Source organism: Pelodiscus sinensis, chromosome 7 (genome assembly GCF_049634645.1).
Source record: "Pelodiscus sinensis isolate JC-2024 chromosome 7, ASM4963464v1, whole genome shotgun sequence".
In the NCBI taxonomy this organism is placed as follows: Eukaryota; Metazoa; Chordata; order Testudines; family Trionychidae; genus Pelodiscus; species Pelodiscus sinensis.
The window spans coordinates 54,337,627-54,409,089 of record NC_134717.1 but is presented as its reverse complement, the minus strand read 5'-3'; the positions used below and the strand labels follow the sequence as shown (position 1 = coordinate 54,409,089).

At 47.0% G+C, this 71,463-nt stretch overlaps 1 protein-coding gene across 3 annotated transcripts; it reads right to left on the bottom strand.

Annotated features, from left to right (window-relative positions):
* Positions 1-16,779: 16,779 nt before the first annotated feature.
* Positions 16,780-53,089, bottom strand: CYP20A1 (cytochrome P450 family 20 subfamily A member 1). Of its 3 annotated transcripts, none has more exons than XM_075933794.1 (13): positions 52,716-53,089; positions 51,202-51,251; positions 50,930-51,096; positions 47,094-47,239; positions 43,287-43,454; positions 41,483-41,561; positions 38,802-38,917; positions 35,056-35,110; positions 32,618-32,738; positions 31,089-31,200; positions 21,049-21,113; positions 17,259-17,348; positions 16,780-17,102 (listed from the first exon to the last, which is right to left on the bottom strand). In XM_075933794.1, the coding sequence occupies exons 1-13, from the start codon at positions 52,785-52,787 to the stop codon at positions 16,952-16,954; spliced, it is 1,392 nt and encodes a 463-aa protein (XP_075789909.1). In that variant the 5' UTR covers positions 52,788-53,089; the 3' UTR covers positions 16,780-16,951. The 3 variants fall into 3 exon arrangements, with proteins under 3 accessions (XP_075789909.1, XP_075789908.1, XP_075789910.1); XM_075933793.1 differs by lacking the exon at positions 52,716-53,089 and adding an exon at positions 52,634-52,687; XM_075933795.1 differs by lacking the exon at positions 52,716-53,089 and adding an exon at positions 52,242-52,256.
* Between the last annotated feature and the right edge of the window lie 18,374 nt (positions 53,090-71,463).

Sequence of the window (71,463 nt, the reverse complement as noted above, 5' to 3'; positions counted from 1 at the left end):
GTCACTCTGTCACCGAGCTGTGGGGAGCCACCGGGCCCTGCACCCCCAGCCAGATGCAACTCTCAGCCAGCAGATAGAACAGGCGTATGAGTTCGCAGGGACACAGTGTAGAACAGACTTGTTAGCCAAGGAACCATAAGCAGCCAGTATAATCCATCCTTGGGAGAGGGGGGCTCAGAGCCAAGCCTCCCCCCCCACTTCCCAAGCCAGTGAGACTCACTCATGTGTCCAGCACCCCATCCCTGCCCGCCACCAGCCTTGCCTCCAGCCTTTGTCCAGCTTCTCAGGCAAAAGGTGTCACCTGGACATTTAAAAAAAGGAATAAGGGATCTTCTGGAAAAGGCTTTATTTTCCAAAAGATCCCCGTCTAGACTGGCGCTTTTCTCCGGCAAAGCTCCGAGCTGGAAAAAAGCGGCAGCCATGTTTATGCAAATGAAGCGGGGGGGATTTAAATCCCCACTTCATTTGCAATTGCAATGTGTCTAATTTGCATCCCTTTTACGGAAAAGGGATGCAGTCTAGACACAGCCACCATGTACAGGCAGAAATAGCCTCTGCCATCAGGGACATGCTGCCATACAGGGAATGGGCATACAGCTCCCTACACAGCAATTTGGGTGTGGACATTTTGGTCACTTACCCAAAAAAAAGTGTCTTGTTTTTTTTTTGATGCTGTGTCAGAGGTCTAACTATAGCAGCCTGGTCACCAAAGCTGCAACAGCATAGAACAAGTCTGCAGTATTCACTGGACGCAATCAAGCACTTTCTGTTGAGGGTGGGGATTATTGACATCTGGGTGGTAGTTATTGAGCTAATGAGACAATTGGCTCAGTAACTAGGAGCTTATCTATATACATGCTTGCAAACATTGCTTGAGTCCTTAACTACAGTAGGGATTTTTTTTGGGAGAGAGGAAGAAGAAAGGAATTCAAAGGCAAATGTGCATGCTTCATTTAAATGATGGGGCTCAGGGCAGGGATTGGGGGTGCAGGAGTCAGGGCTGGGAGGTGTGGCATAGCTTAGGGCAGGGGGTAGGAGGTGCCAAAGTCAGGGCACTGGGTGGAGGGGCAGGAGGTGGGACTGAGGGCAGGTGATTGGGAGGTCTGAGGAGCTCAGGGCAAGTCTCAGGGCAGAAGATAGGAGGTGCAGAACTCAGGGCAGAGGACTAGGAAGTCAGGGAGGCTTATCAGGGCTGCCTATGGTGGTGAAGATGGTGCTCCACTTGGGAGGGGGCAGGGCTGCACTCCCTGGCTGGTAGCTCTGCCCGGGGTGAGGAGGAGGAGAGGGGAAGCAGCTCCATGCAAAGGGGCTGGGGCTGCACTCCCTGGCAAGCCCCAGCCTCCAGCTGGTCTGTGGGTAGCAGGGCTCCAGAGGCAGCCCTGGCCTGCAGCTCTCCCCCTCAAATTGGTCGGGGGGCTGGGCCACCATTCCTGGCCTCTCCGCTGGGGAATGAGGGTGTCTCCTTGGGGTGGGGAGGCAGTTTCCCAGCCTCTCCTGGGGAACATCTCCTCTGGAGGAGGGCCAGGCTGTGGTCCTAGGGGCTGGAGGGGGATTCCCCCCATCTGGCAGTGTTTGGGGCAGGAGGGCCACTTGATCTAATGGCTGGCAACATGAAGTCCAGTCCCCAGCTTGACACGCTCTTGCTGGTGCAGCTGTTCCCCAGTGGTCACTTGTAGTATGTCTGTCCGCTGTGCTCTCTGTGCTTTTTTGCTGTCCCTCCAATCAGCCTCCATGGTCTGGAAAACATTCCCATTCCAGACATGTTTTCCTGGCACAGCCAAAGCCTGACCTTGCTTTAAGTTATAAGAGGAAGCCGCATACTAAATTTGGTTACTAGCTCTGATCATTTAGAAGAAGTTCTTGAACAGAGATGCAAACTCTCTCAAATATATTGTAGATATGTATTAGTTGGGAGGCCCAGGAAGCAGGAAGGCTCTGTCTATCTTTACTATGTTCTGGGTTTGCTCAGGTACTGAAGAGTAAATGTACCTGGAGGAAAAAAGGGGAACAGCCTGAGTGCTAGCTCTAAGTATGGTGATCAGTTGTACCCTTGCTGCAGTGACTGAGTCATTATTGACTTGGAAATGACAGTTGGAAATGCCTTTTTGTGGCCACACTAGAAATTAGGCAGAAGAGGAGCTGGATCTCTCATCTCTGGGTGTCTGAAAGCAGCGACCCCCTTGGATCTCTCCCATGGGGGAGACAGAGCAGAGAAAGTGTGGTACTGCTGTTAAGAAATTGATCTCTGAGGCTTCACTTGAGAAGCTTCAGCTCCCCAAGTAGCCAGGGCACTCATATACTATGTCAAGTGGGGATGATGTGCCCTGAAATGCTGCTGCTGCTGTCAGAAGATCTTTTGCATTGATTGATTCACAGGAGGTGCTTGGAGATTCCAAGGCCTGATGGGATCAGTATGATGAGCTATGGGCCACTAAACTTCCTCTAACACAATTCCTCAAGCATATCTCATAGAAAAGCAGCTAATCTTGATTTAAAGATGGTCAGTGATAGAGACTCCTCCATGAAGTTCGGTAAACTGTTCCCATAATTGATTACCCTTACTGTCAAAAATGTACACCTTATTTCCAGTTTTCTAGCTTCAACTGCCAGTCATTTGGCTCATGCCACTCAGGGCTCTGACCAGGACCAACATTTTGTCTGTCATCTCCTTCTTTGCTCTTTGAATCTGAAGTCCCTAGTTTCTCTGAGCCAATTTCTGGGGTCAGTTCCATGAGTGGAGAGGCTCTCTCAGTTGGTATCTAGCACTGACTATATAAGAATTAGTTATTCTGGGGCTACGTCTACATTGGTATGATCTTGCGCAAATACTCTTTAATGCAAGAGTTCTTGTGTTAAAGTATTTGCGCAAGACAGTGTCTACACTGGCATGTGCTTTTGCGCAAGAGCATCCGTGCCAGTGTAGATGCCCTCTTGCGCAAGAAAGCTCAGATGGCCATTTTTGCCATAGGGCTTTCTTGTGGAAGAAATTCATGTTGCCTGTCTACACTGGCCTCTTGCACAAGAACAGTTGTGCAAGAGGGCTTATTCCTGAGAGGGAGCATCATAGTTCTTGCACTAGAAGCCCTGATTTCACACATTAGAACGTCAGTGTTCTTGCGCAAGAACTCCCCACCAGTGTAGACAGGCAGCATGTTTTTGCGCAAAAGCAGCCGCTTTGGCGCAAGATCACGCCAATGTAGACACAGCTGGGATGTATACAGGTGGAACACTGCAAAAATTGGCCATGTAGCTTTTTAATGGCAAGCACTGGCCCTTGCTAAAGAACCTCCAGCACCAGGGAAATGACCAAGTGCTTTTATCAGCCATTTAACCAAATGCCTAGGACAAGGATGGATACTTCTGTCCTGGTGGAAACAATGTTTTTTCTTTACAACAGTGTTAATAGCAGGCTGATAGTACTTTTATCTTATGGGCTGGCTTCCCAGGAAGAAAATGCCCTGAAAAGTAGAAAAACTGCTTTTTTCATTCCAAAACCTTTCACGGAGATGCAAATGCGTTTTGAATGCTAAAATTCACAGATTTAAAAATATATATCTTGAGGCAACATTGCCATGACAACTCTTCTCTCTCTTCCCCCCCCCCCCCAATATGTAGAGCATTTTATCTTTTCCTGGTGATGCCTCTTATTCCTCTTCTCTCCCTCCCCCAGCCTTGAAATCCTGGCACTTCTGCCCAAGATATGTCATGTAGCATCTGCCTAATTGAAAAGTGATCATGAAGTATTCTAACAGAGACAGCGGCCAAGGAGGTGCTCATCTGCAGGGATCCACCTTGCACCCCATTCATTTAATAGCTCTACTCAGGCCAAATGGAGGTCAGCAAGAACTGTTAGTATAGCTGCAGTGGTATCACTTTCTAGCGGCTGAAAGCTTAACCAGTAACAATGGAGATTTGCCTTTAACTCAGACATTAAAAGCTGTTGCTTTCAGTTTCAGACCTCCCCATCTGAGAGAGGAAATTGGGGCACAGCTCTGTTTCCCCAAACTGCTTTCAAAATGTGCTCTAATTGGCTCCCTTTGCACCAGTTCCATATGAAGAGCTGGATATAGAATGAATCCAAATGTCTAATGTACTTCTAGTGCACTAATCAGGCTGCTGGTAATATACACTAGCATCTAATTCCAGTTAGTTTGTTCTGCAGTAACAATAAAAGCTTTGGAAAGAGCCAAATAAGGTGATGGTCAAAGGTGAGATTCTAGTTATTGCCTAGCATCAGTGCACATATTCTTCTATATGTTTGTAGACATTGCAATACAGTGAAGAAGTGCCCAATAATATATTTTCCAGTTTGCATAGAAACCACTGGGGTTCAATTTATTCAACACAGCATAAATGGGGAGTCTAAGTTTATCAGGGTGTTTTAATAGATGAATCATACATCCAAATAAAGATCTTTCAGAAAGCAAGTCAGCTGGCCCTGAAAGTTATTTCCACTGTAGGATTCAAAGTTAAATATATAGCATTCAGCCTAAAGATGGATGCTAAAAATCAGCTATTTCTCAAACTTCAGGTAATAGGCTATGCATATCTCTGTTTCTAGGCACCTGGATTATATGCAGGGCAATAAGAACCATGAGTTAACACCATTTAATGGCTATTTGGAGGTCAGGCTGAAATAGGATGGTTGGCCTAGTTGACAAGTGCCTGTATCCCAAAACTACCACCGGAATAGCACTTCTTTCCCCCCTTTGCAGTCTTTGCTAAAGACAATGGCCATGGTGCTGCAATAAGAATAAAAGAGCAGCCCACTGCAGCTACTCAGAGCCCCCAGAAGCTGCTGGGTTCTCACTGCAGGAGCCTAAATAAGCATGAAGACAGATTTACTGCTCACTCCTACCTGCAGATTACTTCTATGCTAAAATACCATACAGCAACAGAAAATAACCTTGGTGTCAAGTTTTTGAACCATCCGACAGGACTTAAGAGAATTATAGTTTTGCTATCAAATACAGCAGAACCTCAGCTGCAAACTGACCAGTCACTTTCACAACTCATTTGGAACTGGGAGTTTGCAATAAGGCCACAGTGGAGCCAAAAAAGAGCAAATACAGCACAGTATTGTGTTCAATGTAAAACTACTTTTAAAAAAGGTAAAGCAGTCTTTTTACTCTGCATATTACTGTTTCAAAGCTGTATTAAGTCAATGTTCAGTTATTAACTTTTGAAATCTCAGTCGTAACAAACCACTTCCACTCCTGAGGTGTTCATAACTTTGAGGTTTTTCTGCAGAAGCCCATAGGTCAGTTTAAAAAAAGCGATGGAGGTATTTTCTCTACCACTCTATTGATTTTGTCTCTATAGGCCTTTTCCATCAGGGTTATATTGCTACCACATGAGCTGACCCTGTTCTGGGATTAGAGGAGCTTTTTGTCTGAATGTTTTGTCAAAGGTGCTAAAATGGCAAACCATAAAAAAAATAAAATAAAAACACAAACCACACACACCAGCCAACAAAAAACACACACTGGAGAAAAAAAGAATGGCCTGCTGGAAATGACAAAAATGGATTTTTTAGCTTTTAATATGGAAATATCCTACTCGTAAGGGTGCAAATAGTAGAAACCTTTGAACACCTGCCTGGAAATTCAAATATTGTAAAATAAGTCATTCTGTTAAGACAGGTAAAAGTTACACTGGGGCTGATGACTTGTGAACTGAATCTGAAGACTCATCCAATATGAAACGATAGCTCTAAGCAATAAAGACCGGATGCTTACATTGTTTAGCAAATAATTCAGTCACAATTTGAATATCACTCAAAGAAGTGCCACAATATGAATGTAACTGTGCTAGATGCATGTGTGCTGGGCATGTATCACTTTATTTCTTCCCATTCTATCAGCACTTAGCACATTTCCAAACTAATGGGGCAGGGAATTTTAATATGCTGGCACTGACCACTAGCGCAAATACACGCTAGTTCTCAGATGTTAGTTTCCTCCACAATACTGGGGCAGGTTCTTTTCCCACTTATAATTTTACACTAGTTGTATTGTTTGTATTCCAGGAACATGGCCGACAGAGGCCACATCCGCACCCAGGAACAGGTGTGGATGAAGATCAAAGGGTTGCGGCAGACCTATGCCAGGGCCAGAGAGGGCATCTCCCGAGCAGGGGCAGACGCAGACAGCTGCCCCTACTTTGATGCCTTGGACCTCATCCTGGGGGGCGGGACAGTTCTTTCCCCCCAGGTAGTCATCAGCTACGGGGCAGAGCCGGCCGATGTCCTTGCTGAGGGCCCTGATGATGGCACGGAGGGGGAGGAGGAGGGTTAGGAGCCAGAGGCAGCCAGGATCACCACCCAGCTGAGCCAGGACCCCCAAGCTGTCCCTGCGGACTTGTCCCAGAAGTCATCCGAGGCTGGGGACGGGACATCATGTGAGTGCCAGTGCTGTCCCCTTATGCAGGCTGGTGGGGTGGGGGACCCAGGACTGCACACCTGGGCTTTGCTGGCCACGGATCACTCAGCAACCTGTGAACATGCGAGCATGTGTTGTGCCACTCTTGGGCACATGGCCCCAGCTGGCTGCCACACAGGGGCCTTGGCCTGTTAGCCACAAGGGTGTGTGGAGAGAGATGACATGGTCCTGATCCCACGGTGCGACACGGCAAGATGACCTCCCTCCACAAGCCTATACAAGGAGGCAGGGAACATCCCCTCCCCTCCGAAATACACACAGGGGCATGGGCACAGTCTTGGGGCAGCTCCACTCCCGGGGATAGCAGGGCCCCCTGGACATCCCGGACGTGGCCTGTGTTCGTGCACATCGGCTCTGATGGCAAGGAGAACTGTCGTCCTCTACTTGCAGAGCAGGGCTGGGCTTCAGGGACTGTCCCCTCAGGGATGTCTGACCAGTTGTCCTTGTTCTCCACAGCCGGACCAGCTGTGAGTGGAGGGAGCACCGCACCACCCAGGATATCCTCCTGCACCCGAGGGCTCCCACCTATCCAATGGACGAATACCAGCGGCAGCACCTGGGAGCCCTGCGAGTCCTAAACCCATCCTCGACCACTGGGTCAAAGAAGACCTGCAGCTCCAGCGGGAGAGGTGGCAGGAGTAACTTGCCCAGTGCCATGCCATCTGTGCCCATCTGCAGACCCTGATGCAGAGCATGCTGCCACTCCAGCCTCTGCTGCCTCCCCAGCGATCGGCTCCTCCTTCCACTCTCTCCTCCCGTCCTGCTTCTCCCTCCACACCCCACCGGGGACACCGAGGCCCCCGTAGTGCTGGGAGCCGGCGGTCCTGGCACTGCTCTGACCCTGAGTTTCTCTTCCACCTTCTAGCTCCCTCCCCTCTCCCGCTTTCTTTCCCCAGTCTCACCAGAGTTTCATTTCCCACCCAGTTTGGTTCAATAAACAGAGTTCAGTTTGTTAAAAAAAAAACCCTGTCTTTATTTTCCATGAGAAACCGGGGGAAGGGAGGGGTAAGTGGAAGGACGTGAGGGAGGAGTGAGACAAGCCCCCAGTGGGGTGGACCAGAGAGCACTGTTACTGGTTCTCCAGGTAGAAGGTCTCCTGCAGGGCCTCCCAGATGTGGACAGCCCAATGGGCCTCCCAGAGAGCAGCCATGTGGGGCTGCACGTATAGGCTGGCCAAGTGCTCAGCCTCTGCCTCCGAGCCTGGCAGGAAGGCCTCCTCCTTCCGCTCACACACACTGTGCAGCACACAGCACGCTGCCACCATGTGCGGAATATTCTGCTCTGAGAGGTCCAGGCGGGTGAGGAGGCATCTAAAACGGGCCTTCACCCGCCCGAAGGCACCCTCGACCACGATGCGGGCCCTGCTGAGCCTGGCATCAAATGCCTGTCGTGAAGGATTGAGGTGTCCAGTGTAGGGCTTCATCAGCCAGAGCTGTAGGTGATAGGCCGCGTCCCCCATCAGGCAGTCAGGCATGTCCACATCTCCGACCATGATGTGGTGGCTGGGAAAGAAAGTCCCGGTGTGCAGCTTCTGGCACACAGAAGAGTTGCGGCACACCCATGCGTCATGTGCTTTGCTCGACCAGTCAACATTAATGTCCACAAAGTGGCTCCAGTGGTCAGTCACGGGCTGCAGGATCACTGAGAAGTATCTCTTCTGGTTGATGTACATGATAGCCTGGTGGTCTGGGGCACGGATAGGGATGTGTCCCCTGTCGATAACCCCCCTGCAGTTGGGGAAGACCAGGGTGCCAAACCCCTCGATGATGGCATCAACATCTGCCAGTCGGATGATTCAGCGGAGCAAGATGGTGTTGATCACCCTGACCACCTGCAGAAGGACACACAAAGCCCAATAATCACAGGGGCAGCAGGGTGCCTGAGAGTTCCCCTGCCCCCCCCCCCATCCCATGCTCCCCCATGCACCAGGAGCAGCCCCCAGCAATCCTGGCCATTGCAGGCAGGCCTTTGTGCGGCTGGGATGAACAAATTCCCAGGGAGGGGACTTATACCACCTCCACCCTGACCTTCCCGTAGGGCAGCCCATTCCCTCCTTCCACCCCCCTCATGGGATAGTCAACCGAGATTGCCATACCTGAATAAGCACAGCCCCGAGGGTGGATCTCTCCATGGATCGGTAGCTATCTGGTGTGGAGAGCTTCCAGAGGGCAATGGCAACACACTTGTGGAGGGGAATGGCGGGCTTCATATGTGTGTCCCATTGCCTCAGAGCAGGGGCGAACCACTCGCAGAGCTCCAGGAAGGAGTTCTTCATCCTGAAGTTCTGGATCCATTGTTGGTTTCCCCAGAGTTCCAGGACTATGTGGTCCCACCATTCGGTGCTGGTGTCCAGACGCCAGATGTGGTTGGGCATGCTGGCACCCAGATGCTGCAGCTGCTCTTTCACATACCCCAGGAGGGTCTGGAAGAAGGCCTGGGGGTTGAGTTGCTGCAGCTCCTGTGAGGCAGCCTGCAGAAAGTGCTGCCAGACTTGCAGCAATATGTCCAAGAGCAACAGAGTATGCAGGGGCAGCTCTGGCTCCATGTTGGAGAGTGCTGTGGTGTCCTGAGTGAGAGCAATCAGAGAACAAATGTTTTGCTGTCCCTCAGCAAGGTAGGCAAGCAGGCAGGGAAACCTGAGAACCGGCTGTCCGGGGGGGGGGGGGGGAGGGAGAGGAGGGACGGGCCCTTTAAGCACGAGCCTCGGATAGCCTCAGGCAGCAGCCACACAAGGTTATTCCTGACCTGATGCCCTGCCAGAACTGGTTCCGACCAGCCTTTAATGCGATTCAGCATCCAATCAGTATGGACGCGCTATTTCAAAATGCATTTTGTGTGTAGACGCGTTATTTCAAAATAATGCTGTAGTGTAGACATACCCCGTATGAGGTGAATAAGTTAGGACTTGAATGGAGAGTACAAGTGTGCACCTTATCCCCATCCAGGGAACTTGGAATAGAATGAGCTGAACAGAAAAGTGATGCTTTTGGACAATTATTTTTGTAAGTGCTTCCCTTTATGTCTGAATCACCATTTTTATTGTGTGACAGTAATAAAGCACCTTGTGACCTTTGTAGTGATACTTAACCTCAGACAGGTTCTTAACATATACTTTATTCTTGGACTGGCAGAATAGCACTACCTTCCATTTTAGCTCCTCCACACACTAGGGATAATTTAAAATAAAATGTGCATACCTATTCTTCCAAGTAAGTTAGAAGTATCTGCAACCTTGGGCAAAATGGAGTTTCATGTAAGCAGTCAAGCAAGGCTTAAGATGCATTGCTATGTGGGACAGGAGCAACCTTCAATTACGTGGCAGCTTTTGTGTAATTAATGGAGCTTTTGTGCAATTCATTATGAAATTATCATCAGTTAAGGGCAGAAGTACACACAGTGATAGTTCTTGTTTAACCCAGAAAAAGACAGTAAAAGACAGTATCTCTTGCCATCCCATCCACCACCATGTATTCGTGGGACCAGGGACCATTCTGAAGTTTTGAATCACATCCACTCCACAAAAGTAGAGCTGATACTTTCAACCTAAAGGCAGGAGTTTCTGTTTAGATTTCAACTGAAGGCAGCATCCAATCAGAACCACTAGGGCACTGTTTAGGCTGGCAGTGAGCAACAAGAAAGAAACAAAAAGACAAATTTAAGAGAAATGTTTCCTAATCTGGAGGTGCCAAAGGATCATAATGTAGCTCAGGCCTGGGCAAAATATAGCTCACGGGCTGGATCTGGCCCTCGGACACTGCAGTGAGTCCCAGGCAGGCTCCCCGCTTGTCTCACTCCATCCGCATGCTGCTCAGAAAAGCAGCTGTGGGGCAGTTTCACTTTAAAAACTATGAGCCCAAAGGGGAAGCTTTAGGAAGCTGCCTCCTGCACAATCCGAGTGGCTGGCTTCTGGCCAGAAACTGGCCAATGGGAGCTGCCTGATTCAATAATAGGGGCTTGTAGTTATTCACAAAGCACATGGCTGCAGGAAGGCTGATTCAGGAACAGGCTGCTGGCTGGTAAGTCTCCTGACCAGAGCCTGCAACTGGCACACCAGCTGCTCACTTCCCCAACTCTCTGCCCCCGCTACTGCACATACCCAAATCCTCTGCCCTCCTGCTGAATCCATACCCTCTCCCAAATCCAGCACCCCAATTCCCTGCCCTGATCACAGTCCCCTCCTGCCCTAGGTCACAATCCAACCCCCTGCATCCCAAAGTCTAGTGCCCCAGGTCACAACTGCCTCCTTCACCCAAACTCGCTCCCTTCTGCACCCAACCTCCGTCCCAGACCCCGCACCTTGTCCATTAATATCATGGAAGAGTGAGGCCCTCAATTACTTTCCAAATTCTTAGAGTGGCCCCCCATCAAAAATTATTGCTTACCCCTGATATAGCTGAATAAAGCTGCAGCTGCCTAGATTTATCTCAGCATGTGAAACACACTTGTCCGACCTCAAGAGTAAAAGGCAGCTCCTTGGAAACTTCTCCCCATCTGCTGTGGCTCTTAAAATGGCTAGCTGAAAGAGCAGCTCACATATTGGTGGCTGCAGGCCGAAGTTGCAGCCTGCCAGCTCAAGCTTCTCTATCCACCTCCAGATGAGCACTGCCAGCCCCACTTTGAGAGAGGGAATGGAGACCAGAGCCATCAGAACTAGATTTAGGGGCAGGGAGCGCGGCGGTGAAAGCACGTATAAAAGAGTAAAAAGAAAAAGGGAGGGGCAGGGAGAGAAAATGGACAATAAAAGGAGAGAGGACATCAGATGTGTCAGGATACAGGCAAGGGGGCATGAGAGGGAGGGGAGTGCACAAACAGGCTGTACTTAGTGCTAACTTGGCTAGCAATAGTTGGGAGGAGGAAAAGGAATCTTTAAAAGGTTTTTTAGTTGTTAATTATAATATTAACCAAAGGACCTATAAAATCAGCACTCTCCATTCCCCCCATTTGTTCTGTTAGCTTCACAGTGACTTAATGCTGAGAAAGGAAGAAGTTACTGACTGTGCAATAACGATGGTTCTTTGAGATGTGTCCCTGTGTGTGCTTCACTCAGGTGTCGGTGTGTCCTCGTGTCAGCAATTGGACGTTTTTAGCTTAGCAGCACTATCCCGTGCCACGCATGTGCAGCAGCCATCTCGCACTGTTTTCATCCGCTAGCTGTGCACGTGATGCGAGTCTCCCTCTGTTCCTTTTCTACTGGAAATCCTACAGCGGACTGCAAAGTAGAAGAGAGAATGGGAGGGTAGTTTCAAGTTGTTGGCTGGAGGAGAAGAGGATGACGGAAACACCACTTCGTCGAGGGAGGACGAAGATTGCTGTAGCGGAGACTATCTGAATCTGTAAGAGGTAGGTCATCATCATCATCCTCTGCAGGAGCAGTCTGAGTTGTGGCTGACGGTGAGGGTGGAGGATGAGTTGGAGAAGACTGAGCATTCGGTGGAGGTGTGCATTGGAGAAGCCACAGGTGGCCGACGAGCTTGATGTCGATGAAGTGGTCAAGAATGATATTGGCTACCGAGGTTGTTATTGTTGAGGTGGATACAGCCATGGGTGATGGATTGAACTAAGGGTATTGAGGATGGTGGTCCATGCCTACATGAGCGCCAAGAGCTGACTGAACCCGTTGGTGACGAGTGCTGGGACAAAAAGTGGCTCCCCTGTTCGGTGCCTGGTCTGGTACCCAGAGATGACAACGTGGGGGAAAATGAGATCTTTCCAGAGGAAAACCGGTGTGAACTAGGAGGGGTGCAGGAGTGTTCTGTCCATCAGCACCAGTGATGGAGATATTCAGTGCGGGACTCTGGTTTGTGAGGTCTGGGCTTCGGCACTTGCATTGCTGAGGAATGCTTAAGTGCCACTAAGTGCCAAGATACTGCTGGTTGCAGTGTTGTTGTGTCCTTCGACACTAGTAGAGGCGGCATCTTTGTGAGTGCCGGTGTTGTCGGTGCCAGAGCAGTACCCTTTCTTTTCTGTTCCAGCTTGGCAACTTTCATTGGTGCCATCTTTCGTTTATGCGCCATTCTGGATGTTGATGGCACTGGGGAGTGTGTGGCATGCAATGCTGACAGCATGGCTGGCAAGGAGCGTGCCAAAGAGGACTGGGATTTATGCGAATCTTGTATAAGCGATGAATTTGCCCTTTTTCTTACATGTTCCAAGGGGGCAGTTGTCTTGCTCTGGCAGAAATCTCTCCAACCGCCAGAAGCCAAGTTTTTAAGCCTCATCTGGTCTTTCCTGGCCCTGGTGGTCATGCTTTGACAATGTAGGCATTTCTGCATCACATGTGCTTCGCCTAGGCACTTTATATACAACATGCCCATCTGAGGCAGGCACTGTCTCTCTGCAGGAATTCAATTTTTTAAAGCCAGAGGAGCTTGGCATAATGTTGACCTAGGACGAAGAACTTGGAGTTGTGAATAAGAGAGATGGGGAAAAAACCCGGGGAGTAACTTTTTCTAAAAAGAAACACTTACTACTAAACACTAAACAGATTAAATTTGTCCTATCTTTTCTCAGCTGAGGAGAGCACTGCTGAAAACTCCATCTTCTGCCAAGGACAGTACAAAAGGAACTGAGGGAGACTTGCACTGCATGCGCAGCTAACAAACAAAAACAGTGTGAGATAACTGCTGTGCAAGCATCACGTAGGAAGGCATTGGTAGGCTAAAAATCTCTGATTGCCAGCATGAGGACACCTAACTGGAACACCCACAGAAATACAACTTGAAGGAGAAAGATATTCAGCAATCATTCCTGATGCTGACCTCAAAATCTACTGGCTAGAGCATCCCTGACTTTTGATTTTTTTTTAAACTGCCACTTCTGTTTTAGTACAACTATTTCCCCTCCCCTCCAGTCAGCAATGGTATTATTGGATTCTGATGTGAAAACACAAAACATTGTTGCAATCACTGGCTGTGTCTAGACTCCATCCCTTTTCCATAAAAGGGATGCAAATTAGACACAGCGCAATTGCAAATGAAGCGGGGATTTAAATCCCCCCCGCTTCATTAGCATAAACATGGCTGCTGCTTTTTTCCGGCTCAGAGCTTTGCCGGAAAAAAGCACCAGTCTAGACACGGATCTTTCGGAAAATAAAGCCTTGTCCGAAAGATCCCTTATCCCTCATTTGAAGATGAGTGCTACTAGACTATATGTTGTTTTTCAGTTTTTTCTGTTACACACTAACTCAGCCACCCCTCTGAAGATTTTCTATTTCAAATGTAACACCCCTAGAGCAGTGGTTCCTACACTTTTCAGCATCACGCCCCCTTTTTGATTTTTGACCTCCCTCCCCCAAAATAGCAGCAAAACTTGTTGAGCAAAACAACAACAACAAAAAAGGGAACTGACTGGGGCAGCAAAACTCGGGGGGGGGGGGGGGGGGGTCTGGGTCGCCTCACACACCCCCTGGAATTTCTTCACCCCCTCCCCCACCCCAACGAGGCATACCCCTCAGTTTGGGAACCCATGCCCTAGAGCAGAGGTCTCCAACCTTTTTACACCCAAGATCACTTTTTAAATGACAGACCAAGCCAAGATCTACAGCCTCGCCCCTTCCTTGAAGCCCCACACTCTCTATTCTCCTTTCCATCACTTGCTATCCCCAATCCTTATACTGCTGCTTTTTTTTTTAATTCTTCCATAGGAAGAGGTTTTTCCAACATTGGCCTGTCCAGACTGGACCAAATGTCAGGAAAAAAAAACCCTTCTTTTGGAAGCCCCCTTATTCCTTGTGGAAAGAGGAATATAGGGGTGACCGAAAGAGCCTGTTTGCTCTTCCACTAAAAAAGTGGAAGAACAAACGCAACCCTGGATGCAGAAGAGTTTTTCTGGGCTATCTCCAGAATCCTGAAAAACTCCTGCAGTCTAGCTGGACCCTCGCTGTGTTGAGACAGGATGTGTAGTCTCTGGGGTGGGAATGAGGGATTTGGGTGTGGGAAGGGGTGAGAGGTGCAAGCTCTGGGAGGAAATCTGGATGCAGGAGGAGGTGGAGAAGGGGACACTGGCTCGGGGAGGGAGCTCCAGGCCGGTCAGTGTTGAGGTACTAAGCAAGCCACAGGCTTGTGGATGTGAGGGTGCAGGAATTTGGCTTGGGGTATGTGAGGGGCTCAGGGCAGGGGGTTCCAATGTTTGATAGGCTCAGATCTAGGGTCTGGGGAAGGGGGAGTGCAGGAGTGGTTGTGGCCAGATGGGGGCTTGGCCCCAATTGGGGGTTTGTTGGCCAGGCTTCATTTTTAAATAAAATACTATGTCAAACACAAAAAGTTTCTGCATTGTCTTTATTTATGAGAATGGCAGGGAACCTGTCTTGAGTCAGGGGTCACTGACCCATAGAAAAGTCATTTGGGAGCAGGGGACACAGTACTGGGGAGGGGTGCTAGTGGGTTCTGGGGCAGGGAACAGGGTGCCAGTGGGGGTAGGGGAGAGGGGGCAGGGTGCCAGGACAGGTTTCTGTAGCAGGGGACAGGGTGCTGGGGGGACAGGTTTCTGTAGCAGGGGACAGGGTTGCCAGAAGGCACTGGTTTCTGCAGGGGGGGCAGGGTGCCAGGGACAAGTTTCTGCGGGGGGGGCAGGTTTCTGCAGCGGGGTCTGGGGGGCATGGGAGAGGGAACAGGGGGCCAGGAGGGCGGGGGACAAGTTTGGGGCAGAGGAGAGGGAACAAGGTTGGGGGCAGGGAGTTCCCTATACCAGCCACGGAGGGAAGCCTCCGTCCTGCACTCCGTCCGGACTGACCGCAGGGCAGCCGGGCTGGAGTGAAGAAAAGCGGCTGCTCGGCCAGGTGGCCATGGTGCTCAGCCAGGGTGCCACCAAGCTCCATGTGGGCAGGCGCAGAGGGGAAGCCCCCCGATCAGCTGGAGCGCAGTTCAGCCTCCTCTGGGCTGAACGCCACAGCCAGCTGGACAGGCAGCTTCTCTGCGCCAGCCCACGTGGAGTGTGGTGCACCCTGGCTGAGAGCCATGGCCAGCTGGACGGGCAGCTGCTTCTCTTCCCTCCAGCCCGGCTGTCCTGCGCTCAGCCCAGGGAGGCTGCGCCTAGCTCCAGCTGTGAAAGCCACAGTCAGCTGGCTGGGGTATTTCAGCCCTTCCGGCCTCCCAGCTCCCACCATTCCTTGCAGCTACTCACCTGTGTTGTTGCTCAGTGAGTAGCTGCTCCTCAAATGAGGAAATCTAATGTAAATGTACTGTGCAGGCTCAGGAGTGACTCTTAGAGCCCCTGAGATCGACCGGTAGCTCACTATCTACTGGTTGGTGACCATGGGGTTAGAGTAACACCCACAGAATAGCTAGCCAGCATGTCTGGGAAAGGCTAGTCAGGATAATTGGCTCATTAGAAAACATTCAAAGAACAATAAAGCATGGGAGACACCCAACTACACGGAATGGACTTTCCTGCAGCCCTTCAATCTGGAGTGTGGGCCATGGCCGCCGTGTAAAAGGGACTGAGTCATGAATGGACAGGTGACTCTCTCAAGGGATAAATTCCACATTGGGACATACGTTTGCTCTGCAAGAACAATTGAATTCCCTCCACATGGGCAAAGGTATAAAGAGGGCCCGAGGTTTCTCTATTTGTCTTTATTTCAACTTCTCATGGACTGATGACATACCCTAACAGAGGAAGTGTTCCAGAGACCTGTTTTAAGACAGCAGATTATTCTCTGCTACAAGCCTAGCCTCTGTACCCTTCCCTCCAGTGTTTCTTCACCCCTCCCTTTTCCTTCCTTGTAGTTTATCTTAACTAAAACCATCTAAAAAAGTGCACCATGCAACTAACATGCTATTTTCTCCCATCACACTCTGCTGAGATATTCTACCTCTTTCCCCATCCTGTGGGAATCTTGTCTATTGAGATTGTAAGCTCCATGGCGCAGAGGCCAGCAGAAGACTGTGTCTGCACAGTGAAGCACAAAGAAGCCCCATTCTTGGTTGGTCCTGAAGTACTACCCTGATAAACGTGGCTAATAGCACCAGTCAATTCTATTGCAAATCCTCCCATGCCAGCAGGCTTACACAGCGAGGGATCTAATGGATATGTGTAATTCCCATCTCATTTTGTTATCCACCCAGACTGATCAAGACTGCAGTGATACAGATATAGCTCACAGGAAAGGCACACACTAGTTAGAACAAAAATATAGAGAGAGAAGGGCTCTCAATGTTCATGACTCTTGAGCCTTGTCAATATCTGATTAAGAAAAAATTTCTACCTAGTATTAAAGGGCTCTCTGAGGCATCCATCTTTAAGCTACTGCCAAACATTGGTCTCTTCAATACAGTTCTTATGAGTAAAACTTCCTTGAACATAAAATGGCTAGAGGTCAAAATAACTTACCCAAAAGGCATAAGAATTAAATCTACTTTAATATGACAATTTTTGTTAGAAAAAATATCAAGAACATTGGGTTAAGAACATGGGAGGTAATGAATCTGTGATCGTAAACCCGGATGCAGAAGGGTTCCTTTCTTAGGTTCTCTCTCTCTCTCTCTCTCTCTCACACTCCTTGCTTTGTTCACTCAGCTTCTCTTGGATACAGTGATCCATGCTTCTTCCTTTGGCGAGGTTACCAGCTCATATTTAGTCTCCATGACCTGCCCTTTCACAGGATGCAGAGATACTTTCCTTACCAACACACTCAGCAGCACTGTAGCCACCATATAGGCAAATCTAAGGGGAAAGAGTAATAAAAAATATGAGATAAATTCTAGAGTCACTGCTGATAGTCTGCTAGGGCTGGTGTTCAATGCTTGACAAATTTATCAGCAACATGCTGTTCCTTCCTACCCCTGCGTCCACACACACATAGTCTTTTCTTTATCTCACCTCAACTCTGGGCATTCCTGACTTCCTGAAAAACCCAGTAGAGAAAAGTTTTTCATAGTAGATTCATCATTGAATCTGTCTGGATCAAATCTGTAAGACAAAACAAGGACTGATTCTTCCTGGGTATGCATGCATGTGTGCACACACATTTATACACATAAGGGGCAGAGACTAATGAAATCCCAGAGCTCAGAATCCCAGTACTTTATCAGCTTCAAACAAACACCTTCTCCCTCCTATGTCATGCAGGTTGCAAAGAGCACATGCAATTTTATTTCTCTTTCCTTTCCTTCTCCACTGTTTACATGAAGATTTTCCCATTCTTTTTGCCCCTCACCCTTCACTTCAAGAGGCTGGCATGTGTGTGGGGGAAGCTGATGATTCATTAGAACGAGAAGAATTTGTTTCAGCACCAAATTCATGAAAGCTTTAAGGGAACTACTTACTGTACAATGCTTGGTTTAATTAAAACGAGATTCCCATAATCAAGTAATCGACAGGAGGCTAATAAAATGCCAGGCAGCTTAAAACATGAGCTATGATATTATAGAAAATGTGCAATTAGATGACTTTAAGGCAACTGTCTCTCATCACATATTAGATCCTTTCCATTATACTTCAAACCTTTGGCTCCCTGCCTGTGCCTATAAACTAAAGCTCAGATCCTACTCCAATTAAAGTCAAAAGGAGCTTTCCTATTGTCCATCAGTTGGAATAGGAATTGAGGATGTAAAATCCCATATAATCAGTTAACCAGTTAACTGTTAGGTTTAACTAATTAACCGATTAAGCATGATCCCAGGTGAGGGACCACTCCAGGCCATTTGGAGCACTCCTACCCTGGGAGGGGCTATTGGCTCTGCCAAGGATGGAGGGCTGCTTTCCAGGCCCGGGTTAACTGTTATTATTCATATACCTAGTAGGAATAGGCTCTCTATTCATACTTGAATTAAAAGTGGCAAATGACAAGATGGTATAATAAGGAGGAAAACTTGGACATAGCGAAGAACATTAGAAAGCAGACACTCATCCACATTAAATTAGGACTGCACTGTGGCTAAACTGGCTCACATGGGTAAAAGGAAGACATGAAACCCTCAAACATGCCTCCGCCTCCCCCTCGTCAGCCACAGTCTCAGCCCTTGATTTACTAGCAAGCAATGACTGGGTGTGAGTTGTGCTGCCTGGGCCTTGGCCATGTCTTCAGCTTCCTCTCCAGCCAGTGACCCTGTGCTGTATGATTCCTTTGTGCAGGGGTGGGGAACCTATGACCCAAAGGCCGAATCCGGCCAGCAGCTTGCCTTGATCTGACCTGAGAGGCTCGGGGCTTCCCAACCCCAACGGGTACAAGCTGACGCTGGCTCTCCACTGCTGGAGGGGACCCCGAGCCTTGCAGGCCCGATCAAGACAAATAGCCTGTGAGCTCAGCCTGGCAGGGATAGGAAGGGTTTCTGCACACTGCATGGAAATGCTCCTGCAGTGTGCAGAACCACGCAAAGACACCTACTACCTTCCCCAGGAGCTACACCAGCTGTGCCCAGAGCTCCAGCCTCAGCCCCAGCTGCGCTGGCCCCCACAGCCGGGCTGGCCCCCACAGCCGGGCAGGGACAGGCGGGACCCTGGACCCAGCCTCACTGCAGCACCAGCCTCAGCCCCTCTATCTGCCAGGAGAGGGCAGGCGAGACCCTGGCTCTGGGTACACTGCAGCGGCTGCAGGCAGTAGGTTGCCAGGTGTCTGGTATTCACCCGGACAATCCAGTATTTTTGCCTCCTGTCCAGTAAAAAAATTCAGAGAATACCGGACATTTTCTAAATTCTTCCCCAGCCAGGAGGCAAAAATGCCAGGCACCTGGCAACCCTACAAACACTCAATGCCCATCCCCGCCTCAGCCCTCCACACCTCCAGGCCCCTGACCCCAGCCCCCCATACTTACCTCGTTCCCCAAGGCTGTCAGCACAAAATGGCTGCAGGCCAAAAGACCTAGGGCAGTGGTCTCCGACCTTTTGGGGCTGCCGGGCCGGGTGGGGGCGGCGCTGCGCATGCACCATGCGTCCGGAGGTGGCACCATGCATGCATTGCGCACCCAGGGCCGCGCCTGAATCTCGCGCCTGGGGGCAGCACCGCGCAGGCGCCACGTTTCTGGGGGCGGCGGCTGCACATGCGCCAGGTGCCTGGGGCGGGGGCCGTGTAGGTGTCGGGTGCCTGGGGTAGGGGCCACGCATGCGCCGGGGGGGTGCAAGAATGGGTCGGGCCAGTCCTGGTCACTAGGCGGGCGCACATAAATGGGCCCACAGCACCCGTGGGCACCACATTGGGGGCCACTGATCTAGGGGAAGCAATGCTTCCCCTGGCTCTTAGTGCTCAACCACTCCCCTGTTCCTATCCGTGCACTCACTCTTAAAGGGAACATGCTCTTTTATTTTAATTTTTTTTTCGCTTAAGTCCTTGGAGTCCTTGTTTTTTTTTTGGGCTCAACAACTTTGGTCTCCCCTCCCTCCTTTTTTTTGGGGGTGTGTGTCTTTGGTATTTTTGTTTCAACCATCTGGCAACCCTAGCAGGCAGACAGGACCCCAGACACAGCACAGCACCCTGCCATGCTTGCCCAGAGCCCCCGAGTTCCCCACACTGTCAGCCTTGTGCCAGCCTTCCAACAGTTAACCAGCTAAACAATAGAATTTTAATCACTGAACCTAATAACTGTTTTGAATTACATTTACGTCCCTCCCTCCAGTCCGCTTCTTGGCAGCTCCCTCTGATACCCTGAGCCTCTCATTTTTTGCTCCACCCCAGAGCCTAAGGACCCCCACAAAATCTACTAGCCCTGGGCCTTCAGGCCCTGGGGGGAAAGCCCTGAGCCACAGAGCCTCAATCCTCCCCCCATGGAGCTGGAATTTGAAAAGAGTGTCTTCTTTTCCTGCTGCTCAGTTGGAAGCCAGGTCAGTGAGGGTTTTTTGTTTGTTGTTGTTTTGTTTTGTGTGTCACTTGTGTGTGGCCACTGACTCATTTGTCTAGGGGGTCAGTAGCCCCTAACCCAAAATAGCCCCGTCCTCCTCAAGTGTTTCTCCAGGCATGAACTTGCATGATGCAGAAAGGACAGAAGACCTCTCCATCCTTCTTCTTCCCCTAAAGCAAGGGCTATGGCTGTCAGAGAAAGAATAGAGCCCTTAAAGCAATCTGTTCTCCTACAAGCTCCCCTATCTATCCTCTCAGACTACAATCACTGACCCACATTCCTTCCTGCCTAAGTTATGTCAGACTAATGTTAAAAATTGCCACCTGGAGGCAAAAGCAAGCTAAAGCATTTCCTTTTCTCCTCTGAAGTTCTAATTTTCAGGCCAGGATCCTTTTTGTTTTTATGAGTGGAAATAATGAGGTAAGAGTTTCCTTCCCCTTAGAAAACAAAAATCTTTGATTGACATTTCCTGCTATAAGCCATTGTTTTATGATAACGACTAGTGATTTCAAAATCAATTTTAGTCATTGTTTTCCTCCTGCAGCAAACCTGAAAAACAGTCCTACAGCATTTGCCTAGAGAGGGCTGCAAATAGCCAGAAAAAATCGGTTGTTGTTCTCCTTAATACACAATGAATATGTAGCAAGATCACATTTGGAGTTACCCAAAACCCAGTTCTTGAAGACAATCAAGAGACCACAACAAATCTTAGCAGTGAGTTCCTTCTACCTCCCTCCACAACATGCTGCTTAAGGAAGGTTTGACTGCCTTCCCATAGGGACATTGAGAGGCAAGACCCAAAAGAGAAAATAAAACAAGTTTCTGGTGTGTCGTACTTATAGGGTGATGCCCAAGTGGAACTGTCCTGAAGCACCACACCCAGGGCATAAAGCACAAGAGTCTGAAATGAAAAGAAAAAACACATATCTGAGTCAGTCTAGAATACACAACAAGGATAAAATTAACACTAGACAGTAACCATTAGACATCCCTTATCAAAGATTCCTATATAGAACATAATAGTGAAGGACATGCCATTCAAGCTGGGGTTTTGGGAACCCCTTTTCACATTTAATAGCATATCCAGTCCCTGACATATTTATTAAATTTTTAAGCTATCATTTTCTATTAAATTGCATAGGTATTTACAGCAACTTTAATAAGACCCTAGTGGTTTCTACAAAGGGTGGGGAAATCAAGCCACTAAGTTCATATCCAAATCCAAAACCAGGGTGTTCATATCCAGAATTCATATCCAGAATAGTATGAACGTAGCAGCAGGATGGTGACAGTGACTGTGAAACGTTCAGAATTCAGTAACAATGGGAGATTTTGATTTGGATTTTGGAGGATAGGCAAATATTAGGCCATGGGTTAAATCTGGTCCACCAGGATTAGCCCGTGGTGGGCCTCCACAACTCCATATTTACCTGCGCCCCTGCAGGTAAGGGGGAATCGCAGCTCTCGTTAGTTACAGATCACTGTTCTGGCCAATGGGAGCTGTCATCCTTTGTATCTGCGGTGGCACAGATAAATATAGTGGCAGTGGTCCATCAAGGACTAACCCTGGTGAACCACCACTGCTTTATTGCTCACCGCTGAGCTATCACCATACTAGCTGAGTACACATCATGGCAGGACAGGAGGAAGAAATAAAGTTTGTAGACACCATTAGTGACTACTTCTTGGAACAGCTGGTCCTGGAACACAGCAGGGGAGAACAATTCTTGATTTAGTCCTAAGTGTAGCACATGATCTAGTCCAAGAGGTGAATATAGCTGAACTACTTGGCAATAGTGACAATAATGTGAGTGAGTGTGTGTGCGTGTGTGTTGGGGGGTGGGGGGGAGGGGAAGGAGCTGAATACCAAAGAAGTCCATAACAGTAATATTTAACTTTAGAAAAGGGAACTAACAAAAATGAGGAAGCTAGTTAAATAGAAATTAACAGGAACAGTCACAAGAATGAAATGCCTGCAAGGGAACTTTTTAAAAACACCATAATGAAAGGACTCAAACTAAAGATGTAGCTCCCAAAATAAAAAGAAGAGAAAGAGGACCAAATTAACGTCAACATGGCTAATCAGAGTAAAACAAGTAGTTAGAGTCAAAAAGGCACCCTTTAAAACCTTGAAAGTCAAGTTCTACTGAAGAAAATAGAAAGGAACAGAAGTCCAACAAATCAAGTTTAAAAGTATAATTAGGCAGGCCAAAAAATAATCTGAAGAGCATCTAGCAAAATCGAACAGCAATTTTTGTTAAGTACATCAGCAGGCAGCCTGCAAAACAGCAGTGGTGCCCTGGACAATTGGGTTCCTAAAAGAGCACTCAAAGAAGATGAAGTGATTATGAAGAAGCTAAATGAATTCTTTGCATCGGTCATCACTACAGAGGATGTGATGGACTTTCATACCTAAATCATTCTGTTTAGTTGACAGATTTGAGGAACCTTCCCAGAATGAAGAGTCCATAGAGGTGGTTTTGGAACAAATTGATAAACTACATAGTAAAAAGCCATCAGGACCAGATGATATTCACTTAATGATCCTGAAAGAAACTCAGATATGAAATTGCAGAACTACAAACAGTGACATGCAACCAATCACTTAAATCAACTTCTGTAGCAGATAAAGAACAACAACTAATGTAATGCCAATTTTTAAAAAAGGTTCCAGAGGTGATCCTGACAACTACAGGCTAGTAAGCCTGACACAGTACTGGGCCAACTGTTTAAAACTATTGTAAAGAACAAAACTGTCAGACACACAGATGAGCATAATTTGTTGGGGAAGAGTCAACACAGCTTTTGTAAAGGGAAATTATGCTTCCTCAATCTATCAGAATTCTTTGACAGGGTCAACAAACATGAATAAGGATGATCCAGTGGATAGTGTACTTGAACTTTTAGAAAGCCTCTGATAAGGTCCCTCACAGCTCTTAAGCAAAGGAAGCAGTCATGGGATAAGTACTTGGTTAAAAGAAAGAAAACAAAGGGTAGGAATACATGGTTAGTTTTCAGAATGGAGAGCTGCAAATAGTGGTGTCCTCCAGGGTCTCTACTGGGATCATTGCTGTTCATCATATTCATAAATGATACGGAAAAAGTGTAAATTAGGTGCATGGTTTGCAGATGATTACTCAAGATACTGAAGTCCAAAGCAGAGAATTACAAAGGGATGTTATAAAGCTAGCTGACTGGGCAACAAAATGGCAGATGAATTTCAATGTTGATAAATTCAACATTATTAGAAAACAATGCCAGTTATATATACAAAATTATGCTCTCTAAAGAGAGAGTTACTCACCTTGTGCAGTAATGGTTGTTCTTCGAGATGTGTGTCCCCGTGGGTGCTCCACTCAAGGTGTTGGGCTCGTCCTGGCGCTGCAATCCAGAGAATCTTTATCAGCAGTAGCCTGCCGGACTGCGCATGTGCGTGTGCTGTCTCGCACTGTTCGCGCCTTTTTGCTGAGCGTGGTCCAGCCCAGTCAGTTCTTTCTAACCGGGAGCGTCTGAAAAAGATAAAACCGTAGCCCCGAAACAGAGAGGAGGGCGGGATGTGGAGCACCCATGGGGACACACATCTCGAAGAACAGATGTTACCGCACAAGGTGAGTAACTCTCTCTTCTTTGTCGAGTAGTGTCCTTGTGGGTGCTCCAGTCAAGGTGAGTACGAAGCAGTGGTCCAGTGCTATTCATGTGCTTCAGGCTTATGGTCTCTGTGCTCTGGATAGAACCGCTTGGGCCACTGCATAATCGTTCTTCAGTATTTTCGCGAGAGCATAATGTCTGGCGAAGATAAGAGCAGAGGAGCAGGTTGCTGCATGGCATATGTCCTGTAGTGGTACACCCTTAAGGTAAGCTGTGGATGTAGCCATCCCTCTAGTGGAATGGACATGTGGTTGGCGTGGTAACGATTTATCACGCAAGGCGTAACCATGTGATGCAAGAGACGATCTGCGCTGTGCAGAGAGTTGTTGGCCTTTTCAATGCTCTGCTGTAGATAAGAAAAGGCACTGAGACTTTCTGAAACAATGTGTTCTCTCAAGATAAAAGGCCAGCGCTCTTCTGATGTCCAGCGTATGCAAACATGACTCCTCCACGGTGGAATGAGGTTTCGGGTAGAAGGCTGGCAGGCTTATGGGTTCATATATGAAAAACAGAATTCACCTTTGGTAGAAAGGGAGGGTGAACGCGAAGCACTACCCCGTACTCAGTGAATAATTTGTAGGGTGGGTCAGCAGAGAGAGCCGCTAATTTGCTCAATTGTTGCACTGAAGTTATGGCAAGTAGGAACACCACCTCCATAGTGAGCATGCGGAACTCGCAAGTCGCAAGAGGTTTGAAGGGGGTGCGAGTCAGGGCGTTGTCTCAGCCTCGGTTGATTGTATGGCCTAACACGGGGTGCAGCATAAGAAAAGGGCCTCTGTTTGTTGTAGAGCATGTATCTCTTGCATCTATATGGAGGCGTGTACATCTCCAACTTTCTCAAAGTAGTGCGGGAATCTTTGCCTGAGTGGAACACCTGATCCGTCTTCTGAGCAAAAAGCAACCGGCGATCGAAAGGTAAGTCTTCAACCTTGGATTGTAGGTCTTTTAGTATGGCCACCAGATGCAGCCAGGATGCACGACGCATAACCACGGCTGTAGCTGTGGTTCGTGCTGCTGCGTCTGCTGTGTCAAGGGCGTTCTGCAGTGCTGTACGAGCTGCTGTGTAGCCTTCTTGGACAACTGCCCTTAGGCTTTTTCTTTTGGTGTCTGGTAAAGGCTCTAAAAAAGGGACTAACTTTGAATAGTTGTCAAAATCATGATTCGCAAGGAGAGCCGCGTAATTAGACATTCTCAAGGTTGAGGTGGCAGAGGAATATACTTTTCTGCCTAAAATATCCAGATGCTTAGCTTCCTAGTCTTTAGCTGTGGTTTTGCCCTGCATTGTTTTTGACCTCTGTTGTGCACCATCCATGATGAGGGAATTGGGCTGGGGGTACGTAAACAAAAACTCCATACCCCTTGGAGAGATGAAGTACTTCTTTTCCGATAGTTTGTTAGTTGGTAAAGTGGCTGCTGGAGTCTGCCAGATGTCATTAGCAATCTCCAATATGGCCTCATTGAAGGGAAGTGCTAGCTTTGATTTTTGGGAAGGTTGCAGGTTCTTTAGCAAGCGAAGTTGTTTTTGCTCCATGCCTGTGGTTTGAACCTCCTGAGACTGAGCCACTCTTTTGAAGAGTTCTTGAAATTGCTTATGATCATCTATTGGGGGAAGATTCCCCTCGGAAAACTTCGTCATCAGGTGATGATGATGATTGATCAATTGGGGAGTTCAAATGCTGTTGCTCTTGCTGCGATGAGTGGTTGTCATTCTGCTCCTTGTGACTAGGGACTGAGATCGTGTCTGCTGGGGGGGGGGGGGGTCGGTAGAGCTGTAGAAGGAAGTGGAACATCTTGAACTGGACGGTATGGAGAGGCCAGATGGCTGTAACGTGGTGATCGCGAGTATCGTCTACTGTGCGAGCATGGGCGCTTGTAATAATAATGGTCGTAGCATCGCTCATGGTGGTATGCATCCAGCGAGTACCTTGGAGAACACCCCCTCGTCCCATAGCAGAAAGAGAACCTCAAGGGTCTAGAGGATCTCAGTGACATAGACCTCATGGTGTAGCGAGACGGAGACCGGGAATAGTGAACTCGGTAATACCATCTCGGAGGGGAATGATGAGGTGACCTTTAGTAGTGTTCTCTGGCGGAGACATAATGCGAAGCACAGTAGTGACTGCCAGAATACGAAGAGGTAGGTGAAGAAGACTCAGGGGAAAAAAGGGCCATGTCTGGAGCGAGGAATGGTGTCCAAATGCGACAAGACTTCCACTGTGCCTTTGTAGGCACCAAGGAGATGTGCAGGGAAGAAGGTGCCGACTGCAGAGGGCTGGCTGGTGCAGAAACGTCATTGATGGAACAGCAGCAATTTCCTGTAAGTGTCGGTGACGCCGGTGGTGTCAGCTGTGCTGGCGGTAACGGCGGCTGCGATGAGGGCTGCGTGAAATCTGACTCCGCCGACACCATGGATACCGGTCCCGATGCCGCTGGCACCACTGCTGTGGGAGCCGGCAGTCTTGTCTCTTTCTGCGCAGGTGCCAGAGAAGCTGGTGCCAAGGTAGTCGGTACTGGCTTTGAACGAGCCGTTAGAGCTGTTGCCGGTGCCAACTCAGCTCGCAGTTCCTTGAAAGGTGCCGGTGCTGGGTCTCTTGATAGGGCAGGGCTAGGAGCTGATGTGCTACGGCCCTTGCCCATCTTCTCAACAGAGAGCCTCGGCGGAATGCGTGAGGTACCCGGTCTGTCACCCACACTTAGTCCTCTGGTGAGTTTGGAGGTCCTGCGGTTGGGAGTATGGGAGATCGGGTGAGCTTCATGTGCCCGACATCAATTTGGGCGGCTCGTCCCCGCCAGGCATTTGCAAAGCTTTGTTAAACAAAAGCATCCTCAGTCTCATTTCCCTATCACGCCTGGCACACGCAGTCAGTTTAGGGCAATGTGTGCACTTTTGCAGAATGTGCCGGTCTCCTAGGCACTTAATACACCGAGAGTGCCCATCTGATGCGGGCATTGCGTCCCGACATGGCAAACATTTATTGAAACCAGGGCATAATGACTGTCCTTATTCTATTTCTTCTTTATTTATATTTTTTTTTGGGGGGGTGGGGGGGGAGGGCTACTCAACAAAAACATATAACTAGGACAAAAGATTTTTTTTTAACTTAAGTATATGAACTATAACTAGTAAAACAACTACGAACAATAACTAACTATATTTCTACAACTATTTCCCCGTTCTCCTCAGAACGGAGAGGAAGCTCGTTCTAACTCCGTCTGCGGCCACAGACAGTTGGAAAGGAACTGACAGGGCTGGACTGCGCTCAGCAAAAAGGCGCGAACGGCGTGAGAGAGCACACGTGCATGTGCAGTCCGGCGGGGCTACTGCTGATGAAGATTCTCCAGATTGCGGTGCTGGGACGAACTCGACACCTTGAGTGGAGCACCCACGGGGACACTACTCGACGAAGAATTATCTGTTACCACTCAGTAAAGATCTTGGAGTCATTGTGGATAGTTCTTTGTTGCTGCACATTGAGCAGATATTTTCAATCAAAAATCAAACAGAACATTTGGAAACATTAGGAAAGGGATACATAAGATGGAAAATGTCATAATGCCATCCATGGTAAACCCACATCATCTCCCCATCACTCCCTCTCAGAAAAGATTTATTAGTACTGGAAAAGGTACCAAGAAGGACAATACAAATGGTTAAGGGCATGGAACAGCTTGCATATGAGCAGATTAAAATGACTGATCTATTCTGCTTGGAAAAGAATCAGCTAAGGGAGGATATGATAGAGTAAATAATGAGATGAATGTGAATAAGGAAGGGTTATTTACTCCTTTATATAACACAAGAAATAGAGGTCACTCAATGAAATTAACAAACAGTAGGTTTAAAATAAACTAAAGGAAGTATTTCAATGCACAGTCAACTTGTGGAAATTGTTGCTAGGGATGATATAAAGTCCAAAAGTGTAACTAATAAAATCATGGAGGACAGGTCCACTAATGGTTGTTAGCCAAGATGGTCAGTGATGCAACCCCATGCTTGGGGTATCCATAAACCTCTGTCTGCTAGATGCTGGGACTAGAGGACAGGATGGATCACCCGATGATTGCCTTATGTTCATTTACTTTGAAGCATCTGGCAATGGCCCATCACAAGACAGGATACTGGGTTAGACGGATGATTGTCTGACTCAGTATGGTCATTGATTGTCTGACTCAGTATGTTTTTAAATTAGGGTCTTCTCTGCACAACTAAACCCAGAGACAGAGACCCCTTCAAAGACAGCAGGAGTCCGTGAAAGATCATTATAATGAACCACTACATTCAAATCCACTCTGGATTCAAACATGGAATCATAGAACCATAGAGCTGGAAGAGACCTCAGGAGGTCATCAAGTGCAGCCCCTTGCCCTAGGCAGGACCAATCCCAACTAAATCAACCCAGCCAAGGCTTAGTCAAGCTGAGACTTAAAAACCTCTAAGGATGGAGACTCCACTACTTCCCTAGGTAACCCATCCCAGTGCTTCACCACTCTCCTAGTGAAACAGTTTTTCCTAATATCCAACCTGGACCTCTCCCACCGCAATTTCAGACCATTGCTCCTTGTTCTGCAATCAGTCACTACTGAGAACAGACTTTCTCCAGTCTCTTTGGAACCTCCCTTCAGGAAGTTGAAAGCTGCTATCAAATCCCCCCTCACTCTTCATTTCTGCAGACTAAACAGACCCAACTCCCTTAGCTTCTCCTCGTAGGTCATATGCTCCAGCCCCCTAATAATTTTCGTTGCCCTCTGCTAGACCCTCTCCAATGTGTCCAAATCCTTTCTGTAGTGGGGGGCCCAGAACTGGACACAATACTCCAAATGTGGCCTCACCAGAGCCGAATAAAGGGGAATAATCACTTCTCTGGATCTGCTGGCAATGCTCCTCCTAATGCAACCTAATATGCCATTCGCCTTCTTGGCTACAAGGGCACACTGTTGACTCATATTCAGCTTCTCATCCACTGTAATCCCCAGGTCCTTTTATGCACAACTACTACTTAGCTGGTTGGTCCCAAGCCTGTAAAAATGCTTGGGATTCTTCCATACCAAGTGCAGGACTCTGCACTTGTCCTTGTTGAACCTCATCAGATTTCTTGTGGCCCAATCCTCCAATTTGTCTAAGTAACACGGGACCCTCTCTCTGCCCTTGAGTGTATCTACCTCTTCCCCAAGCTTAGTGTCATCTGCAAACTTGCTGAGGGTGCAATCCATCCCCTCATTCAGATCATTAATAAAGATATTGAACAAAACTGGTCCTAGAACTGAACCTTGGGGCATTCTGCTAGAAACCAACCGCCATCCTGACATCGATCAGTTGATAACTACCCGCTGGGCCCAACCTTCTAGCCAGCTATCTATCCATCTTACCATCCATTTATCCAATCCACATTCCCTAAACGTGCTGGCAAGAATATTGTGGGAGACCGTATCAAAAGCCTTGCTAAAGTCAAGGTATATCACATCCACTGACTTTCCCATATCTCGGTGGAACCTCCAAATTGTCGAAGCAAAAACGCTCCTCTCTGTTTAGGCAGCTAACAAACAGCTTTATTAATTAATAAAGCACAGCATGAGCCAAACGTGGTCCCAGCAAAGCCAGGCCCAGTAAGGCTGGCTAATACAATCAATCCTAGTATCTTTATACCCTTAGCCAAACAGTCTGACGTCAGGGCATCCAATTACAGAAATCATCAATTAAACTTGGAAAAACAAAGCCTTATCAAACAAGATGGCGGACAGGTAGGAGGGAGTACATCTCCTGTCCCAACCATCCCAACCTGTAGGCCTCTTCTCAGGGGGTGACAGAAAGTTCACTCTGGTCTACGTGCTTGAGAGAAAAGCTGAAATGGTTTCTGTTATACAAGATGGCTTCTAGCTAACTATGAAATGGTTTCTACAGTTTCTACAATCCCTTCCATGATTTTTCCAGGGACCAAGGTAAGACTGACCGTCCGATAGTTCCCTGGATCGTCCTTCTTCCCTTTTTTGAAGATGGGCACTACATTTGCCTTTTTCCAATCATCAGGGATCTCTCCCGATCTCCACGACTTCTCAAAGATAATAGCCAAGGGCTCCGCAATGACATTTGTCAACTCCCTCAGTACCCTTGGATGCATTAAGTCCGGACCCATGGATTTGTGTACATTTAGCTTTTCTAAATAGCACCTAACCTGTTCTTTACCCACCAAGAGCTGTCCATCTTCATCCCATCTTGCGTCACTTAGCGCATTAGTCCGGGAGCCCACCTTGTCCGTGAAGACAGAGGCAAAGAAAGCATTGAGTACTTCAGCTTTCCCCACATCATCTGTCACTAGGTTGTCTCCTTCATCTAGTAGGGGCTCCACACCCTCTCTGATCACCTTCTTCTTGCTAGAGTGCCTGAAGAAACCTTTCTTGTTATCCTTTACATCCTTAGCCAGTCGCAATTCCAATTGCGCTTTCGCCTTCCTGATAACTCCCTGGCATTCTCGAGCTATACATTTATAGCTCTCCCCGGTCATTTGTCCAAGTTTCCACTTTTTGTAAGCTCTCTTTTTGTGCTTAAGTTCACCAAGGATTTCCCCTGTAAGCCAATCCAGTCTCCTACCATATTTGCTTCTCTTGCTACGCATTGGGATGGTTTCTTTCTGTGCCTTCAATTAGGCTTCTTTAAAATACTGCCAGCTCTCCTGGACTTTTTCCCCTTCATGTTAGCATCCCAGGGGATTCTGTTCATCAGGTCTCTGAGGGAGTCAAAGTCTGCTTTTCTGAAGTCCAAGGTGTGTATTTTACTACTCTCTTTTCTTCCTTTGGTCAGGATCCTGAAATCTACCATCTCATGATCACTGCTTCCGAGTTTGTCACCTCTACTTCCCCTATTAGTTCCTCCCTGTTTGTGAGCTGAAGGTCAAGCTGTGCATGGTCCCTGGTCGAATCCTTCAGCACTTGTACCAAGAAGTTATCCCCAACATTCTCCAAAAACTTCCTGAATTGCCTGTGTGCTGCCGTATTGATCTCCCAACAGATGATAATAATAGCTTCTTCATAGAGAAAAGGGGAAGAGCACCTTTTAGGCTCCAAGCTAAACTGCACATATACCAAAATACAAACTGTTATCTTGGTGTAAGATTGCTAGAGAAATAATCTGGTTTTGTCAGTCATTGGGTACAGTATTCCCCTTCTCCAGAGTAATGGAACTTCAGAATTTGAAAGAGGAGAGGGAAAATTTGAGCTCCCAGCTCTATCCTACCTCTTTGGGGATAATATGCTGGTCAATTCTTCCCTCCAGGTCCTGCAGCCGTGCAGCAATGGGTGTAAGCTTTGCTGTCCGCACCGTCTCACACAGGACCTGCCGGCAGTACCTGCAACCAGAAGTCTGTGCCAATAAATCTTTTTCCGAGACAAGCAAGTGCATGTTTCTGCATTGTTAGGAACGGCTCTTCTGCGTAACGCTGCCCTTGACCTCCTGACCCTCTGCATCTGGGATCACAACTCCTCTCCCAGAGCTGCTTCCAGGACACATTCAATGAGGAATACTGGCACATTTGCAGTCTTTTTATGGGAGGTTATAAAAAATGCCTTAGGTCAGTGGCCGGCTAACTGGCAGCTACACAATAAGCATAATCAAGGCAAAACTAAAACGCTCTCTCTACAACACTATTCCAGTGTTCCACTGGTTCCTACCACAGCTGCAGCAGGGATTGCAGAGGAATGCTCCACCAGTGGCTGAAGTGACTCTGAAGTTTGTGTCTAGTACTATGGCATCTGAGCACCAAGGCATACACTTTAGGGACATTACCAAGACTCCTGTCTCCTGTCCTCATCCACCACCTCCAGTCATATCCTCACTGCTCCCAACCACACCTATGAAGGAGGGCCTGAATACTGTGAATACTCTCTCCTAGGTTCTGACTCAAGCACTTAAGGGCTGAAAAAGGGTAGGCACTATGTTTATACAGGAGGCCTCCGAGATGCAACCACCCGAGTTCCGGCCCTCCGCTCTTACTATCATTTTTGTAAGTGTGGAAGGGACCAGAAACCCCCAACTTACGTCCTTGGCCTGCATTTATGATGGCGCACGACGACGACCGTAAATGCGGGTTTGAGTTACGACACCCCCAACTTACAACACTTCCTCCGGAACCAATCGCGTTGCAAGTCAGGGGCCTCCTGTACTGCACTTCACATAAGAGGGCCCGCTCCTGACAGGGCAATACTGTAAACATCTAGATTACTCTTATTCACAAAGTTGAAACTAAGCAAGTTCTGTAGAAATTTAATATGGCACTAGGGAAACTGTCTAAAAACCTACCCTGTTGAATAGAGTTTTACAGGGTGGTTTTTTTTTAAACCATCTGAGGTAGAATTCTACCTCAGAGATATAATACTCCATTGCTTTTTGTAGGGTGTTTGTAACCCTAAATAAAAGGTCTCTCTCCTATTCAGTCCTTTTGGGCTTTCCCAAAGCTGTACATTGCCATCAACCAAGGATATCAACTTTCTTCCTGCTCAAAGGAGTGGCAAGATATGGTTCAGAGCACAGTTCCCCAACCCACCACAAAGCATCTTGTCAAGCGGGCCAAACCAGTTCCCAATGACCCCAAGCAAACTCTACCTGGGCTTCTGTTGGGCATGATCTCAGAGTCCCTAGACACACTGTTCAGTGTTGCTGCTCTCCCTCCTTTCACCACCATGGACATAAGTCAGCCTTCGGCATGCAGGATGATAATGACAGCTTATTTAGCTCAAGTGCTTCTCTCACTCTTAACATGGACCCACCTGAGCTGCTCAATTTTCTCATGTGTAAGTGGGCCCTTTCCAAGAACTCGATCCACCTCCTTGTAGAGGTTTTGCTGGACTTCTTCTGATGTCGTCAGGAAATAGACTGCCCAGGTGCACACTAAGAAAGCAACAAGGAGAGAGCTGGCTCCACAAATCCATCCCCTGATTTAAGGGGGACAAATCAAGTCCAGTTTTCCTGTTCTTTATATCTGCAATTTATTCTTCTAATGCAGCGAAGAGGCATTAGAGAGAGACAAGAAATGAAAATGTGAAAGAGTAACATCTGTATGAAGTATAAAATGTAGCTGTATAGAATTTACCTGGTAGACTTTGTTGAATCTATACTGAATAATAGGACTGAGTACTACAGGGATACTATAGTCTAGAATCCCTTTTCCTGTCTTGGAGACAAACTTGAAAATGATCAAATCAGTGGATCAAGAAGGAAACAGTAATTTAATCGGCTTGAGGTGCTACAGTCTCACAGCTCCACAATTTGCGCAGAAGAGACTAGACAGTGTTAAGAAGGGTTAACCACTCCATACTGCTGCTATTACCCTACTCCCCAGAGCACAACTTCTACAACAGACATATTGGCTCTGCAAAGGTAACTGGAGAATTTAGACAATCTGACTAGATTAAACTAAAGGTCCCTGAGGAGTAAATCTGCCAAAGGGAAACTCCAGCACATGTGGGGAAAGCTGCCAAAATTCTTCTCTAGCAGGTAGGTCACAAGAGTGGCAGTGCTGGCCAGGGAAGCAATGTGACTGATTTAGCACTCCCCCTCAATAGAGCTCTTTTTGTCCAAGGCAGAGGTTAAAGCTGGTCCCTCTCAGCACTCCAGTGGGAAGGTAGCAGCAATACTGTCATTCCCCACCCCCATCGCTCTTCTGCTGAATCTCTTTGTACAAGTGGGATTTAGGTGGCATAAAGGGTGCATAACAGCTCCCTGTACCATGTGGCTGGATCTGGTCCTTTGTGTATCCAGCAGTAGACTTTTATGATACACTACCCAAGACAGACGGCACTAATATGAAATAAGTCCATGTGAAGTAGTGTTTCCAAGCACAAGAAGCAAGAGTGAGCAGGCTTTTGTCATTTGCTATCCTGAGGTTGTACAGAGGATCCCATCAGAAAATTATGTAGACAAAACACTTGTAGAAAGCATTTCCTGTCTCAGTGACATTCTCTTTATGTAAGCTTTGCTACTTGACTTTCAATACCCTTCAATACCTCGGTTGAGTACCATATTTGAGAGATTGTTTTAGGGATTCCAGATAAGTGGATGACTTTGGACCTCCTGATCCTGCACATTTAGCTTAGAAAAGTTCCCCAACATAGTGACAATTTGTGCAGCCAAAAGGTTTCCATCAGTTCTCATTTCTGTTTACTTCTCTCATAATTCTCATAAGAATACAAGTAACTTCAGTGGTGGACAACCTGCAGCACGTAGGCTGCACATGGGTTCTATGTGCGAATCAGGAAACATTTTGTTTACCATTGTCCACGATGGGTAGGAATGGTGTCCCTAGCCTCTGTTTCTCTGGAGGTGGGTGGCAGGGGAGGGATCACGTGAGGATTACCTGTTGTGATCCCTCCCTCTGGGGCATCTGGTATTGGCCACTGTCGGCAGACAGGATTCTGGGCTAGATGGACCTTTGATTTGACCCAGTATGGCCGTTCTTATGTTCGTATTGCCTTGCGAAGGGTTGCCAGATTATGCTGGTTTCCATCCCCGTAGTCTTCTTCCTACTGGTATGCAAGGGTATATGAAGTGAGGTGTGCATGGACTGCACACGCTCTTGGTTTCCACAGCCCTGCTATGGTTCATTCAGCACAGCCCAGAAATTCTAGGCAGGCAAACAAACAAAGTTAGCAAAACTAGCCTATCCTGGGAGACCATCTTGGTTACGACAGTCTTGTAGCCCACTGTGATGAAGGAGGGCCACTCATGCAGCCCCCTCACTAACCAAGGTTCCCTTCACTGTTCTAAATCCTTCAAGAGCAAGAAAGTTTATTTCAAAAGATGATCATTTTGGGATGCTTCTCTTTGGTACAGATTCATCTAATTTAGCATCAGCTGGCTGGGTTTTGAGCCCAAGTCAGGAACAGCAGCAGGAAATTCTAAGAGGGCTGTCTACAGCAGCTTAACTTCAATCCACTAGAACTCATTAACTAGAATGGCCTCAGAGGGGTAACCATGTTAATCTGTAATGAAAAAAACCTTGTTTTTTACGTTTATCTAACTAGAATGGGGCACTCACACAGAACTCTGTTTAGAAATACCTGTCTGAATGCATTTCTGGTGAAAAGAAAAAGGAAGGCAGATGTTGCTTTTTTCTTTACATGAAAATAAGTCTCATCTCACCATGTTATTTTCAGTATAGCTTAGTTCCCTTAAGTTTGTTACGGAGTTGAAAGCTTACACTACTTACGATTAGCAGTGATTACACACCCTGCCAGAGAGAATATCATCGTGTCTTCCAGGATCTACAAAACAAAATCTGGTTCAGGGGTACGGAGTCAGAAAAAACGTTAAAGAATTTAATGACAAATCAAATCTTCCATTCCACCACACTAACTCAGACAGCATAAAATCCAGCATAGAAGGATGGGACTCCCACGATAGTGCTCCCACTGGAAGGGTTTTGGGACTCCCACCAACACCTTTACCACTTGGCTTATCCAGTTCTCACTTTATCCAGTCCACTGGAATCCAAAAAACTCAGTGAAAATCTGGACTCATCCCTGATGTTTCTTTATTAGAATTTCATACAGCTACAACAGAGGTGGGTCAGGCTCGGGTGTATGGTGTGGTCAGGGTGCGCCACTATGCCAATGTATTTAATTATAAATCAGATTACTGTAAAATCTCAAGTATAATGTGCATCTGCCTTTTAAAGGTCAGAATTCTTGAATAAACTAAACTCTTATCTATAATGCGCACCCCCATTACAGGCAGTCCCCAGGTTACGTACAAGATAGGGACTATAGGTTTGTTCTTAAATTGAATTTGTATGTAAGTCGGAACTGGCTCCAGATTTAGCCGCTGTTGAAACTGATCAGCTGCTGACTACAGGAAGCCCTAGGAAGAGTTGCTCTGCCCCCGGCTTCCTGGAATCAGCCGCTGATCAGTTTCAACAGCGGCTGAATCTGGACTCCTGGGACAGAACAGCTGGGGCACTGCCGGGTAGGTCCCCGCAGGACCAACCCAGCAGCACCCCAGCTGCTCTACCCCAGGCATCCTGCAACAAAAGCCTGGTCTGCTGGGGGGGGGGAGGGAGGGGCTTTAGCTGCACCCCCTCCCCTCCCAGCAGACCAGGGAGACCTGAGCAAAGCCGCGGAGGTGCAGAGGTCCCGCCGCCTCTGCGGCTTTGCTCCTGTCTACCTGCTGTGCTGGGAGGGAGTCCCCCTCAGCACAGCAGGGAGACCCGAGCAAAGCCGCACAGGCGGCTGGGTCCCCCGCCTCTGTGGCTTTGCTCCTGTCTCCCTGCTGTGTTGGGGGAGTCCCCCCCCAGCACAGCAGGGAGACCCAAGCAAAGCAGGGAGACAGGAGCAAAGCCGCACGGGCAGCGGGGTCCCGCCGCATGTGCGGCTTTGCTCGGGTCTCCCTGCTGTGCTGGGGAGTCCCCCCAGCACACCAGGGAGACCCGGAGCAGCTTTTCTCGCCCCGGAGGACGCGGTGGCGGGACCACTGCGCTCTGGGCGGTCCCGCCGCCCGCGAGCTCCAGGGCGAGAAAAGCCCCATTCGTAAGTGCGGATCCGACATAAGTCAGATCCACGTAAGTCGGGGATTGCCTGTATACTCAAGATTTTACGGTATGCATAGGAAGGAAGGGGCTCGCGCCTGTCACGGGGCCCCCTTCCCAGCTGAGCTCACGCCTGCTGCGGGGTACCCCCTGCCCAGCTGAGCTCGTGCATGCGCTGAGCTCACGCCTGCTGCGGGGTACCCCCTTGCTCAGCTGAGCTCACGCCTGCCGCAGGGTCCCCCTCTGTCCAGGTGAGCTCATGCACGCTGAGCTCGTGCCTGCCAGGGGGGAGGGGTCTCCCCCCGCTCAGCTGCCGGCGTGCCGAGCTTGTGCCTGTCGGGGGAGCCTCCCCCGCCCAGCTGTCCGCGCACTGAGCTCACGCCTGCCGACCCCCTCGTCCAGCCCGTGCCTGCCCCCCACCCCAGCTCGTGCCTGCCGAGGGTGAGTTTAAATCTTTTTTAAAAAAACCTCCTATAATTAATGCGCACCCCGACTTTGATGCTAAAAAAAGGGGAAAAAAGTGCACATTATACTTGAGATTTTACGGTATAGACATAGTCTAAAAAAGTCTTAACATGTGCATTATATTTTACACTGTATCACATGCTTTATGATAGGCTTACTAATTTTACAAGTCAATCCTTATATAGATTCAAAGCAGTTAATACTCTATAGAGTGCCAATAAGCAAAGCTGTAAGCTTATTACATACATTACTCTTCTTACTATTTCTTAATCTCATAGCACATTAGATTATCACATATTAATTATAAGGACACTTGTGAATTCATGCTCTGTCCACTGTTAACTTCTGTTTCCTTACTAGGGGTGTGAAAGGGAACTGTTCACATGGTTAACTGATGAGCCCCTCCCCACTTAAAAGCCAGCCTCCCTTTGCGCCAGCTGCCTGCCCCCGAGCTGCTGCCTCTGATAAAGAGGTGGCAGCGCTGGGTGGCAGGCAGGAGCTGCTTGCACCCTGCATGTAACCACTGACATTTTCAACAATTACATGATGACTTAATTAAACACATTTTAATATCACTATTCTGTAATTCTCTTTTTTTCATACCTAATGCAAAGCCTCCAAACAAAGCTGTCCTTAGGATTTCTAGGGCTCTGAATGGTACCGTTAAACGGGTGCCCCTATGCCTGATGGCTCTTTCACAGGTTCAATGTTCCACCCGTAGATCTGGAAGGGTTTTTCACTTTTATGTTAACTCCAGAGGAAGCAGAGTCACAGAACAAGGACAGAAAAACCCATTGGTGCCCTATGCAACTGCGTATTGTATGGACTGTCCTCACCCTGCCCTCGTCGCAGGAGGTTAGGTTACTGGGGATGCTTTCGTGTGTGGGGGATGTGGGGAGTGGGGGACCCGGGCCCTCCCTCTCCTCTGGATCCCAGACTGGGGCCCTAAGTGGAGTATGGTGTCAATGAGCCACACTCCACGGCAGACGGGGCAGTGGCCCTAAACTCGCCTGCCCACAGGTGCCTCCAGGCTCTCCCACAGGATGCCCACTGTGTCACTCACCCCGCCGGAGCTGCCAGGTCCGTCCAACCAGGACCCGGGATCCGCTGGAGCCATCCTCCTTCTTCTTTGCCCAGGGGGCGAGAGGCTTGGTGCTCCGGGCAGCCAGTGTGGCCACCTCCCTGCTCCCCCGCTGCCGGCATCCTCCGGCCGCTTTTCAAGGCGCCCGGGGAGTGATGTCAGGGGGGTTAGCTCTGCCCCCCCCGCCTTCCCTTCTACGCTCGCCCCGGCGCATGGCCGGGGTTCCGCCCCCTAGTGCGGGTTGCCCCCCCCGCCGGGGCGCTTTCCCGCAGGCCGGGTCAGGCTCCACCTACCCCGCCGCGGGCTTGGCCAGGCTCCCCCGCGCTCTCACTCTGGCCAGTTGGGATCGGCCCCACCGCTTCCGCCTGCGGCACCCTTTTCCATGCCCGGGCGGGTAATCGTCCCCCCGGGGCCAATGTGAACCCGGCTGGGTCTGTCACACTGCTCTCAGTCTCCTTTCCTCATCCTAGCCCAGCGGAGACTACCCCAACTCCTCGGTCCTACCCCCCAGCCTGGTCACAGTCCCCGCCTAAATTCCTTTGTCTCTCCCTCTGGGAAACATATTCTCAGGTTGGCCCTTAGGTGTCTACAGCCAATACACATTTGGAGTGAGTCATTGGGAATCACACAACACCATACAGACAGGCAGAAACACAAGGTTACAAAGTAGACAGCACCCCCCACTGTGTCACAGCAGCAAGACAGAAAGCTACCAAAGATATAATGCAATTAAAGATTAGAAGAGGAAAATTAATATGCTATACTCTAGTGATTAATATGGACTAAAAAAAATGAAATAATTAATCAAATGCTAAGATGTAATTAATAACTGATCTAGTGAAACTAGATTAGTGTGTTATTGTACATATATGATAGTTGGACATACCTGCTTGTCACTCAGGTTCCCCTGCATTAAGGAGTCTATGAAGACATGTCGGTTGAAGTTCCTGCCCCGCCACTCCTTTGTGACTTTCTTTAAAACTGCTTCCATCTCCATCAGAGCTTCATGAACACAAATTATTTTAAAAGCTGGTCACCCTCCCAAAGCAGCAGAGGATTTTTCTAGAATCTATCTTTCAAACCAGCCCTTCAGATCAGCTGTCCACTCTTTGTCCATTGACAGAAGAAGACTTTCTACTAAGCATGTTACTTTGTGTCAATTTGCAAGTTTACTGTTATTCATCTAAAAACGCATGAGTCAAACATTAAAGTGATCTTGCAACATATGCTAAGGCACATAAGTATTATAGCTCAGATTATGAGAACAAGTTCAAACAACATTCTGGGTTTAACAATCACCCCACAAAACATTCTTACACTTCTCCCAGACCTCATAATCTGTATGGCCTATAGAATTACTGCTACTGATCATTCACATTGTTGTAACACCTTGATTAATATAAGGCCCCATTGTTCAAGGGACTGGAGAAACATATAGTAAGAGACAGCCCCCTGCTGAAACAATTGTCCCGATAGAAGAGACAAATGATGGGGAAAGGGAAGGATTTATTATCCCCGTTTACCAGATGGGGCACCGAGACAGATTAAATAACTTATTTTTCAAGTCCTGTGGCCATTGCCTTCAGGACAAAACCTCCTTCCTCTCACAAGCTGCCTGGGGATCCCAGCAATACTTACACACAAAATGAAGGAGATCAGAGTTTGCTCTGTTGTGCCATACTGCCATTAAACTGGTATAATTCTAATAAAGGCAATTTTACATCAGCTTAACTAAGCAGAATTTCGACTAACATCCTTAAAACACACAGCACAAGGAGCCCTGAGCCTCAGGGGCTGGATCCAAGCAAGCCCTATTGCCCCTGTATAAAACTATGGTAAGCCCACATCTGGAATACTGTGTACAGATGTGGTCTTCTCACCTCAAAAAAAAGATATTTTGGCCTTGGAAAGGGTTCAGAAAAGGGCAACTAAAATGATTAGGGGTTTGGAACGGGTCCAATATGAGGAGAGGTTAAAGCGACTGGGACTTTTCAGTTTAGAAAAGAGGAGACTGAGGGGGGATATGATAGAGGTCTATAAAATCATGAGTGGTGTGGAGAGGGCTGATAAAGAAAAGTTATTTATTAGTTCCCTAAATAGAAGAACTAGAGGACACCAAATGAAATTAATGGGTAGCAGGTTTAAAACTAATAAAAGAAAGTTCTTCTTCACACAGCGTGTAGTCAACCTGTGGAACTCCTTGCCAAAGGAGGCTGTGAAGGCTAGGACTATAACAGAGTTTAAAGAGAAGCTAGATAATTTCATGGAGGTTAGGTCCATAAAAGGCTATTAGCCAGGGGATAAAATGGTGTCCTTGGTCTCTGTTTGTCAGAGGCTGGAGAGGGATGGCAGGAGACAAATCGCTTGATCATTGTCTTCGGTCCACCCTCTCTGGGGCACCTGGTGCTGGCCACTGTCGGTAGACAGGCTACTGGGCTAGATGGACCTTTGGTCTGACCCAGTACGGCCGTTCTTATGTAAGCCAAGGGTCACATCCAGGCCCTGGGCCTTAGGTTCCCCACCCCGAGCTAAGTCATCAACAAGAATTCAGGAAATCTGAGTTCAATTTCCACAGCTGCTATAAGCTTCTTGTGTGATCTTGGACAAGTCATTTAAACTCTCTGGACTATGAATGTAAAGGGTCAACCGGTTAACTGGTTACCCAGTAAAGTATTTGCCTTACCAACTTGGTGCAGCGAGCCTGGCTGGGCTGAAGCAGCCCCCCACCCATGGCTTGGTGCAGCAGGCCCTGCCTGGCTGGAGCATTCTGCTGCCTGGTAGGCCCAGCCAGCCTGAAGCTGTGACTGACCTGCACTATGGGTGGGAGCTGTTCCAGCCTGGCTAGGCCTCCTGCTGCAGGATCCCAGTTTACCAGTTAACTAGTATGTTTAACCAGTTAACTTTTTAAATGGGATTTTATATCCCAACTTTGGACCCTGTCTGTAAAATAAATATGATAAAACATCACTACACACAGGAAGGATACGTTTGATAAGGTACACTAGGTGCTCAGATATGATGGTGAAAACAACCCACAGAAAAGCCAATACCTACACAAATATGGGCAAATCAAATGTCTTTGGCTGTGTATAGACTACACCTCTGTCGATAGAGAGATGTAGATTAGGCACATCGAAATTGCTAATGAAGCAGGGATTGAAATATCCCGTGCTTCATTAGCATAAATATGGCTGCTTTTTTTTAAAACAGCTTTTTCGAAAAAAAAACGGCAGTCTAGACGTGGATCTGTCGAAAATAAACCCTTTTTCGATAGAGCCTGTATTCCTCAAAAAATGAGGTTTACGGGATCTGTCGAAAAAGGGTTTATTTTTGGCAGATCCGCATCTAGACTGCTGTTTTTTAAAAAAAAGCTCCGTTTTGAAAAAAGCGGTGGCCATGTTTATGCTATTGAAGCACAGGATATTTAAATCCCTGCTTCATTAGCAACTCTCTGTCGACAGAGGGATGCAGTCTAGACATAGCCTTCATGTGGCAGTTACCTCAAACACATTAATCACAGCTGTGTGAATGAGCAGACAGGTGAGAGCTGGGAGTGGAAAAACTCACCATCTTCATATGACTTTTTCCTGGTCACACTTTTGTCAAGTGACCCATCCAAGAAACCCTTTCCAATTTCTGCCCAGATCTGAAAGAGGTACAGATGAATTCCATTACCCTCCAAGTCACAAGTTGCTAGGACTGCTGCTAACTTTATTTTGACATAGGTGCGCATGTGCGTGCACATGCACGAACACACAAGACATCCCCCTTCTCTGTAGCAGGCCCAAATAGAAAACGGCCTTATTAGGTATGCTGCTGTGTTTCCAAGGCTTTTTGCAAAGAGCTGCTAGAACTGAGATGATGCAGTCATAGCAATTAATTACAACTGGAAAAAAAGATGTGGGAGAAAGAAGGACCTTCATTTGTAAGTCACTGATTGGAATCTGTGAGGCTTGGTTGGTAGCCCAAGTCTAAGTAACTGCAATTAATACAATTATGACATGACTCAATGAAGAGAGGGAGAGCTGAGCAATTGAGAGGAAGAGGTTTTGGTTAGACTGTAAAATTCTTTGGTTCCATTAACACACATTTAATTCCAATGGCTATTGAAGATCTTGGAGAAAGACAATCTTTGTTAAAGATTCATCACCCACATCATTTCTGTTAAGGTGCAAAAGCTCACAATGTACATTCCAGAGTCATTTCAGGCATTTGTCTAGCAAAACCTGGGAAAACTAAACTTAACATTCCTAATATTTATAAAGATATAAGAAATCCTCTGTCTTCCTCATTTATCCATAGAGAAGCAAGCAAGGTTACAAACCCAATTTTTAAAAACAAGACTTTGCAGATTATTTTTAAGAGACCCATATCAGATCTGATTGACTCAATGGGTTTCAGTTTTATCAGCTCCACCCTCAATTCCCCATCTTTGGGCCCATTAGCATTCTGGATGAAGTGGAAGCAATCCCCCAGAGGTGGCAGGTCTCAGAGATTGCGTCTAACAGAAAAGTGCAAAACTATGGGCTCAGTTTAAAGAATTGCCATGTACCATAGCTCTCACTGACTTCAGCTAAAGAGGTGTTCAGCACCTCTGAAAATTATTTCCAATGTGTCCACTTCCTGGAGACTGAAGCAAAGGTTTCCAAGCCATAGTATCCCAAAATACACATTCAACCCATTTATCCTATACCATCCTACTATAGGTCACCCAATATTTTTCAAGGATCCAAGATATGCTGGTCAAAGGAAGATGGCACAAGATTCAAAGTAACAGAGGCCCATTTACTTATAAGATCTAAATAGCATGTAATCAGTGAGCTTCTTTTAATCTTTTACAAAATAATTGGCACTGATTCCCAATTTCAACTCATGTGTCCTGATCACAAAATACCAGTCTTGTATATTTACTCTTGCAGGTAGCAAGCATGTTGATTCTGTAAATGTGGATCATTTACTTGGATTAACTATGGTTACCTCAGATGCCCTCTTTATTCTGAAGACAGAGGGTTTAAGAAAGGACCATAGATCAAGGAACTGGTATGGGAGTTTCAAAAGAGTTTTAAGTGAGTTACGCACTCAAATGCCATCAGATTTCAAAGTCATTTACGTGCTCAGTTCCTATAGGTGCTTTAGAAAACTCCAACCTTCCACAAATTACAATATATATCTATTAGCTATTTCTTTAGGTTAACCAAGTTTAATTGGGACAAAATAGCAGAGAAATTACCTGCCTTAAGAATCTACCAACCTGAACTTCCAAGGTGAAGGCCTCTGTACCAATGTTTTGTACCCATTACTAAAATATGCATTGCCATCAACTGGAAAATTGATAGGACGTAGAACATTCCTGGTTCTTCCTGAGACTTACCGCATCATGGTTTCTGCGGAATCGAATTACTTCCCGATCATCTTCAAAGCTACTGCCCATTGCTGTCTGTGTAACAGACTTCATGGCAAAGCCCAGCATGTGCTGGCAAAGGGGCACATGTTGAGACTCAGGAAAGGACAACCATTTTGCTAGCAACTCTTCAGACAGCTAAAAGAAAAGAAATCAGAAAGCTACAATAGTCTCCTTGACCTACGACTTCACTCCATTATTCTTTACAAACACATCTTATGATGGAAGTATTTTCACCCAGCTCCTCACAGGCCACACACTGGATATGCCTCAAACTGAACCCCAGCCTGCAGCAGTTTTTTTAAAACTATTATTTAAACAACAGAAAACCTTAGCTTTAGGTTCCAGCTAAGGTTGGCTATTTCTAGGATTTTGCCCAATAGAACCCCTCTGAGCCTCCTCCAGCTACCACAAAGGAATACTTCAATGAGTTATTTCAATTACCTGTGTGCTGGAGGTAACATCTGGTTGACACAGGGTGAATCAAGAGAAGAGCTCTGCACCTGTGTATCACATGTGGCATCCTGCCCTGCTCCCACCTTCTGGACATAGAGTTGGGTCTAATGACTTGAAATTAATGTAACTGAACCCTGTCCTCCCTTCTAAATGTACTGAGCTAATGCAAATAGAAGCATATTCATACTGCGTTAACCACAATTTATAACTACTCAAGAGGGAGATCTTGGAGTCATTGTGGAGAGTTCTCTGAAAATACCCACCCACTGCACAACAGCAGTCAAAAAAGCAAACAGTGTTCAGAAACATTAAAAAAGGGATAGAGAAGAAGACAGAGAATGTCCCATTGCCTCTATATAAATCCATGGTATGCCCACATCTTGAATACTGAGTACAGATGTGGTCGCTTCATCTTAAAAGGAATCTATGGCAATGGAAAAGGTTCAGAAAAGAGCAACAACAATTACTAGGGGTTTCGATTGGGTCCCATTTGCAGAGAGATTTAAGAGTCTGAGACTATGCAGCTTAAAAAAGAGGAGACTAAGGGGGGATACGATAGAGGTCTATAAAATCATGACAGGTCTAGAGAAAGTGAATAAGGAAAAGGTATTTACTTGTTCCCATAACATAAGAACTAGGGGCCACCAAATGAAATTAATAGGTGGTCAGTTGTCACATTATCAGATTTTAATGTGAGTAGGCTGTTGCACTCACTATTGTGGGTTTGCCCCAAATTCGGTGCAAAGTGGGCCATGAGAGGTGTCAAATGAAAGCTTATGCTAGTCTGGCTCTGTCTTGGCTACTCATATACTTGTACGATCTTTGTGTGTTATGAATATGGGCTTTGTATTTATATTTTAAATGTTTTCTGTCTTGGAGACAGCAGTAGGCATTGACCACCTATTGTAAGGGGCACTTGCTCAATGCTGCATGGACAGACTCTTAAGGGTTGCCAGTTGACACTGAGGAGCACACAGTGGTCCCTTGCTTGAGAAGGGCTCACCTGGATACTCCATGGCTCCTTGCTTAGAAAGGACATAAACGAGTATGTGGATCATGTGATCAGCTCCATTTTGGGAGGTACCATCACCCAGGAGAACAATGGATTTCCCTCTGCATGGGCAAGGTTATAAAAGTATCCTGGGAATGCCTCCATCTGGTCTTCAATCCTGCATGACTTCAGAAGCATCCTTGCTATAGACAGACAGCTGGGAAGAAGCACTGAGCCATCCTAACATAGGACGTACTCCAGAGACTTTTAAGCCAGCAGTTTGTTAGATCTCTGCTAAGAGCCTGCATCAAGATCTTGGTGATTGATGTACATAGTGTGTTTTTTTAGCCATCCTCCTCTTGACCTTTTCTTTCTTTCATTAATAAATCTTTAGATTTTAATTTCTAAAGGATGGGCACAGAGTGCTCTTTTGTGTAAGATCTAAGGCAAGGCTACTCAACTTTGGAAGCCTTAGGGGCCACAATGATACTCACAGCACATGCCGAGGATGGCAACTTAAGTGTGGTTGCATATACTTGCAAATATCTTCTTTCACACTGACGGGCACAAATACAAAGATTAAGGCAAGACTACACAACACACAGGCCCCATTTAAGTCAGTTCTGCTGATATTCATAAAATGCAACATTTACCTGATTTCCACCCATATGACAGTACTTTCCACGAGCAATGACAGTGCAGAAATGTAACTACTAAAACTCATATCAATCCAACTTGCACCATAAACCCAAACAGCATCACAGGCCACAAAAAAATGGGCCGCGTGTTGAGTAGCCCTGATCTAAGATATAAATTGCCTGGGAATTCTTGCTGGTCCTTTGGGACTGGGAAAACCTGTTTGGAGCTGATGAGATTGGAGTTGGTTACTTTCATCAGTGTAAGGTGGGTGCTGGTTGTGGAACAGGTAAAGATGGGGAGTCTAAGGACATTTGCTTGTGCAACTTCTTGCTGACCAGATTGGCAGCTGAAGTGCTCTGTTTGACTGGTTGGGTGCCTTATAAGAAGGACCTCCAATCTTGGACCGTAAGCAGCCCTAATTATAAGCAATTCACCCTGATTTGACCCTTTTAGAGGTACCCCAGACCCCCTATTATATTACACAGGTTTAAAACAAACAAAAGGAAGTTTTTCTTCACATAGTTCCACAGGTTGATTGTGTACTCCTTGCCAGAGGATGTTGTGAAGACCAGGACTTTAACGGGGTTCAAAAAGGAACTAGAGAAATTCATGAAGGTTAGGTCCATCAATACTTATTAGCCAGAATGGGTAGAAATAGTGTCCCTAACCTCTGTTTGTCAGAGGCTGGAAATGGATGACAGGAGAAGGAACACTTGATGATTACCTGTTCTATCCATTCCCTCTGGGGCATCTGGCATTGGCCACTGTCTGAAGACAGGGTACTAGGCTAAATGGACCTTTGGTCTGACCCAATAAGGCCATTCTTATGTTCTATATTTATTTAATCAAATGGACACTGCCACTATAAATATTATGTTTCTCTGTGAAAATTATCAAATACTGTTACAAATAAAGTCAACCACAGCTGGAATAAGAATGTTCAATTTCAATTAATTAACTAATTGAATAATCGATGGGATTTTCATCGACAATTCAATTAGTGGATAAGGACTAGTGCAGTGTTCCGCCTCTGAAATGGGCAGAGCGGAGGTGCAGGATGCACGTAGAACCCTAGTGGGCCACAGGTTGCCCACCACAGCATTAGCAGCAAGGATGATTTATACCTTTTTTTTTTCCCCCGAAGTCTTGCATCTCAACATGGATATACGGAAAAGTACATAAGAATGACCATTCAGGGTCAGACTAACGATCCACCTAGCCCAGTATCCTGTCTCCTAACAGGTATCAAATGTCAGGTGCTTCAGAGGAAATGAACAGAACAGGTAATCAAGTGATTTATCCCGTAACCCATTCCTAGTTTCTAGCAAAATTTTGTGCAAATTACCTCAAATATGCCAATCTTAGGCCAGGAATGCGTAAAATGTTATTTGGAAAAATATCTGGAGGACTTTGAGTGAGAGAACAAACATAAGTAAATAAAAGATCAGACCTACATTGGAAAGCTACTTCTCTTATTATTATGGAGAGGTATTTCAGGGTCAGGAATATTGAGATTTTAAAACATTCACAAAATCTGCATGTGATTCTGATTCCAGCACCAATCTTCTCTCTGCTTCTTTACTTCAGCCATCATCCCCATTAAACTTTCAGCCAAAGACGACAGATTGCCTCCTCGGGAAAATGTTACATGCTGGCCTGCAAATTGCAAGCCTTCAAATCAAGCAATTCACCTTCTGGATGACAGCAAAGTTACTCTGCAGGCACTTGGTTACACCGTTTTCATACAGCTTTTTCCTCAGGTGACTCTCCCCCGCATCTCCACTAAGTCCAGATTGGTACCTCAATAGGGATTTTAACATCATTTCAAAGGGATCCGCTGAAACAAAACAAAAAGGAAGAATCTGAAATATCAGTCAAAACAGATTTGTGGGGAGGGGAAGAAAGGGGAAATGTAGAGCAACTTTTAGGACTTCCTCATTTTGCCTTTTATGTCTTCCCTGCTCAAAGGGTCCCCAAACTAGGGCACCCTTGTCTCTGAACTTGGTCAGTGATGCTCCTAAGTTGATAGCAATCTGGGACATTTCCTTCTTCCAGGAACTGTCTCCAACGAGATTAAACTTCTCTTGTTCCATGAAATCTGGGACCCAGAACTGGACCCTCCATGTGACAATATACCATCTTGCTCCTAGTATAACAATGCTGTCTCCTTGGAGTGGAGAGCTGCTATGCTACATAAACAGTCAACTGGCTCTTCTCACCATTTTTATGAGAACTGCAATAATAAATTATAACTTCCTACAAGGCCGCTGGCTGACAATGTCATCAACTTGATATATCATCAGATGACACTACAACCTGATTACATACGATTCAATTAGTTTTCAGCCCACCTCACTTACAATCTGTTTACATCTTACCTCATGGATATAAAATTGCTATTCTACTGCTCCACAAGTTCATTTAGAATCAATTATTTCATGGCATGGAGGTCCAGACAGAGGTATGGACACAGTGTTGTCCTTCCCCTTTCTTCTACTGCTCTGTGGCCTCGCTTTACCCACTAGCACTGCAGACATGCACACGAGGTGTCAGTCAACATGAAGGACCACTGGGATGTGTACTACCTGCAAAAATTGTGTGACCATACAATACAGGGATATCTAATTCCAGATTTTTTTGCTTTCAACTATAACATTACGTCTCATGCAACCCCTCACGTACCACACTAATGTGCTCTTATTGCACTATTGTTACTCATACTTACTCCTCTTACCCATCTGCAGAGAGGGGCCAAGTCTCTTATGAGAAATAGTGTCCTGTTAAGTTACAGAGCCCTTTCAACTTTTCAATGCAGTTTAATAATTTCACTCCCCACCTACTCCTGCAATCAGTTAGCTTGCATCAGTTCACAATTATAGGGTATGTCTACACTACCCCGCTAGTTTGAACTAGCGGGGTAATGTAGGCATACCGCACTTGCAAATGAAGCCTGGGATTTGAATTTCCCGGGCTTCACTTGCATAAGCGGGGAGCCGCCATTTTTAAAACCCCGCTGGTTCGAACCCCGTGCAGCGCGGCTACACGGGGCACTAACTAGGTAGTTCGAACTAGGCTTCCTAGTTCGAACTAGGCTTCCTAGCTCTCGTGAAATGAGGAGTAACGGTAGTTCAAACTAGGAAGACTAGTTCGAACTACCTAGTTCGTACCCCGTGTAGCCGCGCTGCACGGGGTTCGAACCAGCGGGGTTTTAAAAATGGCGGCTCCCCGCTTATGCAAGTGAAGCCCGGGAAATTCAAATCCCGGGCTTCCTTTGCAAGTGCGGTATGCCTACATTACCCTCCTAGTTCGAACTAGGAGGGTAGTGTAGACATACCCATACAGACATTTATTACTTCCACACTACTGTTTTGGCTTCGGTTAAAGAATTACTCTGGATTTCTCTGCCAGCAGTTTCTTATGCATAATGCTATTAAAGTGCTAGGAACAGATGCAAATTTGTTAATTAAATCAATGTCCATAACAAGCTTGTTCCTCCCTCACTACACTTTTTTGATGGAAGAACTGATATGGTGCAATTCTGAGTGATAATTGGGTGTGTTCCAATTGTAATTGTTTAGTGCAGCCAGCATCCCCAGAGGATGGGCAGGGGGCAATGTAATCAAAGCCCTTTTGGCACAAGGAAATGCCATGAAAGGTATAAAACAGTACCCCTAATGGTCCCAACCAACATCAGGGCCCCATTATACTAGTTATTGTACAGACACATAGTAAGAAACAGTCTCTGCCCTAAGGAGATTGCCACTGAAACAGAAAAAGGATGCACCAGGAAATGGAGACAAAAAGGAAAAATGCCTTGGTTAAGTTCACACAGCAAGTCAGCAGCCATGCCAGGAATAAAATCAGTGTCCTGAGTGCTAATCCACTACCATATCCACAACCTCTTCTCATTAGGCTCCCACACCATATTGCCATCTTTTTAAATGTAGATCTCACTCAACAGACCACTTCAAAAAATAATGGATTGAATGAACAAGAGTAGCGCCATGTTCAATAGCTGCAGCACTCAACTTATTGAGCAAGTTGCTCGGTAATTCTTCCTTCTGGTGATGACTCCTTCTGCAAAGTGCTTTACTGCATGGCATTCCTGCCAATCACTCCCTTCTGGCAAAAGCGCATACAAACAAGTGCACACACTACCACCAAGAAGCTACTCCATGGGCTTATAGTAGATTATGACTGCATGTCAGATCTGTCATGCATAAATATTTTGGGGAAAACACTGACATCACCACTACAGGCTACAATTTCCTTCTACCAGTTTAATAAGATTAATGAAAACTAGGGATGATATCAGTTATTTTAGTAATCATATAGCCACAACAATTTTTAGATACATGGTTACTAAAAGACGGTCTGCTAGATGAGCTGGTTTAAAAATCGGCTCCCTGCACAGACCAGCTCCCACCTGACACCCCATACTGCTGCTACTGATACAGAGGCAGCAACATGGGGTGGCAGCAGCCCCTGTCTGCCAGAGGCCTGAGCTCCCTGCAGACTAAGGCTGCTCCAGCATTCCATAGAGCAGCCTCTGTCCGCAGAGAGCTTGGGCCCGCTGCGGACAGAGGTTGCTCTGTGGCAGCAGCCCGTCCACGGGGCACCGGAGTTCCTGTTTAACAGAGGCTGCTCCAGCATCCCACCTGTCCCTACCTCACGCTGCCATCTCTAATAGAGGCAGTAGCACAGAGAGGGGGCAAATAGCTCCACAGAACTGGTGCTTGTGGGGAGCTGGCTTTTAAGCCTGCCTGTCCCCCTAAACTGTCTCTGTGGTAGGCAGCAAGGGGGGGCGTAGGGGGCTTTGTGGAGCCAGCATGCATGGCAAGCCACCTTAAAAGCCAGCTCCCGCCTGATGCTCCCTCCCTGCTTCTGACTCTGATACAGAGGCAGCAGCGCAAGGGGGGAGGGAAGCAGGTAGCTCTGCAGGAGCAGATACCCACGGGGAGCCAGTTTGAAACCTGGCTTTCTGTGTACACCAGGTCCCGCCTGCCCCTTGTGCTGTTGTCTCTGTGGGAGGCAGCAGAGGGGCAGATGGCTCTGCAGGAACCAGCAGGCATGGGGAGCCAGCATGGCATGTGCACTGGCTCCTGCCTCCCCTCTTGCTGCATTTGATACAGAGTCAGCAAGGGGTAAGTGGGTGGGTGTGTAGTCATTTGGATTAACCAATAAGCCCACCTTTCAACCTTTTATAATAAAATTAATTAAATAAAAAGAGATATTTTGAAAAGTCATTTTGAAACAAAAAATTCAAATGTTCCCATCCAAAAGTACTGAAACAGGAAGGTATGTTTGATCACTTAAATGCCATCTCTATAAGCATGAGCAGAGACACAAGCTTAGACCACTCATCCAGTTTCAAATTAAATCTCACTCTTTTAAATACCATGAATGAAATCCTCCCTCCCTCCTCATAATCAATGGCAAAACTCCCATTTATTTCAGTGAAGCCAGGATTTCAACCTAGTAAAAGTGAACAGAGAAATTAATTGGAGAGAAAGCAAATTAAACTTACATGTCCTATTGGGGTTAATGTGTTGTTTTAGGAGATCAATGGACCCCACGCTGACCACAAGGCGTCTTCCAAACCAAAAAGAGACAACAGGACCGTACTTCTCATGCAGATTCACCAGGAACTCATGCAGGCTACCACTGGTTACAATGTCTGGCAAGTTCCCATCTCTGATAGAAGAGTAACAGGAATAAAAACACATATCTACGAAAAATATCATATAAGATATGTAATGAAGGGTCAATAAAATGAACAGAAAGGAGGAAGCCACTTACTTTTCATCGGTTGGAGTCATACCTGGGATACCTGATGCTTGTCTAGAAGCCTATGAAGAAAGAAAATTGATGCTCAAAGTCCTATATCTGAGGCAGTGAGGCAGCAAGGGCAGGGGAGGGGGGCAAAGCAAGAGCCAGGGCCTGTGAGGAGCTGTTTTAAAAGTTGGCTCCCCATGAGCACTGGATCTGCCTGCTCACCTCTCCCCCCCCTCCCCCCAGCTGCCTCTGATAGAGAGGCAGCAACGTGGAAGGTGAGGGGGGCAGATGGTGGCTGATACGAGCAGGGAACCGGCTTTCAAGCACGTCAGTTCTGTGGACTCACCCGTCCCCTCCCTTGATACCTCCTACAGAGGCAGTGGAATGCAAGTGAGGGTAGGGGGTGAGGCGGGAGCTGCCCCATTCCCTGGCTCTGCTGTATTAGAGGCAGCAGTGTGGGGTGGCAGGCAGAGCTAGTCTGTACAGAAAGTCATTTTTAAACGGCTCCCCTTGCAAACTTGTTCCCTCACGCCACTCCGTGCTGCTGCCTCTGATAGCAGGGGGCTCCCCAGGAGTGGGGCCAGAAGAGCACTGGCTGCCAGCCCCGCCCCTGGGGACCATCAAATAGTTGTGTAGCCACTAAAATGTGATGTGGTTATATGACTAGCCAATTACACGCTATCTAACATCTCTAATTAGCATTTGCACATCTATTGACCTATTGCTTCCAACTTTTCATATCAGCCGAAAAGACCAATTTGCAGGCTTATAAATCTTCATCAACTTAATAATTTCATGACAGCACAAAATCGTTTTTCTCTCACTGGCTCTTTCTTCCTTAAATAGTCTGACAGGTAGAACATAGGGATGTTGACAGGTAGCCAGTGACCAGGTGATTTATTGGGATTTCACATTTCTAGTAAAGACCCCCTGCCCCTCAGAAGAAACTGGGTAGAGAGAGCCCCGTCCCCCCCGCGGCGGTGACGTACCGGGCAGAGGTAGAGCCCCCCTCCCCCTGCGGCGGTGACGTACCGGGTAGAACCCCCCCCGCGGCGGTGACATACCGGGCACAGGTAGAGCCCCCCCCGCGGCGGTGACATACCGGGCACAGGTAGAGCCCCCCCCCGCGGCGGTGGCATACCGGGCACAGGTAGAGCCCCCCCGCGGCGGTGACGTCATACCGGGCACAGGGAGAGCCCCCCCCCCCGCGGCGGTGGCATACCGGGCACAGGTAGAGCCCCCCCCCGCGGCGGTGACATACCGGGCACAGGTAGAGCCCCCCCCCGCGGCGGTGGCATACCGGGCACAGGTAGAGCCCCCCCCGCGGCGGTGGCATACCGGGCACAGGTAGAGCCCCCCCCCGCGGCGGTGACATACCGGGCACAGGTAGAGCCCCCCCCCGCGGCGGTGACATACCGGGCACAGGTAGAGCCCCCCCCCCGCGGTGACGACGTACCGGGCACAGGTAGAACCCCCCCCCCGCGGCGGTGACGTCATACCGGGCACAGGGAGAGACCCCCCCCGCGGCGGTGACGTACCGGGCACAGGTAGAACACGGCGCCCAGCAGAAGGAGCAGGAAGGTGGCGGCGAAGATGGCGAAGTCCAGCATGGCGGCCCCGCGCCCATCGATCGGCAACTGCGCGCCCTGGCCGGACAGACGGGAGCAATCGAGCACCGCGTGCGGCCTTTCGCCACGCTCCCAGGCCCGGGGTCTCGGGCCCCGCCCACTAGCGGGGGAGGGGCGGGCTGGCTGCAGCGCGGGGTCTCCCTGCCGGGCCCTGTGCGCCCCGCCCAGGCGGCCAGCAGTAGCGGGGCCGCGCGCTCCCCCTCCCCGCGCGCCTGCTGCCGCCACGTGACAGGGGGTCCGGCCCGGCCGCGGACAGAGGCGCCAGGCACCGCGGCTACAGCGAGTAGCGATGCTGCGCGAGCTCCCGCCGGGTCGCACGTAGGCGGCAGGACACGGGCGCGGTGCGTAGTTGGCACAGGGCTGAGCACAGGAGCCACAAGATCCTGACTGAAGTGTGAAACACGCCCCCCCCCCCCGCCACAGGCGCCCACGGGCAGGGTGACAGACATGAGGGGCGGAAACCCAGGAAAGGCAAACAGGTTATTTTAAATAAAAGGAAGAAAGAGGAGGGCTACTTGATAGGACTTCGTCCAACCTTTAGGCTACATCTACACTGGCACCCTTTTCTGGAAATGCTTAAAACGGAAAAGTTTTTCCGTGAAAAGTATTCCCAGAAAAGTACGTCTACATTGGCAAGATGCTTTTCCGGAAAAGCACTTTTTCCGGAAAAGCGTCCGTGCCAATCTAGACGCGCTTTTCCACAAAAAAGCCCCGATCGTCATTTTTGCGCTCGGGGCTTTTTTGCGGAAAAGAAATCTGTGCTGTCTACAGTGGCCCTTTTCCAGAACAGTTTTCCGGAAAAGGACTTTTGCCCGAATGGGAGCAGCATAGTTTTTCCAGAAAAGTACTGATGATCTTATAGTAGATCGTCAGTGCTTTTCCGAAAATTCAAAGGGCCAGTGTAGACAGCTGGCAAGTTATTCCGGAAAAGCGGCTGATTTTCCAGAATAAGTGGCCAGCGTAGACACAGCCTTATAGTATAAGAAAAAGAAACTCTTCCCTTTCACCCCTTGCACTGGAATGGGTTACCTAGGGAAGTAGTGGAGCCTCCATCCCTAGAGGTGTTTAAGTCTCAGCTTGACAAAGCCCTGGCCGGGTTGATTTAGTTGGGATTGGTCCTGCCTAGAGCAGGGGGCTGGACTTGATGACCTTCTGAGGTCTCTTCCAGCTCTATGATTCTATGACCCCATTAACATGTTTTTTTTTTTTTTTTTTTTTTTTTTTTTTTTTTTAATCTGAGGAAGTGGGTCTGGCCCACGAAAGCTCATCATCTAATAAACCATCTTGTTAGTCTTTAAAGTGCTATATTGTCCTGCATTTTGCTTCAACTTCTTAGAAGTGCTATAGGGGAATGTTGAATGAAGTGTTACTAGCTAGCTACAGTTTCTTAAGTCCCATATAGGCAAACTCGGTAGAGTTTACTGAACTAATCTCCACATGAGGGCTCATGCAGAGCTTTTGAAAGGTTTCTGTTCCGTGAAATGACAGCCTTCATTTTTCCCCATTTATGACAGTCCCACCCAAAAGATGTACTTGAACAGAGCTGTTGCTTTCTCTAGACCGTGCGGAAGGCTTTTCACACATTTCTGAGGCAATACCAGAAACCACGCAAGGAAGCGTCTCGTAAGCAGAACTGATCTAGGGGAATATTGTATCCAGCTGGTCACAGTGTTGGAATGGCACAGGGTGCAAACATCTCAGCTACAGCTAAAATTCAATTCAAACTTACTTCTTGTATGAGGGACATTGCCTACAGGGCTACAGCTTCTGAAAATCGTCTCCTGAAACATAATGAGTGGTTCCTGTACCAATGTCTCGAGCTGATCTGTAGTTAAACTGAGTTGCTGCGGTGTGTAGAACGGAAGGTAGGACTTTCATGCATTTCTGAGCCAGTTGAAGACACTGTGTGGAAAAGGGTCTGGCAAGCAAAACTGATATGGGGAATGTTATACTCAGCTAGTCAGTTTTCTAAAGACCACAGTGAGAAACACGACAGGTCATGCTGAAAACGCTTTTCAAAAGAGGGATCATGCAGCAAAACGGAGCACGAGCTTGTGAAAGACAACTTGTCAGTGGGAATGAATGACTGCATTTTGCTGTGTGCAAGCAAGTTCCGCACATACCTCGTAGCTGAGATGCGTTGTTGTGTTCTCCAGAACCGGGGGAAGGCTTTTCACCCATTTCTGAGGTACTTCAAGTGATTGGTTGGAGGAAAAACGGAATCGTAACCAAAACAGACATAGGGGAATGTTGACCTAAATGTATGCAGCTAGATACAGTGTTTTAATGCGCATTCGACCAATTTCCATTCCTTTCGCTGGAAAAAGGCTCCGAATCAGGACTCATGTAGTGCCTGTGACAACTTTCCTCTCAACGAGCATGAAAACTTTACTTTTTCTCTCTGCGTGAAGGTGCCGTACAAATCATGGGTTTGACCCGAGTTGTTGCGGTTTCTGTAGCGTCTGGCAAGCTTTTCACACCTTTCCGAGGCAATGCAAGAAATAGTTTGACACAGCCTCTCCTAATCAAAAGTGCTGTAGGGGAATCTTGAATGAAGTGTTTCGAGCTAGCCACAGTTGGTTATGTCGCATATGGGCAAACTCCATACACTATGCTGAACTTGTCTCCAGATGAGGACTCATGCAGAGCTTTTGAAAGCTTTCTGTGGCGGGAAAATGAAAGCTTTCATTTTTCCCCAAGTATGACAGTCCCACCCAAAAGATGTACTTGAACAGAGCTGTTGCTTTCTCTAGACCGTGCGGAAGGATTTTCACATTTTTCTGAGGCAATACCAGAAACCACGCAAGGAAGCGTCTCGTAAGCAGAACTGATCTAGGGGAATGTTGTATCCAGCTGTTCAAAGTGTTGGAATGGCACAGGGTGCAAACATCTCAGCTACTGCTAAAAAGTCAATTCAAACCAATTTCTTAGAAGTGCTATAGGGGAATGTTGAATGAAGTGTTTCTAGCTAGCTACTGTTTCTTAAGTCCCATATAGGCAAACTCGGTAGAGTTTACTGAACTAATCTCCACATGAGGGCTCATGCAGAGCTTTTGAAAGCTTTCTGTGGCGGGAAAATGAAAGCTTTCATTGTTCCCCATTTATGACAGTCCCACCCAAAAGATGTAGTTGAACAGAGCTGTTGCTTTCTCTAGACCGTGCGGAAGGCTTTTCACACTTTTCTGAGGCAATACCAGAAACCACGCAAGAAAGCCTCTCGTAAGCAGAACTGATCTAGGGGAATGTTGTATCCAGCTGGTCACAGTGTTGGAATGGCCCAGGGTGCAAACATCTCAGCTACAGCTAAAAATCAATTCAAACTTACTTCTTATATGAGGGACATTGCCTACAGGGCTACAGCTTCAGAAAATCGTCTCCTGAAACATTATGAGTGGTTCCTATACCAATGTCTCGAGCTGATGTGTATGTAAACTGAGTTGCTGCAGTGTGCATTCAAACACTATACAGAGCCTTTTTACACTTAAATGAACAAGAAAGTTTTGAGAAGACCTGCAAACCCTCAGTTGGCGACTATTTCAGCCGAACCTTTCCTTTTTTTTCTCGAATCGGCTTCAAAACCCAGTAACTAGCTCCATACACTTATCTCACCATTCCCCTCCAGTGGGTTTGTAGTTACAGCGTTTTATGCCAAAGATATAATGCGTCCCATTAAAGGGATCCAAGTTCAGCGAAAGATTTGCTATCTCCACGAAAGTGTTTTCAAGCACTGTAACCAGCTTTTTACCCTGAAATGAACTAGAACATTGTCAGAAGAGCTGCAAACCTCTTAGTCGGAGGCGTTTTCGGCAGAAGCTTTCCTTTAGACTTAACTCACCATTCCCCTCCAGTGGGTTTGTAGTTACAGCGTTTTATTACAAAGATGTATTGGGTCCCAGTAATCCCAGTTCAGCGAAAGATTTGTTATCTCCACGAGACTGTTTTCAAGCACTGTAACCTGCTTTTTACACTGAAATGAACCAGAAAGTTGTCAGAAGAGCTGCAAACCCCTCAGTTGGAGACATTTTCGGCAGATGCTTTCCATTTTTCCTCGAATGGCCTTTAAAACCCAGTAAATAGCTCCTTACACTTATCTCACCAGTCCCCTCCAGTGGGTTTGTAGTTACAGCGGTTTTTGCCAAAGATGTACTGGCTCCCATGAACTGGGATCCCAGTTCAGCGAAAGATTTGCTATCTCCACGACAGTGATTTCATGCATTTTAACCAGCATTTTACACTGAAATGAATGAGAACTTTGTCAGAAGAGCTGCAAAGCCCTCAGTTGGAGGCCGTTTTCGGCTTCATAAGTCAATTTTGGCCATCGCAGCCTAAGCAGGGCGTTTTCAGGCTCTGGACTTGGATTTCTGGCTTCACAGCCCGGGTCGCCGTTTTCAGTTTCAAACGTCGATTTCGGACATCGCGGCCCGAAGAGGTCATTTTCTGGCTCCGGACGTGGATTTCCGGCTTGGCAGCCCGGGTTGCCATTTTCAGCTTCAAAAGTTGATTTCGGCGATCTCGGCCCGAGTACGGTGTTTTCGGGCTCCGGACGTGGGTTACTGGCTCGGCTGCCCGGGTTGCTGTTTTTGCCTTCAAAAGTCAATTTCAGCCATAGAGGCCCGAGCAAGGCGTTTTCGGGCTCTGGATGTGGATTTCTGGCTCAGCGGCCCGGGTCGCCGTTTTCACCTTCAAAAGTTGATTTCGGCCATCGCGGCCCGAGGAGGACGTTTAGTGCTCCAGATGTCGATTTCTGGCTCTGCAGCCTGGGTCGCCATTTTCGGCTTCAAAAGTCAATTTTGGCCATCGCAGCCCGAGTAGGGCGTTTTCGGGCTCCGGACGTGGATTTCTGGTTAGGCGGACCGGGTCGCCGTTTTCAGCTTCAAAATTCGATTTTGGCCATCGCGGCCCGAGGAGGACTTTTTGTGCTCCAGATGTCGATTTCTGGCTCTGCAGCCTGGGTCGCCATTTTCGGCTTCAAAAGTCAATTTTGGCCATCGCAGCCCGAGTAGGGCGTTTTCGGGCGTTGGACATGGATTTCTGGCTCCACAATTCAGGTTACCATTTTCGGCTTCAAAAGTCAATTTCGGCCATCGCAGCCCGAGACGGGCATTTTCGGGCTCCGGACCTGGAATTCTGGCTCCAGAGCCCGGGTCGCCGTTTTCGGCTTCAAAAGTCAATTTTGGCCATCGCAGCCCGAGAAGGGCATTTTTGGGCTCCAGACGTGGATTTCTGGCTCGGCGGACCTGGTCGCCGTTTTCACCTTCAAAAGTCGATTTCGGCTACAGCAGCCCAAGCGGGGCTTTTTCAGGCTCCGGACGTGGATTTCTGGCTCGTCGGACCGGGACGCCCTTTTCGCCTTCAGAAGTCGATTTCGGCCGTCAGGGCCCGAGGAGGGCGTTTTCAGGCTCTGGACATGGATTTCTGGTTTGGCGGCCCGGGTCACCGTTTTCGCCTTCAAAAGTCAATTTCGGCCATCACAGCCCGAGGAGGACGTTTTCGGGCTCCAGACGTGGATTTTGGCCTCCGAAGCCCGTGTCGCTGTTTTCGGCTTCAAAAGTCAATTTTGGCCATCGCGGCCCGAAGAGGGCGTTTTCGGGCTTCGGAAGTGGATTTCTGGCTCCTCAGCCCGGTACGTTGTTTTCTGCTTCAAAAGTCGATTTCGGCCATCGCGGACCGAGTAGGGCATTTTCGTGCTACGAACGTGGATTTCTGAAACCGCTCTGGAGCGAAAAAGCCTCCAGTTGTGTGCGTTTTTTTTTGGCCTGGTAGGGACTTAAACCCCTACCGCGGTTTTTCTGCCGGCCGGTCTACAGCTGATCTGCAATCAGCTGTTCAGGCCCCGCCCAGGCACGTCTTTTGAGACTGCCTATTGGCGATGGCTCTTCTGCTGCCTTAAAGCAACAGCTGCTGTCTCCTTTTTGCTACACTGGATCCTCCGCTATGGGCTGTGCATCTGCTCCGCTGGATCTGGATCTGGATCTGGATCTGGATCTGGATCTGGATCTGGACCTGGACCTTCCTGCTGCCTTTGGACCTGCCCCTGCCTTCTGCTTCCTGGGACCTGCTCTGGACCTGCTCCTGCCCCCTGGTCCTGCTCCTGCCTTCTGAGACTTGCTCCTACCTCCTGAGACCTGCTCCGGACCTGCTTCTGCAACTGGCTCCAGACCTGCTCCTGTCTCCTGGGACCCGCCCCTACCTCCTACCTTTGCTCCGCGTCTGCCTGGTCTGCTAGCCCTCCGCCCACCCCGCCCCCCGCGTCTGCTGCTCCTGCCCAGCAGACCAGAGAGACGCGGAGCATTGCCGCCGGGATCAAAGCCATTCCGCGTCTCCCTGGTCCACTGGGGGAGGTTTTTTCAAAGGCATCGTTGGCAAGCCACCGCTTTTTTTCATTTTAATTTTCTGTTTATTTTTTTAAAATTAAGAAATTGAGTCAGTGCTCGGAAGAGCAGAGGCAGAGGCAGAGACAGAAAGACGGTGGGCAGAGGGGGCGGAGCCCACATAAAGATGAGCCCGGGGGCTGGTGGAGGCTGCCAGGAAGGGAGGAAGGAAGGCGGGAGGGAGGGAGGGAGGCGAGTGGGGCGCCACCCAGAGGGCCCCCGGCGCCCCACCACCACCCGGGCCTCCATGCTGCGAGGGAGGGGAAGCCGGAGGAGGGCGGCGGGCGGTTAGCGAACGGGCGGGACTTAGAAAATTTCTATTCCCCCGTGCTGGGGGACATCTTGGGAGGGGGAGAGTACGTCTCTGTGCGCCGTGAGGTGACGTGAGCTCGAGTGTAGTATCCAGACCGGGTTCCTGTTTGAAGATCGCCTAATTAAGCAACCGCCATGGGATCGAATCCTTTGCTCCGTGGGACCCGATTGGATCCAGCCCTTTTTAGGGCTTCTGATACCAAGACTCTGCAATCAACAGCCTTATTTCTAGGCACCTGGAAACCGCTCCGGAGCGTAAAAGCCTCCAGTTGTGTGAGGTTTTTTTTTTTTTTTTTTTTGGCCTGGAAGGGACTTAAACCCCTACCGCGGTTTTTCTGCCCGCCGGTCTACAGCTAATCTGCAATCAGCTGTTCAGGCCCCGCCCAGGCACGTCTTTTGAGACTGCCTATTGGCGGAGGCTCTTCTGCTGCCTTAAAGCAACAGCTGCTCTCTCCTTTTTGCTACACTGTGTTGAAGCAAAAACACGTTTTTTTCTGTTTAGGCGGCTAATAACTGATTGCTTTATTGATTAGTAAAGGAAAGTGAGCCAAACGTGGTTCCAGCAAAGTTAGGCCCAGTAAAGCTGCTTAATACAATTAGTCCTAGTATTTTTATACCCTTAGCCAAACAGTTTGACGTTAGGACATTTAATTACAGAAATTCTTAATTAAATTTGGAAAAACAAATCCTTATTAACAAGATGGCGGACTGGTACGAGGAAGTACCTCTTTTTTTTGAACCAGCCCAATTAACACATTTTAATAGCCCATTCTGTTTTGGCCTGGCGCATGGGGTGATAGAAAGTTTACTTTGGCCTATGTGCAAAGACAAAAAGCTGAAATGGTTTTTGTTATACAAGATGGCTTTTAGCTAAACATAAAATAGCTTTTACAACTTCCCCCTTTTCGCCTTTTAAAGGCTAACCTTGAAACCATTTTATACCTTTATTTTATTAAAGTATTTATGTAAATTTTTTGTTTCTTTTTTTGCTTATTATATTTTAACATTATTACTTCTACATTTATTTTAGTAAGGGTCTGTTTTTTGTTTTCCAGAATACAAGAAATACAGCATTTGATTAGCAAGAAAAAAAAATAGGCACAAAAGAATATAGCTAATACTAAGACTATACCTTGCAAAATTGAAGTTTTTACATGTTTAAACCAGCCTTCCAACCAATTTCAGAGGGTCCAGTTTTTCCCTGCCTTAGGCATTTTACAGTTTTTTTTAATTTTTGAGACTTTTTTTAAATTTTTTTTGCTGGTGTTAGAAATATACCCACAGCATTTTTTTTTTACTAATGCACAAACCCTGCCATTACTCGCTAGGACATAGTTTAGGGCCATTTGGTTTTGGCTTTTTTTTACCCTGGCTTTTGAACCATTACATGTTTAGCAGTACTTTTTAATTGGGGTTAAGGCTAGGCGGATATACCCTGGGTTAGTAAACCTTTTATTCTGCCCAGTATTATTTGGCTTAGTTTACTAAACAGTGTGCCATTTATTTGAGTGTTGTTTAGTGGGACTGGAATTATTGGGATGCCTTTTTTTGAATGTACAGGACTGTGAGCACATATTCAGCAACTTGTGGAATTAAATTTTTGGGAAACTTGGTTTATTAAAAGCATAAACACATTTGAACCATATAGGTTATAACTACTAGGTATTAAAAACAAGACTAAGCATAAGCTTAACATGAATTGTTTGTTCAGCCTTATGCTGGCTGTTTTTTAGGACTTTGTAGATTGCTTTACCTATTGCTGGCAGGTTTTTTTGGGCCGCAGCTGGTACCTTGGCCTTTTAGGATCATCTGCTTCTGGGCCTGGATTGCTGGTACCAAGCCTGCGCTGATCCTCGACTACTTTTAGACCTGGGTTTTTGGTACCAGGTTTGCAGTGATTCCCGTTTGCTTCTGGACCTGGGTTTTTGGTACCAGGTTTGCGGTGCTCCTTGTTGGGGCCAACCTTTGTAGGCGCTGGAACCAGTTTGCAGTGAGAGGCGTGAATTCAAGTGGGCAATTTTTTGCACTTTACAGCAGTATGACTGGTAAGAAGGACTTGGTAGGGACCCTTTTACCTGGGTTTCAGGGCAGTTTTTTGCTGGTGAATTTTTACACAAACCCAGTTTTCTGGTTGTAGTTTAAGGCACGGCTTAGTTGGGGCCTTTTGGAAGGCGTTCTTAACCTGTGAATGATAAGACTGTACACACCTTATAAGTTTCTGACAATTTTTGACTATGCTTTTTTTAACAAGTGTGGCATCAGCCAGGTTAATTTTTGGGCTGCTTAACAGTTTTATAGGTTAGCCACATGCAATTTCATGTGGACTGAGTTCAGTTTTTTGATTAGGAGTGGCTTTTATGCTTATTAGGGCAATTGGAAGTGCTACTACTTATGTTAAGCCAGAGTTTTTGCATATTTTAGCAAGTTTGTTTTTAAAAATCCTGTTTTATTTTTTTATTGCTTCTGCGCTTTCCAGGTGTCGTGCACAGTTCAGTGCTTGTCTGGTAGAGTAGTACTTTTTCAGTTTTGAATAATTTGTTCAGTAAAGTGGGTTCCTTTATTACTGAAGATTACAAGGTGTATTTTTTGTGATGGAATGTAATGATTTAGAAGTTTTTTTGCCACTGTGATGGCATTAGCTTTTCTGCAGGAATAAGCTTTTACTTATTTTAAAAAGAAGCAAACAATAACCAGCACATTATTTAAAAGATTGACATTTAAGCAATTGAATAAAGTTTATTTGTAAATTTAGAAATGGTTCCAAAGGCGGAGGTTTGGTTGCCGGAACTGTTTTTACAGGTTTACCCACATTGTGGGCTTGGCAGACAGGGCAAGCCAGACAATAATCTTTGGCTGCTTGGGAGAATTTGGGAGCAAACCAATTTTGTTTTAAGGATTGCTACCATCCCCCCCTTTGCCAACGTGCGACAATTTATGGAGCACGGAGGCAAGGTGAAGTAGCAAGACCACTGGGGCAACAATGTGGCTGCTAGAGCTGCACCACAAGTGTTCTGGGCGCAAGGTGCACCCTGCCAGTCTTCACTTCTGCTTTTTCGATTTTGGGGCTTGGTCTTGCAGGAGGGCCAGTTCTGACAGAGATGGCAAAGGAGCTGGCGATGGTAGGAGAGAAGGGAAAAATAGCAGGTAGAGGAGCATATTAGACAGCACAAACTGCATAGCCGGCTACTAAAACTCGACTAAAATTATAAAAGCAAAAAAGCCATCTGTGTAAAGCATGAAGTTAAAATTATTTAAGGGACTTAAATTATTTTTTTATTAAAACAACAATGTTGTACACACAACAATGTTAGAAATACATATACAGGCAGTCCCCGGGTTACGTACAAGATAGGGACTGTAGGTTTGTTCTTAAGTTGAATTTGTATGTAAGTCGGAACTGGTACATATTGTAGGGGAAACTCTAGCCAAACATTTCTCCAGAGCTCAGTTTTATTCTCCCACACCTCACTTCCCTCAGTCCTTTATTCTCAAGCTGAGGTGTCTGCTGAGAAAAGCCGCTCTGTGTCTCCCTCATCTGTTGGGGAGGAGGGCGCTAGCTTCGCGTCTCCCTGGTCTGCTGGGGGGAAGCAGCTAGTGCGGGGTTGCCTCACCTCGTTTGTAAGTAGGGATCCGATGTAAGTCGGATCCATGTAACCCGGGGACTGCCTGTATTACAATTAAGACACACACAAGACAAATCTGGACAGAACACAGAACACAAACGTATGATGTTATGACACAGAACCATGATTTTTTTTTAGTTAATTTTTAGATGATATTAGTGCTTTTTGATGATCTGAAAGACAAAGAAAACATTTCTACCCTCATTGGGGTGATGCATTATATTTTAGAACACTTTTTTTTTACAGATTTTTGCTACTTTTTGATTAGCCTGCTGTTACCCAATGGTATGTTTTTATTTTGAACACTAGCTTCAGAGGGTTTGAGTAAATTACTTTATTGTTTAATTATTAAGTTAAAGGTGGCATGCCTTAGTTTCCCTCTTGTATTGCAGACCAGGCTTTTTTTTACTGCTACAGAAACTTTTAGAACAAGGTGCTTGCTAGTTACTATTCCAGCAAGCAAAAAGGTTTTCCTTTCCTGAAAAGAATTACATGCAATGTTACAGACTTACTTATGGGGGACAGTGCTCCCCCCCTTCCAGAACAGACAGGCAGTTTGCAGACATACACAACCTTGGATCTGAAAGTAGCCAAAAGTGCTATTAGCTCAGCCTTGAACAGAAACACTGTGAAGTTTCTGGGCTTGGATTTTTTAAACAATAATTAGGTTCCTTGGAAGACACATTTAACCCTTAGGGTGCAGGTTTTACAAATTTACAATGTATAGATTCTATTTTTTTATGCGGTTAATCAATTAAGTTTTAGTAGAATTTCTTATTTTCTCTTTAATAGATTTAATAAAGTGTCTGTAGCCAAATGTTTAACTTGACTGTTTTATTGCTAAGATGATTAAAAGAGGCTGCAAGAAACAAGGAGTTATTTCTTAAAGCAGGTTTTTTTTTTCCTCCCCCTTAGGATTTGGAGGAACACTTTCCTTAAACTGTTAAACTTATTTTAAACTTTGTGTTTTGCTTTGGATCGGGCAAGTTTGTTACAGGAGCCCGTGTTTTTAAAGGGAAGAGCTCGTTATTTTTTATGTTTTCTTTTTACCTGTGTATGAGTTATAAAGAGGGATAGGGGGGTGATGCCAGATTTTCCCCCCAAGCTTGGTTGATATGGGTGTGCCAACTGAGAAATCTTTTTTTTCCCACTTCTTGTGCATTATTTTGGCACAGAGGTGCTGCAGCAACTTTTAAGTTACCTATCTTACTGCAGGGAGGATTTTTTGCTTTTCTGAGCTTTACTTTTATTCCTCAGGGCTTTAATTTTTCCTCTTTTCCAATTTGTTAAATGCTTACAGGTCCTTGGACCATTATGCACGTACATGTAGTACATGGGGGTGCCTTTTGGCAGAGTGTGTGTGTGTGTGTGGGGTGCTTAGACTAACCCCCACCTAAACTAACTTACACTTTCCAAAGAAAGAGTCTGCCGGGTCTAGAGTGTCAGACCTTAGCAGCTCATGAAATAAGGGGAGTTGTTACTCCCTTACATATCCGCTGATTCTTGAGGTTTAGCTGACCCCCCCTCCTTGCGTTTAGAGCTCCCTCGTGGGAGAGCCCTGGTGCAGCTGGGATCAGCTCAAGTCTTAGACCTATGCAGAGGCATTCATTCTTCATTCATTACATTTATACTCATTTTTCACACACATTTTTTTTTCACAAAATTTTTTTCTCCTTTTTCACATTTTTCCTACAGTTTTCACATTTAGATGCATCTTTTTTATTGTCCAATTCTCATGGGTGTTTCTATTAAGTGGCGCTGTCCTAAGACATCCGGCACTTAATATCAGACTTCATTAGGATCCTATACAAGAAGGCTCTTATCATAAAGGCACTGGAATTCCTGTAGACTGACCTACCCCCATTTTCTGCGTGCGCTTAGTTCTGTAAGGCACCGAACTAAAAGTCCGCCTGCTTACACCTTCTTCTGCAAGTCACCAAATCAGAATCCGCCTGCTCGCTCTGCGAGTCACCGAATCAGAATCCGTCTGCTTGCTCTGCGAGGCACTGAATCAGAATCCGCCTGCTTGCTCTGCGAGTCACCGAATTAAGAATTCACCTGCTCGCACTGGTCCCCCCACTTTTGGTTGCGAGGCACTGGACTCAAAGTCCACCTGGCTTGCAGGGGTTTCTGGCACCTGCCCCAGCCCGGCAGAACACCACGTCCTGGCGCCTGGAGACAGCCTGGTGGAATGGGGTACTATGGCCTGGGGTTAGCCTCAGAGGTCAGTACTACGCCCACAAATAACAGAGGGTATGTCTACACTACCCTGCTAGTTCGAACTAGCGGGGTAATGTAGGCATACCGCACTTGCAAATGAAGCCCGGGGGCCGCCATTTTTAAATCCCGGCTGGTTCGAACCCCGTGCCACGCGGCTACATGCGGCATGAACTAGGTAGTTCGAACTAGGCTTCCTAGTTCGAACTACTGTTACTCCACATTCCTACTCCTCATTCCTACCACATTTTTTCTGCCGGCCGCTCTGCAGCTGATCTGCAATCAGCTGTTCAGGCCCCGCCCAGGCACGTCTTTTGAGACTGCCTATAGGCGGAGGCTCTTCTGCTGCCTTAAAGCAACAGCTGCTGTCTCCTTTTTGCTACACTGGATCCTCTGCTATGGGCTGTGCATCTGCTCCGCTGGATCTGGATCTGGATCTGGATCTGGATCTGGACCTTCCTGCTGCCTTTGGACCTGCCCCTGCCTCCTGCTTCCTGGGACCTGCTCTGGACCTGCTCCTGCCCCCTGCTCCTGGATCCTGCTCCTGCCTCCTGAGACTTGCTCCTACCTCCTGAGACCTGCTCCGGACCTGCTCCTGCAACCTGCTCCGGACCTGCTCCTGTCTCCTGGGACCCGCCCCTACCTCCTACCTTTGCTCCGCATCTGCTTGGTCTGCTGGCCCCCCTTTTCCCCCCCTCGGTCTGCTGCTCCCCCAGCAGACCAGGGAGATGCGGAGTAAAGCCGCGGGGAGCAAAGCCACTCCGCGACTCCCTGGTCCGCTGGGGGGAAAAATAAAAATCTTTTTCAAAAGATCCCATACTCCTCATTTTTTGAGGTGTATGCAATCTTTTGAAAAAGGGTTTTTTTTTAAAAAACCACATCTAGATAGTGCTTTCACTTTCAAAAAAACCCTTTTTCGTAAAAGTGCTCGGACCTCATTATGCAAATGAAGTGCAGGATATTTAAATCCCCGCTTCATTTGCACTTTTGATTTGCCTAATTTACATTAAACATACCCAAAGTGGAAAAGCTTCACCAGGGAAGGCTGAGAGACACTCCCTGGAATAGCCCATAGTCTGATGATTTGAGCACTTATCAGGGAAGCAGGAGGACTGAGTTTAACTCATATGTTTTAAGCCAGGGGTGGGCAATAATTTTTGAAGGGGGGCTACTTTACAAATTTTGGAAGTGGCTGTGGGCTGACCCAGAAGAGGCGGGGTTGAGAACTACCCTGCCAGGAGCTGTGCTTGGCCTGGGTTCTTTGCCCCCTGACTTCTGGCCAATGGAAAGAACCTGGAGCAGATGGGAGGGTGCTGGGGACTAGCCTCCCCCCAGAGTTGTCTGGGGTGGAGGCTTAGACTTCACATAACATGGCTGGTAGCTCTTGACCTCCGCTGCTAACCTGTTGCCTGGCAGCTGCCCGGCAGACACAAGGCCTTTGAATAGAAGCAGTTGAAAGGGCTGCCTCCCGGGCAGCTCCCAGGCAACAGGCTAGTAGGACCGAGAGCTGTGAGCCCTTTCAATTGTTTCTCTTTAAAGGGCTTGTGCCTGCTGGGTGGCTGCCAGGCAATGCAGCTGCCCAGCAAACACGAGCCCTTTAAATAGAAGCAGTTGAAAGGGTTCATGTATCTCTGGCTCCCAGGCAACGCGTTAGGGCAGGGGTCAGCAACCTTTCAGACGTGGAGTGCCGAGATTTGACTTATTCACGTCTATGTACGTCTTATTCACCGTTACTCCTATCCACGAGGAGTAACGGTAGTTCGGAATAGGAAGCCTAGTCCGAACTACCTAGTCCGTGTCACGTGTAGCCGCGCGGCACGGAGTCCGCACTAGCGGACATTTAAAAATGGCGGCGCCCGGCAAGATGCAAATGAAGTCCGGGAAATTCAAATCCCGGGCTTCATTTGCAACTCCGGTTGCCTACATTACCACCCTAGTTCGAACTAGGTGGTAGTGTAGACATACCCTTAGAGAGGTTCCAGGATCTTCCCTCTGAGTAGCCATGAAAGAAATTTGGGTTCAGGTATGGTTGTGGCTGTGCAGGTGGGTTCTTCACGTAGTGGGGTGGTTTGGGCTTTGTGCTACCCTGCAGGAAATCTGGGTATGATTCTGGCTCAGTCAGTAGAGATCACTTCTATGTCAGTGAGGAAGTAAGACCCAAGGTTTAGTGCTCTCTGAGCCCATGAGGGAGACATGGTTGGAATCACAGACTTGACCCTCACAACAGAGGCCCTGCATCCTGTGCTGACCATTGGGCCTGATTTATGCAGTACAGACCTTGAAAAAAATGCAATATGAACCCACCCTTCCCCAAGCACTCTCCTCTCCCTGCCCACCCTCTACAGCTCTTTCCATCATGACAGCATTCTTCAACTAATTCATTTTGGGTCCAGTTTCTGCCGCCTTTACTTACATTGACTAATGCCTGATTCTGCATGGTATCCCACTGAACTATGTTATGGCAGCATGTGAATGAGTCACAGAGGATAATGGGGGAAACTGCAGATTTGGTAGCTGAGTCCAGACTGATCACACTGGTCTACAATTTTTTAGAAGTCGTCTGCTTCAGAGATAAAATGTGCTATTTATTATGTATTTTGATGTGCTGAATTCAAATATGACAGTTAAAACAACTGATTGGCTACTGTTTCCAAGATATTTAAGTTTTTACATTTTACGTCTATGTATATTGTATAGATAGTAGAGTTTTAATCATAAATTGTAAACCTAGGTCTTTTTATGTGTTTATGGCTGCTTTACATGATCATATTTCACCTGTCCTGTTTATGTAACACTTTAAAAATCAGCAAAAGGGTTATATAAATAACATTTATTATGAAACAAAAGTCAAAAAACTATTATGTACATAGTTTAGTCCTATTCAGTGTCTACTCTGCGCTTCTTGGCTTGTCTCTTGTATTCATTAAATGGAGCATCTCTTGTCACTGTCCAGCAACAGTCTGCAAGCATTGATGGGCTCCATTTGCCCTGATAGCGTTTCTCCATTGTTGCAATGTCTTGGTGAAATCGCTCGCCGTGCTTGTCGCTCACTGCTCTGCAGTTTGGTGGAAAAAAATTTAGATGAGAGTGCAAAAAATGTATCTTTAGTGACATGTTGCAACCAAGGCTTTTGTATGCCTTGAGGAGGTTTTCCGCCAACAACCTGTAGTTGTCTGCCTTGTTGTTTCTGAGAAAATTTATTGCCACTAACTGGAAGGCTTTCCATGCTGTTTTTTCCTTGCCACGCAATGCATGGTCAAATGCATCATCTCGAAGAAGTTCACGAATCTGAGGACCAACAAAGACACCTTCCTTTATCTTAGCTTCACTTAACCTTGGAAATTTTCCACAGAGGTACTTGAAAGCTGCTTGTGTTTTGTCTATGGCCTTGACAAAGTTCTTCATCAGACCCAGCTTGATGTATAAGGGTGGTAACAAAATCTTCCTTGATTCAACAAGTGGTGGATGCTGAACACTTTTCCTCCCAGGCTCCAATAACTGTCAGAGTGGCCAATCTATCTTGATGTAGTGGGAATCTCTTGCATGACTATCCCATTCGCAGAGAAAACAGCAGTACTTTGTGTATCCAGTCTGCAGACCAAGCAAGAGAGCAACAACCTTCAAATTGCCAGAAAGCTGCCACTGATGTTGGTCATAGTTTATGCATCTCAAAAGTTGTTTCATGTTGTCATAGGTTTCCTTCATATGAACTGTATGACCAACTGGAATTGATGGCAAAACATTGCCATTATGCAGCAAAACATCCATGACTTCTAGGAATAACATGATGCAATTCATATCATGTATGACGCAATACCAGCTTCAGATTGCATCATTCATTGTTTTTCCTAAAAAGCAAGTACTGTCCAAACCCAGTCATAGATTTATTCATAGATCCAGTCAAAGATATATTTTAGTCATTTCTGGTTTAAATTGAGATCCCTTCCCTTTATAACTCATTTATCCTCCGCCATTCGCAAGTCAAGGGTCGTATATACTGACCCAATAGCATATCTTGAAAACTAGAGCCAATCAACAATTTTAAGCATCATTTTCGTTCTCAGTGACCCAGAATTAGTAAAGTTTGACTACATTTATTTCAGAAGCATTTTGGCTGTAGAGCAGTGTCAACAGACATCTCCAGTGTCCAAAGCCTGCCTTCTTTCTGCATCCCAGCTTTTAAGAACATGGAAATCTTTATTTCCTTCATATTTCTAGGCTCTGTCCTCTGATGCATCATCACACTTATCCTGTTCCCTTGTGTGCGCATTTTCACCACTGTCACCACCACTTCACGTTAGGTTGCCAGCACAAGAAGAAGCTCATTTTCTCCATATTCCAGTGGCCTGGTGTGCAGCTGTATGGCTTCCTTCATGAACCATATCTTCAAAGATTGCTCAGAATCTCCTGCACTGGAGAAATTTATTTATTTTAGATGAGTCTGTCCCAGTAACATGTCAGACAACAATACTATAACTGTTCCCCCACTACATCCCAGTAAGCAGAATCCATGCATCCCAGTGCTCTCAAAGTGCCCTGTAAAACTGGTTTTGCTTGGAGTATACAACTCATGATGGACTTCTTGGTTCTCTGCCACTACATCTGTGATGAGAGGTTAGGCATCCTCAAGTCTTGTCTATACTTCTGAGAAGATTGATGCTCCGGAAGTTGATCTTCTGTGGATTGATTTAGTGTGTCTAAAAAGTAAGAAAAGTAAAGAAGGAAAGTAAAGAAGGAAAAATTATTTACTCCGTCCTATAACTCAAGAGATAGGGGGCCACCAAATAAAATTAATAGGTAGCAGGTTTAAAACAATCCAAAGGAAGTGCTTTTTCACACAATGTGCAGTCAACCTGTGGAACTTCTTGTCATAGGATGCTGTGAAGCCCAAGACTAGAGCAAGGTTCAAAAAAGAGCTAAATAAATTAATGGAGGATAGGTCCATTAATGGCGATTAGCCAGGATGGGCAGGAATGGTGTCCCTAGCTTCTATTTGTCAGAAGCTGGAAATGGGCAACAGGGGATGGATCATTTGATGATTACCTGTTCTGTTCATTCCTTCTGGAGCACAGGCATTGACCATAGTTGGAGGACAGTATATTGAGCTAGAGGGACATTTGGTCTGACCCTTATGTTTGTATTTTATGTGTCCAGCTAAGAAAGCAGGGAGAAGAAAGAGCACCTTCACCTCAGAACAGATGGAGAATTAGGGGGACCTGAAATGGCTTGAGAACCTCTTTTCTGAAGAATGGGTGAACTCATTGTTTGTTCATTTATTTTCTCTTTTTAATGCACTGGGATTTTGAATTGGGAAAAGCCCGTGAAGTTCCAGAGGGATGAAAATTCAGAATGCTAGGAAAGAGAAAACTCTACTTTGGGGAAAAGAGTAAGCCCTGGTCTACACTAGGACCTTATTCCAAAATAACCCCCCCAAGTTTGAATTTGTAAGTGGTGCGTCCACACTACCAAGCCCATTATTTTGAAATAATGGGCCACAGAATTTGAATTCTGTACTCCTGCTTTTCACGAGGAGTAACACTAATTCAGAAATAGTCATTTTGAAATAATATTAGTGTGGATGCTCTGGTGCAGCTAATTCAAACTCATTGGCCTCTGGGAGGCTTCTTGAAGCTCCCCAGAGAGCTTCCTGGCTTCTAAGTCCGAGGTAGCGCGTCCACATTAATGAAGCCTGCCTGGGCCTAATTTTGATGTTTTTCCATAGTGAGGACATGCTAGTTTGAATTTGTTAAATTGGGAGTTCTTAAGTCGAATTTAGTAATTTCAGTAGTTTCCTAGTGTAGGCATGACCTAAGAGGGGTGATGACACACTACTTTAGAGGAGACTGGGAAACAAAAAGGGAAAATTTGTTTACCGTAAAATCGTGAGTATAATGCGCACCTATGTATAATACACATCCTACCTTTTCAATGTCAGAATCATGGAAAAAACGGAACTCCTCTATATAATGTGCACCTATATATCTACACTCCTGCCAACAGGTTCACTAGCACCAAGCCCAGCCTCGCTCTCTTCCCGGACCTGGTCCTGGGCTACCCGTGCGCCGTGCTGAGCTTGCGCCTGCCATGGGGGCCCCCGGGCGCAGCTACCTCCTCCAAGAGCCTCTCCAAGCAGAG

What these genes read in the sequence shown, in the direction of transcription:
- CYP20A1 (XM_075933794.1), bottom strand. Translation starts at nt 52,787, where the DNA reads ATGCTGGACTTCGCCATCTTCGCCGCCACCTTCCTGCTCCTTCTGCTG. An exon ending in CATTAACCCCAATAGGACAT is followed by an intron (nt 47,240 to 50,929) that starts GTAAGTTTAATT and finishes GTTTTGTTTCAG; the next exon opens with CGGATCCCTTTGAAATGATG. An exon ending in GAGAAAATTGAGCAGCTCAG is followed by an intron (nt 31,201 to 32,617) that starts GTGGGTCCATGT and finishes TTCTGGTTGCAG; the next exon opens with GTACTGCCGGCAGGTCCTGT.